The sequence below is a fragment of the Ptychodera flava genome, chromosome 15 (genome assembly GCF_041260155.1).
Source record: "Ptychodera flava strain L36383 chromosome 15, AS_Pfla_20210202, whole genome shotgun sequence".
NCBI lineage: Eukaryota > Metazoa > Hemichordata > Enteropneusta > Ptychoderidae > Ptychodera > Ptychodera flava.
Window position 1 is genome coordinate 27,807,767 of NC_091942.1, and position 52,083 is coordinate 27,859,849.

The 52,083-nt window shown below is 36.6% G+C and overlaps 1 protein-coding gene across 2 annotated transcripts; it reads left to right on the forward strand.

Moving 5' to 3' along the window:
• Positions 1-1,791: 1,791 nt before the first annotated feature.
• On the forward strand, positions 1,792-51,797 carry LOC139151739 (E3 ubiquitin-protein ligase rnf213-alpha-like). Of its 2 annotated transcripts, none has more exons than XM_070724713.1 (31): positions 1,792-2,071; positions 4,006-4,150; positions 4,915-5,246; positions 5,636-5,808; positions 6,284-6,481; positions 8,088-8,293; positions 9,245-9,353; positions 10,859-10,959; positions 11,200-11,382; positions 13,683-13,934; positions 14,670-14,781; positions 15,749-16,177; positions 16,526-16,642; positions 17,309-17,431; positions 17,599-17,652; positions 18,200-18,394; positions 18,882-18,960; positions 31,704-31,738; positions 32,082-32,179; positions 32,767-32,923; positions 33,690-33,864; positions 38,822-38,916; positions 39,456-39,716; positions 41,677-41,818; positions 42,287-42,370; positions 43,382-43,562; positions 45,388-45,667; positions 46,114-46,299; positions 47,057-47,146; positions 48,349-48,524; positions 48,811-51,797. In XM_070724713.1, exons 1-31 carry the CDS (start codon positions 1,981-1,983, stop codon positions 48,962-48,964), a joined length of 5,013 nt encoding a protein of 1,670 aa, XP_070580814.1. In that variant the 5' UTR covers positions 1,792-1,980; the 3' UTR covers positions 48,965-51,797. The 2 variants fall into 2 exon arrangements, with proteins under 2 accessions (XP_070580814.1, XP_070580813.1); XM_070724712.1 differs by lacking the exon at positions 32,082-32,179 and adding an exon at positions 32,242-32,342.
• The last annotated feature ends 286 nt before the right edge of the window (positions 51,798-52,083 follow it).

Sequence of the window (52,083 nt, forward strand, 5' to 3'; positions counted from 1 at the left end):
CTGTATGGGGACTTTAGTTAGATTTGTTCAAATTGTGATGAAATTTTGATAACTATCTTTTGGGGCAATTTTTCCCATTTTTTTGTCAAGTAAAGTGCTTGTCCCATTTCCTGTAAACTTGGTATGCATGATCTTTTGGTTAGCCTCTGTCAGATGTGTTCAAATTGTGGTGAAATTTTCATATTTTGTTTTTGAATCAATTTTTCCCCATTTGGTCAAAAAATCATTTATCTCGCCTAGTTCTTGTTTTCTTGCTTTGAAACTTGATACTGTTGATTCTAGTGTTGTCACCTATCAAATTTGTGTAAATTGTGGTGAAATTTTCATATATATTTTATTTTTTTGAACAATTTTTCCCATTTTTGGTCAACAATCATTTTCTCTGAATTAACAATTCTGATAGCTTTGAAACTTGGTGTGCATGTACTTAGAAGCAGCCTTAGTTTTGTGTCTACAAATTGTGGTGAATTTTCATATCTGTATTTTTGGGGCAGTTTTTCCATTTTTGGTCAAAAAATCATTTTCTCTGAAATTGCACATCTGATTGCTTTGAAACTTGTTATGCATGCTCCAAGGGGCAAACTTAAGTTACGAATATGACATTAAACTGGTCCAATAATCATTTCCGAAGTATACTCACTCTGGCCTGGGACATCAAACCAAATGTGAGCCAAGTGTCATTGAGGCTATGTTTTTAAATCATATTTATTTTAAAGTTTTGAAAAATAATTGTTATGGAAAGGTTATTTTTTCTTATTTCTAGATTTTCACCTTACCAGAAAAATCCACCCAAAACCTATTTTAAAATTCCTGTATTGAACTTTATTGTAGTAAACAGTTGGCCTTGATTTGTCATGGATTCTTTGAACAGTACAGACTCTGATAATACATGAAAAAAGTGACTAAATGAAATTATTGATTTTTTTACCAAATTTGCCATCATCACACCCAAATTATAGAGATAAAACCTTTATTTGATAAAATTTAGTGACCGGTTTATAGCCATATCGGAGTAATGAATTAATTTTGTTTAGCATGACTTTGTTTTTCAAATTCACATTTTCAGGAGGAAAATGGCTGTCTGTTCACATTGATGAACTTCGACCTCCACATGCAAACCTGCCCATGATCACTGCCTTGCAGAACAAGAAAATCAGTGTTGTCTTTGAAAGTGACATCACAACAACCATGAAGGATGAAGTGGTTCATGCCACACCAGGTGATGCAGTGGAAAAGGAGCCTGGTGATATGTCAGAATCTATGCATGAAATGCGTGTAGCTGTGGAAGATATTCATTTGGAAGGGAAACTTCAGCATGGTATGTTTATCATTCAGACCACATGTTGGTGTGACAAATTTTCTCATGTATATATAGCTGTTTGATATACCAGTGAAACACCCTTTAATAACTCTATAAAGTGTGTATTTCAGTACAAGTTGTTGTTCAGTTTACATCATATATAGACTTTTATGGTACTTTTCCTGTATGATTGTCTTTCTTCATTAAAATGTGTGTTTTAGAATGTTACTGATATAGAAAAATCTTCATACTCATCTGTCTCGCCAGATGATAACAGTCTTATTTTCGTTGCTCAAATTTGATTGATGTCAGTTAAGGTGATCATGTAGAAAAATTTATGTTTGTCACAAATTTTGTAAACATTCATATTCTTGTATTTTTTGTTTTTGTATGTTTGTAGAGAGTGCCATGGATTTTGAAGAAATGGCAGAGGGAGAAATGAGCTCAGCTTTTACTGATTTAGTACCAAGAGAACCTCAAATGTTTGATAGTGAGAGCACTGTAGAAAGCCTCCTTGTTGGAAGACGGGCGCAGGAGGTACCAAGTTGTACTGATAATGTCCAAGCTCAACAGGCACGGAATGCTGGCAGAGAAATGGAATATGGAGATGATGTTACCACCAAAGCTGGTCTCCTGAATACCTCTGCTTTGCTGAAAATTGCATCCATGCTGCTGCTGCCATGCTGGAGGATGAGGAAGACCAAACACAGAGATCTACCCAACGAATTGAAATTTTGTTGGAGTTATTCAAACATACTGATGCCGAACCAAGTAAGCTATACATCATTATATAGAAACATTTTAGTGCTTCCCAACCAATAATCTATCAAAGTTGGTCTGTCAATTTGTGATATCCATCATTTGTCCATTCTGCTTTCTATAATGAAGCAAGGGAATGACTTTGTAAGTATTATCATCTTGTCATTGAACATGTTCAGAACATGTTCAATAGGTGTCTTTACTTTGAAAGGCAGGTATGTAAGAGTATCTCAAACCATACACTCCGAGTTCCAAAACCGAGTCGGACTTGCAAGTCCGAGTACTCGGACTTGCATACTCCGAGTAACACTGCTAACTCGGACTTGTATACTCCGAGTACATGCCTACTCGGCTTGTATACTCCGAGTACATGGCCTACTCGGACTTGAATATACGCCGAGTAATATGTGTTCCTAGAAATGCATATTTTGCCATGCCAGACAAGAAACGATCTGACGAAAAAAAGCATTTTATTACTAACAGAGTTTACGGCTAGTGCTGATTGATATGTCAAAAATCTGCTCTTTTGCAAAAAAAAATTCATTTTCACGATGTCTTGTAATCTGTTGCGCAATGTATATTTAACCACGCACGGTCCCTCCACGGATCCACAAGGAGGGACCGTGATTTTACCCTCAGAAGAAAGCTGCTGCCACGGCCGGCAGGAAAGTTTTTGAAAGATGACTTAGACATAACATTTAAAGTAAAACAAATAAACTTCAGCAAGTCCAGCCAGTAGTACTCAGTCCGATATCGCACCATAGTTCAATATTAGCGAAATCAATGCATGACATCACAGGTCAAGTCAGGTCATTATTTACGACAAATGGTCACTTGCACTCGGTTCATACCATACACGAGCGCACTGTGCTCATTTTATTTGAAAAAATATTAGTTTAATTCTTTTATCAAGACATAAATATGCCTAAAATGCTTCGTCAAGTCTATCATGGCCTTGCCACGCTAGCAAACGAGGCCATGACGTCACACGTCGACAGGTCATTCAATTATGGCATCCATGTTTTAATAACTTGCTGCGCTGCATCGCGGGGATCATGAAACGTTGTTGGGCCCAATTCAAGTCATGTATCAAATCTAGATCTGATCCGATAATGAAGCGAAAAGACAAGACAAACTCATAATTTGCGTGACAGTACTACACTCGACAACGACAATGACTTGAGCGTGTTGTACAAGATACACAGATCAGAGGTCAGGCTGATCGATCGCGTTAACAACTCTTTCTCTGTGGAGCGACTGGAAGTTCTGCAGTGTGCTGCTTTCAAATTTTTATCACAAGATCGAATATTTCCTGTGTTTTTCCAGCATTGTTTTTTCTATATGCATGTGTTACTCGGCGTATTCAACTCCGAGTAGGCCATGTACTCTGAGTATACAAGTCCGAGTAAAGCAGTTTTACTCGAGTATGCAAGTCCGAGTAAGCAGTTTTACTCGGAGCATGCAAGTCCGAGTAAAGCAGTTTTTCTCGGAGTATGCAAGTCCGAGTAAGCAGTTTTACTCGGAGCATGCAAGTCCGAGTACTCGGACTTGTAAGTCCGACTCGGTTTTGGAACTCGGAGTATGCTGTTGAAAGCACTCTTACATACCTCTGAAAGGGGAGGAGTTGCTTGTAATATTGCATTTATTCTGTCCATATTGATAAAAGATTTGTAGCAGTTATAAAATTTGTCCAATTGAAAATAAATGCTAGCAGAGCTACATGTAGCTGAAAGTGAGATGTAAGGTTTAAAAACCCTGCTTTTGACTATCTTTCAAAATACCAAACTTCTTATTAGTAATTTTTAAAAGAGCAAATTCAATCAAACATCTGGTTCTGTAACTCATATTGCAATTGAGGACTACCATTTCTCATTGATTGACAAGGTAAGTATGAATTCTGTAATTTTGCATCATTTTATTTACATTAGGTTTTTTTACCATTACAGATGCTACAACATTTGTCAGTGTTCTGAAAGAGCGAATATGTGAGCTTCTAAAAGAGAAAGATGAAAGAGCAGGTGATATGGCTGCCACCTGGCTTAGTAGAGAAGCTGTCACTGGAGAACGAGTACAAGTTCATGGCACATTCAGGTGAACTTTTCAAGGCAGCTACATGTAGTATCCTTCTCTGATCAAAGAACAGCAGTCTTTATTCAGAATTTTTATGTCTTTTTAAATGTGTTTAATCTGTAGTGCAACACATATGTAATTGTGCATGATTCATAAAAATGCAATTTAAAATATGATTTTTCATGGTTTAGCACTGTGTTCCCCTTCAAAAAAAATAAAATCCTGTCATGGTAACTCCTTTTCAACAGTGCCCAACAGCAAATCTTTGCTGTAGTATTTAAAAATATTACTATGGCAACCATTTTCAAATTTTACTTTTTTTTTCCTTCAATGTTGTTTGAAATTCTAATTGCCAATCTCTTCCTTATGCATGTGATAGCATGTTGCATCACAAGCTTACAGTTTGTACAAGATGAAGTTGCAAAACTAGCAAGTAATGTCAGAAAAAATTTACTGGTACTATCAATCATTTCTTACTGTTGTGATTGGTGTCAGTGTAGTCAATCATATATATCACTGTTTTGTATATTGAAAGAATACGCTTGCATTGTTTAAAAAGATGGACACATAATTGTACGTGACAAACAAAAAGACTAATGACATGATCTTCTTAGTAGTCTCCGTATTCTGTGAAGGGATAAAAATGTTAACAACTTACTAGCCAAATATGAATAAACATATGTAATAAAGTACGTTTGTCAAAATATGTCCACATATTTGTATTAAAGATTTGCATTCCAGTGAACAGAAAACAAGTGTGTATTTCCCTTCTCTTGTTCCTTCAGGCGAGCCATTTGGCAGAGTTTGGTAGGAACAGTGACTCCACTGCTGGCAGAGGTTATTGCCTTCTGTGACAGAAATGACAACTTAGACTTGATCATCAACTCACATGCTGACAGTTGGGTGCACAGACTTTGGCTTGACATACTCAGAAATCCGAACCTATCAGAGTTGAGATATGAATCATTTCTGTCCCCAGTTAAGAACACTCCAAGAGATACTGTACCGGTCACTCCAACTGGTGTTAACAACAGCCATTTTTCGTGCCATTGCCCGTTTTCTAATGTCATCAGAAACTATGTTGATGAGACGATGGAAAATGCTTTGAGTATGAAAGGTAATGTAGTTGGCTGAAAGATTAAAAAACCTACACTTCATATTACCGTGACATTTGCCCATTGATGATTGCTTTAATAATTCAACTCCATTGACCATTGTTTCAGTCAAACAACACCATCTAAATCATTGCACGATGTCAAAGTTGTTCCTCATTATTGAGACAGTATTGATCCTTTAGAATAGATATTATATATGCAAAGGTTACAGTAAATATGAAGGTGTTATTTCTCTATGTTGAAGCATCTGTGCAGACCTAAATTTCCAACCTTTCATACTCTCACTATTAGACTTGTTAATTCATTCAGATTTCTGGTACATTTAGTTCTTGTGTAGGGGTCTTGATAGACAGTTCAATAATCATATCTCGACAATTGTTATCTTTTGTAGCTTCTTCCAGACAACCTGTGCACATCTTACTTAGAACATTGCTTAATGAGTCTGAGCTTACAAGAACACTGCTCAGTAAGTTGAACAGGAAAGAAATGGATGAGTTCATGCGATGCTACGTGTATGACTTTGTTAGAATGGTGTACAAAGCAAGGGATGATACAGAGTATCAGGTAACACTGACTTGTGTTAAGATTAGCAACATGTAAAGCAACAAGAAATTTGCTACAGATTTGCAATTTTAATTTTATAAGGTTCTTGTCATACCCTTCCTCCAAGATATCTATCTTTACAAATATGTATCCTTTCACCTAACCCTGCACTGATATTTGGATATCACAACAACCTTTGACCCCTCCCACAATCCTCTGGAGACCTTACTATGACAATTCAAGTCATGATAGTTTGAATTCATGAAGAATAAGGTGGTTTACCCCTCACAACTGAGAAAACTTTATTGCTAAGATAGAGATATCTCATGTCGGAGGAAAAATAAAGTGGACACAAACAGATATGGGCGTTTATGAAAGATTTGTCAGCGTTTAAGGAGCTGTTCAAAAGTTCTGTTCCTACAGTCACAACCATCAGATGGTTATAACTCCTTCAAGCAGTATTAGTCGTCACTTGAATTCTCTTGTTGTTTATCAGGTAATCTGTGGTGCAATAGAGACTGCAGCGCTGGAGCAGCACATTTCAGAGGGTTATGATCCCGGCAAATTTGCATTAGACATTCCCAGTGTTCATACATCATACCATCGTATTCATGGACGACTAGACAGTTTCTCACAGATTGCCAAACTGTTACCAAAAGGAATTTCAGATGCAATCCTGAATCAAAGTCAAATGGCAAGTACCATCTATTTCTTTATAATAATGTAATGATTGTGTGAAGTACAGTATTATCACAAAATTATGCCGACTAAAATAAAAAAAAATTGAGTACTGCATTAATTACATCTTTTGAGCTCATATTTGGTATTTATATAAATTTATACCAAAAAGAGCTTATATGGTGAGTCGGTGGCGTCTGTATGTCTGTGTGTATGTATGTCCGTCACACGCAAAAGCTCCGATATCTCCTAAGCTACCATCTCAGTATTTGGTGTACAGGTAGATGCAGGGGTTGAGATGTGACGTTGTTCAAATGAACACATCAGTGTCAAAAATGTGCAAATGAGGTAAGAAAAAGGGAAATTCTGCAAATGTTCAGGAGTGGTGGCATGTCAATGACTGAAACAGGATACTCCACTGACCTTGAGTCATTTCCTGTTATTGTTTATGAACTGTTACATATTAACAGACCTGCTTAAACTAAGGGACGGACCATTAGATCTTGGGAGGGGGTGGTCACAATGAAATTGTGAACAATTTTTTTTCACAATTGTTAATTTCTAAAAAAATTTTTGTCCAAATGAGAAAAGCTGTGCTAATTTTTTTTTCTGAGTAAATTTTCAGATTTATAATTTTTTTTTAGTTCGAAGCTGTCTGAGGATACAATGTACATCCATATCACTAGCACAAATAAGATTGCGTGCTATAGCTACAACATACATATGGCCCAGTGAATTATATTGCTGATAGATTTCGCAAAATGTTGCAGATCATCTTTTGACAAGCGAAGAAGTGCAAAAAATGTGGTGAAATTTCAATATTTGTGTTTTTAGGACGATTTTTGCCCTTTTTTGATCAAAACATCTATTTCTCTGTAGCAGCATGTCCAACTTTTGTCATTCTTGTTTTTCTGGTTTAAATATTTCTTGTTGTTTTTCTGGTTGTACTGTGCAGAAATTATTGTCATAACATCAACGTAGAATTTTCCTGCACTGAACAGATAGAAACAACATTTATTGTTGATCTTTGGTACCCATACTGGTATGTACCAATTCTGATCAAATGTGAGCGACACCGTATAATTGCGGTATTTTTTGAACACTAGTCTTCTCACGTATATGTGATATTGTGTTTTACATAACAAACAGTCATTTATAGAATATTACAACAATAGAAGTCATACTGGTACATTGCAACAGTTTTCAGTAAATTGTAGTTGCAGGTAAAGCGGCACTAAATGAACATACAAAATAATTTTTGTTGTGTATTTGAGTCAAAATAATGTATCAGATGACAGTGAACTCAAAACTACTTGGCCAGAAAGCAAATTCATATGAGCCATACGGTACCTAAATTGAAAATATTTAGTGAAATGTGCTTATATTTCTGATGCACAACGTCACTGGTTTTAGAACTCTGTTCCATACAATTTTGGTCAATAACCTTTAATTTCCTGAGTTGTGTCAATCTACTATTTTCCATGTGTGTATTTTGTGAATAACTATGAAGTTTTATTATCACTACCAATTTCTGTTTTCATGCTTGACATTATGCTTGGTTTTCACCAAACCAATGAAATTTATTATTTTATATGCATCGGCAAACTCTCTTGCTACTGTAGGTTTTAGATGCTTATGCTCTCAGAGCTCTCTTGGAAAACCTTGAACCACAGAAAGACCAACTGAACGAAATTGATAATAGAGTCCAGTGGTTAAAGAGTGTACAAGATGCAAGACCGGTGGTAGAGAGAATTCTTGAAGCTGAGAAACAAGATTCTGAAGGAGAAGTGTATGGTGACATCAGTAAAACAACTATTCAGGCCTGCAGGTAAAGTTTATCCCAAAATACAATTTCTAATTAATTAACATGCTCTTTCCTTCAAGACTCTTTGACCTTATATTGATATATGCAGGTGACACGTGGGTTGATTTCCTCACTCGTTTTAAAGCACATTACATCACTCTCTAATTTAAGATGTCCATGTATTGTTCTTTAATTGATTTTATTGTTTTTTTACTTGTTTAATGAGTTACTTAACCTCGTAAAAATGCTGTGAAGACATTATGACGTGAGATCAGGGATGTAACTGTTGATTTTACATTTGACAACAGCAACAGACAGATATTTTCTACTGCCCTCCTTCAATTGCTGGTGGAATCTTTTTTGGCATGTGTTAATTGTTAATTAATGCCTATTTCCTTGACGTCTATCACAAAATTATAGGTCAAATATCTGATGGGCTTTAAGGTATTATTATCCATTGTGACAAAAGTACATGTGGCTGTCATAAGTGTTGCTTTATTATGCATGTATTTCCTCTTGACTGTTAAAGTCAGTAACTAGAAAATACAAACAACTCAGTTATGACTACGAATTAGATTGACAAATACTGAAGTTCAAAAAAGAAGAAAAGCATCTAGGTTATATTTTTACATCTGCGCCCAGTGAACAAAACTCTAATTGTAGTTCCCATAGAAAATTCAATGTTAGTTCTCACTCAATAAAAGTAAAAGCTCACAAGCTCTAGACCTATATTGGAATACTCACATGTTTGGGATCAATGTAGACAAATTAATAGATAGATAAATTTAAGTAACAAGAAAATGCACCAGGAAAGCAACCATACCTCTTAGCTTGAGGTCTTAATAGCAACAGTAAGGTGGTCATTTTAAACTTTTCATGATGATACACAACATTTTATAGGGTGAATAATATGGTCAAAGATATTAGGTGAATTTTTCACAAGCATATTACTTATTCTATTCTGTTTATCTTAAGACCTCTGTGGGTGCGTATATGTGTACTGAAGTTATTTGTCGACCACGTATGTCCAGCAAGCAGTAAAGTTGGAGAAGACGTTATTAAGAAGGTTCATATACTTAACAAGGTAAGTTAATTTTTCAATGTTGGGTTAATCTCTCCTCCAGTGCAGCAAGTGCACTTTTAACCCCTTGACTACCAAGGCCAATGTATTCCTATATACCAGGCCCCTTATGTAAATATTGATAAAATCTGGGGTGTGGTCATTGCATAAACACTGCTTAGAGTAAAAATTAAGTAAGTACCAATAAACCATATATTTTCTGAATCAGCATGAAATTTCCCACTTTTTCATACATAAATTTTGTATTTCCAGGTCACATGACTGATCACATGACACGTCATGTGACCAGAGTTGGCAAAGAATATGAATATTTGAAGCATCAGGACGTGTTTTGAATCCATAAAATGATGCAAATTTGAATACAGTTGCAATTTTCATGGCATTGTCTTTACATATATGTAATAATAACTACCCTTTACTTTATTTATAGATTTACCTATTTAAGATTTTTCTCACAAAAGGCAGAGTAAATGAACCATAAACATCAGCATCTGACATGATTCTGTATTTGAAAATCAACACATTTTATATTTGTAAACACCTGCTTTAAGTCTTCCTTGCAGAAACATGCATCTAAAATGGTTATGATTTATCAAAAAATATTTCACAATATTTAAAAATACATTTTAGGGAACAACATATCACATGACCAAACACATGACCAGTCATGTGACCAGTCATATTGATAATATGGCTGCTATAAACACTGTATTTCCTCTAGTTTCATTCACGAATATTGCTGTTAATAAAACATATTTACATATAAATCATTTGTTTTCAATAAATAACATTTCATTTCATTAAAAAAACCCATAAACATCTTTGCGATCGTCCGTACTTCTGAAACTGTAAACAATCAGCGCGACGCTTCAGTGACCAGCCTGACCTTTTAGGGTTGAGGTCATGGGTCACGACATTTGCTTCCGGATTTTGGCCATATTCGGACGCACGGGGGCGCAATCACATTCAGGCCAAATCGGAATACATCAATCTTAGTTGAGCTGCGTGCAGGCGCCGAAATTACAGGATTTTTAGCGACAAAAACGAAGCAAATACGCCTATTTAACTGTGCCGGATATTTCCGGCACTCAAGGTATATGGTTATTCAATATGGCGCCGGAAATATCCGGCGCCATAGGTAGTCAGGGGTTAAATAGCATATCAACTCAGTTACAATATTAGCAAGCTGAAAGAAATATCAGGGTCAAAACAAACTTAGCTTTCAGCTACTGACACTACATGTTTTAATGGCATGTTTTTATTGAGTGCTGAGTACTAGAAAACTAAAGGCGCTTTCAATCAATAAATTGGTTTTTGGTCAAATGATCACACATTTCACAAGTAGCATACATTATAGTTTCTGATACATATATGGCATCAGGTATTCTGTTTACAGTTAATGTAAAACGCTGATGTTAATGAAATGTGGCATAATGATCTTTAAAATCAAAGCTGTTACATACATATTTATGCTAATCATGTGTCATCATGTTCTGCCCCTTTGTCAGGCTCTTGGTGAACAAGTTAACCTGCAGAAAATCAAGTCAATGAAAGTAATTGAGAATGTTTTGAAGATTTGTAATGAGACTGCTAGCAGGCAACACTTTAAGTAAGTAATGGTTAATGAAATATAGGATGTTTCATATGTTTCAATGTTTCATATGTTTCATATGTTTCAACGGTTAACGAAATATAGGTGTTTCATGTTTCAATGGCTCAGGCATGTCAGAGGTACCTACATGGATGGACAGATGGAGCCCAATCCATAAATTCCTGCAGCTGAACTTTGTCTGCGGCAAGTAAAACACTATGAGTGTTTTGTTGACATGTTTTACAATTTGCACCATAGGTATGGAGTTCATGAGTGTGAGGTGTGTCAAGAAGCCATCAAGGAACCAGTGGCACTTCCATGTGAACATGTGTTCTGCCTCAACTGCATTAAAGAGTGGTTTAGAGTCAGACAGAGGACATGCCCAAAATGCACCACCCCAGTTGACAAGAAATTTGAAGTTATCAGTTCAAAAAAGTCAAAGTAGGTTGATGTAATTATCGTATTGTATTTTATGTTTAATATTCATCACATGATGAAAACAAAGCAAATAACAAGATTTCAAGGTCAAAAAGTCTATAATCTAATGGGGTCATTGAAAATTATTTCTACCAGAACTAGTCTAGTCCGTGGCCCGGGTAAATAGTACATCATAACAGTGTATCTGAAGAAGTGCACATCTGTGTAAGGTAGTGATGTGTTTAAGCACAAGAGATGTGAAATGAGTATATGGAAGTCACTAAATATTGGAAGAATATATGCATAGACTGTGGTAATAAATAGATATATAAGCTATATGTAATGGGAGAAAATCTACATCATCATTGCTGATAAACAGTCTGAAATGCTTTGAAGTTGACCAATGATGATGTCATCAGAATAGAAGTAGTTACTTGTTACACCGAATAAATGTGTGGAATGTGTGATCAGTAGTATTTTGTTTGGGTAGTGAACAATTTTACATAATTAGCTACTATAGACTATAGTCTATAGAAGCTATTAGGATGGGTATCCGTCCGGCGTCAGTCTGTATGTATGTATGTATGTATGTATGTATGTATGTATGTATGTCCGTTTGTGAGGCGTCCGTCCACTCAAATATCTTGAGAACCGCAGTACTTACTGATTTAATATTTGTTGTGTAGATGAAAAATATGATTTTGAGAAACTATTTTTTTATTTTTTGATATTGTTGAAAATAGGCAAATTAATGCCAAAAAAGGTGTTTTGGTAAAAAATCTTTTTCTTCATAACCGCTAGTCAGACAGCTTTGTTATTTGGTATACAGGTCCCTAGGGATAACCCAACTTAGATTTGTTCAAATTGTGATGAAATATGCAAATGTGTATTTTTAAGGAATTTTTTGTCATTTTTGGTCAAAATTTGACTTACATTGTATGTAATTGTTGTACTGTATGAACCCTATCAATTCACCCAGAAAAAAATACTTAATATGATTTTAAATAATTGAATTAATTAGGAAATCATCAAAGCCAAAATAATTTAGTGTGGAAAGTTCAACTTTTTTTGACAGTTCATAGTGAAATGCTTACCATCTTGAAGGATTACAACATGTAAAGGCAACTTTCCTGAATCCCAACTTTGATATATTCTGAACCACCATTTATGTTATCTAAAAGAAATTGCTCATAATAGTTTGTCATGATGGGTGGTCAAATAAATAGAGATAGAGAAAGTTCTAATTTCCATTTATGGTTGACTTGGTAAGGATAAAATAAGATTACTTTTTGAAGGAAAAAAATAGAGTGGTCAATTAAAAGAGTGGTCAAAGTGATAGGGTTTTTATGGTAAAGCGCGGCTGTAAGATTCCTCATGTGCTATTTATAGCAATTATGCAATCTGTGTAAACAGTGCAATGAAAGTGTGACATGATTCCTTATAATGCTTTTGATAACCTTGAACTTCTTAAGTTTTAAACATTTGTCTCCTCAGTGTGCTTTCTCTTAGTACGTACAGTCTCAACTTATTCAACAGAACTTACTTACAATGTTAATTTGAAAGTTAAAATGAGCTTGGTTAATAGGATGAAAATACTGATATTAAAAGATAACCAGCTCAAGATTCTTTATAACCTGACAGATATACTGTTTTTTTATGACGTAAATCTTGATTTAAGCAAGTCTTGTTTACTTTAATTAGAATGTAATTAACTCTCGTTTATTTGCTATTATTTACTAATATAGTCTGATGAAATAAGCAAATCTGTATTTTTATGGAATTTTTGCCATTTTTGGTCAGGCCATCCTGAAATGAGCAATCAAAGATATCCACCTTCTTCATCAATACATGTGTCACAAAAGGTTATTCTCTACATAACGCAGCAGAGCTCTGTCAACTGTTGAGTCGCTTGTTTTTCAAAACCGCTGGTCAGACAGCTTTAATATTTGGTTTGCACGTCCCTAGGATGACCTTAGTGAGATAATTTCATACAGACAGGAAATACTTAATTTTGTATCCATGTCTATAGTAGCTTCAGGGACTTTGGCCTATGTTTAGATTCTAGCATACTGATTCAAAATTGGCAATGATATGTAACCACCTGAAATAAGCTTTTTTAGGCATTCATGTTAGATGAGATACTTCCAAACAGGATTGATGATGCCCCGAATAAAAGATTTCTTTGGAAACTGATTCCTTTCAATTGAAAAGTTGACTGGTCAAGCCCAGATTTCTCGCTGCACTAAAAGACAAGAACAAAAAATAATGTGTGCATTAACGCTTTAAATTGAAAATGTATGAAAATCTTACTTCACATCTTACAGAGAAGCTGTTGCGGCTCACAATGCCTTCCGTCAGCGATGCAATGCCTTCTTCATGGAAGTAGTGTCAAGATACTGCTTTGCAGAAGGGCAAGCTCCAGAACCAGAGCTGGTTACAATGTTGATGGGTTATGTGACAAGACACAGAGAGGAAAAGGGACATCAAACCAGGGGATTCACTCCATTTCAAGAAGACTGTATTGATCCAAATCCTGTTGTGAGATCGTTTCTGTTGCAACTTCTGTTAAAATCAAGGTAAAATTTGCATGAAGCTGATAATGTGTATTATGGTGTAAAATGAAGTTTGGAATAGTTCTACCACTTTAAATTTGTGTAAGGTACATCATTTTACTACCAGCAGTATAAACATTACATTAAGTTTCATGCAGTTTTCTCAGATATGACATTTAATTTGACCCTTTAGTATATGTCCTGGCTCTCTGATCTCTGTAATATGAGGTTATTAAGAAAATACTGCAAAGGATGCATGAGGACTTTTGCGCAGCGTATCGCCCGACGACGCGAAGTGGAGGGCGATGCGCGGTACCAATGTCCAAGTGCATCCTTTGTGGTGTTTTCATGATAACCTTATTATTATACATTGATAACCTTATTATTATACATCTTACATTCGTAACTTGGACATTAAATTGTCAGAGTCGTGACTGTTTCGTGCAATGTCAACAATTTTTCTTCCAATTTTAGCACAAATGTGGAAATGCTATCTCGGACGAGGTTCTGCAAGTTCTGGATAGTGTGTGTACACTACACATTTACGTACAGAGCGAGACATGTTCTGGCACTCATCTAATGAGTTGCTTGAAACCGTTCAACAGTGAACACGCAAATACAGCCGCAGGGAATGGGGCATCTTGAAACCGTACGTGTTACGGAATGGGTGTTCCGTACGGCTTTTTTAGCGCACGCAAAGTCCTATTGTTCTCAATGGTAGATGTATAATAATGACTGAATATCATCATTTATTTTCAGTGTTGAACAAGTGTATCAGCATCTACAGACATACCTTGATGAAGCCAGGGCATTCATGAAAACTGATGCCGAAGTACTTGAACTGTGTTTGCTCTGTATACAGTGTATTGAGGTATAGTACAGATTTTTAGTCCCATTGACGAAATCCAAGTGGAATAACAGATTTGATTATGTCTGTCCTGTGTCCGTCTGTCCTTCCACTGCCATTACTCGGCCATGCCTGGACTGACTTCATTTAAACTAGGTACAAAGACAATTTACTATTTGGTACATATGTTGATTTATCCTTCAATATCCTTTTTATCCTTTAATAAGATATAGTATGGTTGCCAGGCAGCCATTTTGTTACGATTTTTTCTTATCCAGGGCCATTACTCAGATATACCTGAACCGATCTCACTCAAAGTTTGAGTAAGAGCAATGTAGAAATGTCATCATCAATAGCTGAAACAGTCATAAACTTTCAACCAATATCTAACAGAATGAGGCACTTCGGCCTTGCGAAAATTCTCTTGGGCAAATCCCCTTGACAATGATGGGATCTATCACAAACAAGAAGTGTTACAATCCAAACAGGGATCAATACCTCAATCCAGTGGGGACAATGTCATATCCATGATAATTACTTGATGGTGGTCTATATTATCACAGGCACTGAGTAGCAATTTGGGACACTCAAGAATAACAGCAGTGTTCCTTATAAATAAGTACAAATCAAAAGGCAGTGACTTAAACTAGAGATTCAAATCATGAAATTTACTTTATGTATCATTTATCTTAGCTTGCATTACTGCTGTGGTCTAATAGATTACGCCTAAAAGGAATAGCATGGCATGTTTCAAAGAAGGTTACTGTGAATTGATATTGTTTTCTCAGAACAATTTGCGGTAGCGTATAACATACTTCTGTTCCAGTGTCATATCAAGTGCGATTCATTTGAAATGTAATGACAGGTGGTTAGTGAAAGTGTTTGTTGTGTGAGTTACTGATTATGTCAAATCTAAAATAGAGTAAGTAAATGGATATAGGAAAATTGTATTTATTTGAAGCTTCTAACCTAAAATAACATTTTCCACCAGGACTCATACCACAACAGTGCAATTCAGTGTGAATTTGATGTCAGATTAGCCACAATGAGAAGTGCTTGCAGAAGATTGAATCCAACTATTCATGAGTATGGACAAGAACAGGCTGGTGTAGATGTTGCCCAGTTAGAATCGGTAGCTGGTGCCAGGTTTGGGTTGGTTGTAGCTGCAGAACAGATCCATGCATTCTATGGCGGTTCAGACCAGCACAATGAGAAACAGCAAAAGGGTGACGCAGAGGCGTTCAAAGAGGCAAGGAGACTGCTTGACATTGCAATGAGATTCTGTGAAAATACCAAATCTAAGTGGCCAAAGGTGTTCCTGGTAAAGCAGATAGCCAGAAGATATGGAACAGACTGTTTGCAGTCTATTGTTAAACATCTCCATTTGAAGTGGATCATGCCACCTGAAGGAAATGTTGAGGTAATTTGTGATTGTCATGATGTCCATTTTTGATTGAATATGTGAACTTTCTATTCTGAAAAAACATCTTCTGTGTCACACGGCATGTTTTATCATCTTGGTATGAAATCTGCCCAAAACGAAAAGTGAAAAAGTATGCCCTAAGAATTTTTGGCCAAGAATTAAGAAATACAGTTTACAGCTTGAAAGTATGGTCGGTCAGCATATGAGCAAAATTCTTGTCTGAAAAGTTTGAGTGATGCAAGTCTTATGCCTACAATTTCATCATGCTAATCTGTACTGTAACAGTTGCTTTAAAGTGCTGATGTAGCTTTTGTAACAAACTCATTTTATATCTCTGGATTGAAGGTAACTTTCGTACCTGATAGATTTGTCACATGTGGCAATACCTACCAAGAGCTCAGAGAAGCGATGGCAGAAACCCTTATCAGTGCTGACTTCAAGAAAGTTGACAAGATCTTAAGGGTAAGGAAGCTCAATGCAATGGATGATGCTTGTGTTAAGAATTTATAATTATTGACTCAGCATTATGGTTTTTGATGAAGCAAGACATTTGAATCTAATTTCCAGTCATATTTTCAACCACAAACACAAAAGCTTTGAAATTTGTATTATGGATAACATAAAGTAATTTATACATCATATGAGATTAAAAGATTTTTCATCTTTTGATTTCAAGGAGCTTTTTTAGAAATCAAATATGTTTATTAATTTTTGGAAATCCACTTTAAAGGGAAGTGGTCGTCGGAACTGCACATGTGCAATTTTCTTGTTTACAAACAATGTATTTCATGCACTGTACATGTATATAGATGCATCATGTCAAAATAGCTGCGACATTTAAATTTTACAATGAACATTAAGACAAACATGTCTTAACGTTCATCAATCACCAATGTAGCTTGGCTACAGTGTTTATATCGGTCGTAGGGGTCCCTAGCGACCTTTCAGCGCCATTCCACGACCACTAACCTTTAGCAGTAAGTTGATAGCACTCATTATAACTGGGATAATTTTACTTGCAATGACAATGTTCATATGCTACACATTCTAATTGGATGTGCTAAATATTGTTTCAGTCCATCCCAATGAATATGTTTTATGAAAAAAAAATTTTCTCTTGTGTTCCAGAATCGCTGTAAGTCAAATGAAGAGAAACAGTCCCTGTTACTTTTGGCTATATACAGAGAGATCACAATGTGTCATGCAAATAAGTATGCTGATGGCGCACAACAAACTCCTGTTGATGCACAAGTAAGTGGCACATTGAAACATTACTGAAATATTTGACAATTTTCTGTTTCTAACACAAATGCTTGTATATCATATTGTGACATAATGTGTGATAGGACTTATAATTGCAATGCAAAGAGACTCAGCTGAACAATTGACCAATGTCGTTCTTCTTCTTTGTTTGGCAGGTTACTCAGAATCTAGTAACTTATGTCAAATCTGCCCATTTCGTAACAGCCGGTGTAAGTAAACAATAAATGACGACTTTTCATGTTTGTGAATGTCTTCTCAAACTATGGATTTAGGATAGACTTATAAAACCAAATCATTATCTCTGGTCAAATGCTTATTTCCTGTAAATGGTTATTTATCTTGTCAAGTTTCTACAGTAACATATTGCAAGTATGGTGATAATGGTTGACTGCATCTTAGTGATCATTGATGAGATCTGATTTAGAGTATTAGATATTTTACTGAACCTTATGTTCAGGTGTCTATTATAATAATTAAAAGTGTTCTCCTGTTTAATATCATTGGACAAAATGACCAGTAGTAAGTTGTGATTTTTTAGGACATACGTGAAGCATTTTTGTATGATTGAGTACTTTCTACATCCATTGTCACAATAATCTCATGTGTCAATCAAGACAATCGTAAACATTATGTATGCAACATACATGTAGGTCTTATGAATTTCATCCTGATAACTCCATCAGTTCTCAACATGCATCTATTTTTAAAATGTTTACTCCTATGAAAATAAAATTTCTCGTAACATGTATTTTGTAGGATTTTGCAGAAGATCTCATCTTCAACAGACAAGGTGGAAAATGTGGTTCATTGAACGTGACTCCAGATCAGCGACCTCACACTCACACTGTATCAGCCCTGGTGATTCATGCCATGATTGTGTTGAAATGCTGTAGTCACTATAATGCCATCCTGCCATATGTTACCCTGTTTGAAAATCCACAAAATATGGCAGTAAGTTGGAAATTATTCATCATGAAATCAATAACATAACTCGGATTAGAGTCTTCTCTCTGAAATATTATTCTGTGAAACCATAGCTATTTAACATTTTCTGTGTACATTTTTGAATATAATTCTAAAATTCATGTGATTCTGATAAAAAACATGCAAACTGGAAAGAGGTATATATTTATGGTAGGTGCACAGGAACGTCATACCAAATATGACCTCTATAAACTGCGTAGATATATATTACTTGTGAAGTTAGACCTTGCAGTTGTCCAGTTGTCCATGGGATCATGTTTAATGGAGTAAGTCGCTGTTGCATGATTCTATTCTGACTTTTGGAACATTCATATCATCCACAATATTAATTGTTAAATTAAAAATACAGAAATTGTTGATGTATATGTCAAAAAACCTTTCTGCATTATACTGAAAAGCTGTACTGATAATTTCTGATCATCAATAAGTTTTGAATTGTGTTTATATTCTACAGAATTCTTTTTTCCCAACTATGCATGAAGACTTGATATTAGAAGCAAAAGCAGCAATTAGTGAAAGTGTACAGTGGTATGGTAAGTCCATTATCTTAGTCTACTTCTTATATGAGAACACTCCTGTGTAGTCTTTCATTTGATTTTGCAGCATGTACAAACTAAGTACAAGCAGTAAAACTGATTGTGCAGAGTAATAGTATTAAAAAACTACTCAGAGTATTACACATAAGGTATAGAAAATAACGAGTTATAGTGTTGACTTGCATATAGAAAGGCATCAGTGAAGATGATATTTAATTATTAGTTCCAGAGACCAGCTCTGGAACTGTTAGTTTTTGCTCACTTTCCTTCTTTCTTTCTTTCTTTCTTTCTTTCTTTCTTTCTCTATTTCCGGTATTAGGGACTGGTCAGTTTCTTCAGCCTGGGGGGGCCGGTGGATTCATGGGGGGGGGTCACTCTGTTTTGACTTTGGTGATAGGGGGGGGTCACCATGTTTTTGAAATACCCAATAGGGGGGGTTGTTACAACCGATAACGTAGTAACTAACTGATAACGTAGCAAACCCGATAACGTAGTAAAAATTTACCGATAACGTAGTAAATCAACCAATAACGTAGTAACGAACCGATAACGTAGTAATTTTTTCTAACCGATAACGTAGTAAAAATTTACCGATAACGTAGTAATTTTACCTAACTGATAACGTATCAACAAATTTACCGATAACGTAGTAATTTTTCTAACCGATAACGTAGTAAATCAACCAATAACGTAGTAACGACCGATAACGTAGTAATTTTTTCTAACCGATAACGTAGTAAAAATTTACCGATAACGTAGTAATTTTTCCTAACCGATAACGTATCAACGAATTTACCGATTAGAGAGCTGATAGAAAAAAACGCATAGGCCAATTAAAATAAAAAGTTTGTTTCTCATCCTGGCGCGCGTCAATTCAGACCCCCACGTCAACCTTTTTTCTGCTCATGAGGAAATAAAATTTTAAAAACCCGCACAAATATGCGATGCAAAACACAGTGCTGTATAAAACAGAACTGTAAACAAAATAACTGACACTATAACATTCCATTAAGAACTGTACACATACGTCACTGTTATATTAAATTGACAAAACTGTACACTGCTTCACTAAAAGTCAACAGAACTGTTGCTATACAGTTATGCTAAAGCAGCACAGCTGTGCATATATTTCTGCGTGCATTCCTGTGTCGTTTCTTTTGCGCGTTCTTGTTGGTTGAAGAATAAAAAAATTGAGGAGAAAAGAAACCCGCGTCACCGCATCATTTTTGCAATATGTGTAAAATGAGAAACGAGCTTTTTATTTTTCTTGGCCTTACCAGAGTTCACTCATACATTTATATTGCAGGTTCCTGTATAATATTCACTGATATGGTTACCCTTTTCAAATACACCCGATGGAGATTTTCAATAACACGAAAAATCGTCAATCGTACGAATAACTCATTAATGTTCTTTGGTCAATCACTAATAGGCAGTTACTTCTATTGGTGACGTATACAATATGTGTGCGAAATTTGCAATGTTGGCTGTCCGTGATTGCGGTACTTATACTATCTCTTTGAATTTTACCCAACTAGAACTAAACTGTATAGCTACTATAGCAAGACTAGAAACAACTTCCCAAACCTACTCCAGTAGTTTAATAACATTTAGATCAACTTAGTCGTTCGTACTACCATGAAAACAGTCTAAACACAATTTGCTGCAGAAATTTGTGACAACTTATGCTAAACGGAAAAATAAAAAGAAGTAAAGAAAATTGCGTACGAGACAATGTGATAACAAATCTATCTATCTATCTAATGACCAATTTATCGAACCGATCGATCGATTTATCGATTAATTCATCTATCTTGCTATCGAATTGATGAATCCTTTGTTCTATCGATCGATCTGCCAATTAATTTATCTATCGATCGATTGATCGATCGATCGACCATCTATCAAACATCGATAGATAGATCAATCGATCTATCGATTGAGTGATCGATTTATTTATCGATATATTGCTCGACCTATTCCTCTATCTATCTATCTACCTATCTATCTATCTATCTATCTATCTAATACTTATTTATCTATAAATCGATCGATCTATCGCTCCTAATGAATCGCTTAATCAGATATTATCAGTTAATTGATATTTTATTGGTTGTTTTGATGCGGTATTGGTTGACTTTTCTACGTTATCAGTTTATTTAATCCGTTATTGGTTCATTGATACGTTATCGGTAAATTTGTTGATACGTTATCGGTTAGGTAAAATTACTACGTTATCGGTAAATTTTTACTACGTTATCGGTTAGAAAAATTTACTACGTTATCGGTTCGTTACTACGTTATCGGTTGATTTACTACGTTATCGGTAAATTTTTACTACGTTATCGGGTTTGATACGTTATCGGTTAGTTACTACGTTATCGGTTGTAACAGGGGTCAGTGTGTTTTTGAATTTTGACATAGGCTCATCATGGTCTAAAATGCTAGTGTCAGCCACAAATTCATCATTCAGTTGTATTTTTCGGCGCGCCCTTCGGGCGCGTAACTTTAATAATCAGACATATTTTTCAGCACACCCAACTTTAACATATCAAGCATACATACATCAGAGATATCTGTATGTTCAATATTTTTCAGCGTGCTCTTCAAGCTCATTACTTTAGTATATCAGACATTTTTCAGCATGCCCATCAGGGGCATGACTTTAATATACAAGGCACATATCAAAGATATCAGGATGTTTCATATTTTTTGGCGCGCCCTTCGGGCGCCATACTTTAATAAATCAGAGATATCTTGATGTTTGCAAAGTGAAAGTGTACATTATGAAATCTGCATTTCATATAAAAAGGATGACAAATTCCTGATACTTTTCTGTTCTCTCTATGAGAATTCAGTATGAGAAAGCAACATGCACAAATATTTCACAATATATATTTGATACAGTGACTTATTTTAGAGATAGAAAAATGACAAGATATCTTTCCATCTCATTGATGCAATTATTTTCCTTTGTGTCACAGGTTTTCTGCAGAAATATGCTTTTTTATGAACAAAATAACAGTTAAAAATGGCAGTTTTTGTCATTATTAGCTGTGCTTTTATGGTTTCAATGTTACGAGAAAAGGTCCTCTCAGACACTGTACACATCAGATTTGGCTAAAAAAGCTCTCTATGGCTCCTCAGGAGATTTAATTGGATGGTTGGCAAGTCTTAACACCCATCAAAGTTTTTGATTCACTGCTTTTTCCTCTTTGATATTAATGATTGACATCCATTTCTGTACAACAGTTCAGGACATCTGGTTAAGCATAGAAAGTGTGAAATACATTCATAGCTCATTCAAAATGTACTGTATTCAAACTTTAAGATTGACACTTTGAAATTCCTATCTTACAACTGACATGTTAACAATTTCATTAAAACATAGAATGACTATTTAAAATATAAATATATATGTAAAATGTAAAATATAATATATATATATATATATATATATATATATATATATATATATATATATAATAATTTATGTCGCGCGCCGGGGGGGGGTCACCCTGTTTCGAAATTTGGAATAGGGGGGGTCACCCTGTTTTCAAAATTTGGAATAGGGGGGGTCAGTCACTTTTTGACGTCGGCAAAAATAATCCACCGGCCCCCCCCCAGGCCGAAGAAACTGACCAGTCCCTTACTATCATAGAACATGCTCTACACAAATTTTACCTTAATTACCCAGAATGCATTGCAACACGCTTATGACATCATCACTCAGCTAGGACGGGTTTTACGGGCATTTCTTGTGTGTTTATTTATTTATTTTTTATTCTGCATTGCTCGACTATCATATTGCGTTCAGCTATTAATAATTCTAGCTTTCTTTCGCTTTGTTTTTTGTTGCTTTTGATTTTATTTTTCTCTAAATACTCGCCGTACGTGGCTGTACTGTTTCGCCCGAATGTAGCTGCAATAATTGTAGCCCTTGGTTGGTGGGGATTGGGCTTCTGTCGTGCGGCTCGCGCCTTGCCCCAACCAGGGCTACAATTTCTCCCAATACCTGCTCGTGTAAAAGCTGCAGTGCGGATCTACACTGCATGTCCAGGCACACACGGGCCGCATTATCAGAGAATCTCCCCTTACCGTGTGCAAATTTCACCATAATCCTGCTCCCAGATAATGTTAGAGCCCTTGTAACTCCTATCGATGGTCAACTTTACTCCTTGCGGCTGAAAAATGACAGTTAATGACTCAGGCGCGAAGTCAATTCGAACCTGACCGCCGTCGTTGAACTCTGTAACCAGCCGACTTGTACCATTACATTTTAGGGGTGGCCGACAGGTGTGAGGGAGCTGAATGAGCATGCTTATGGGTATCGACGATTTCGGGATTACTGTGAAATCGCCGATCGACACTGGACGAGAATGACTTGCCTTGTGCCTCAGCACGCTGCGTTGTGAAATCGCCTATACTTACCGAATATTTATCGGCGATTTCCGGACTCTAGATGATACTACAATGACTAGCCTTGTGCCACGGCACGCCGGGTCTGTGAAATTGCCGATATTTATTTATAGTTTAACTATACTTATACTTTGCCAAATACTTTGCTATTTGTATACTACACGTAGGTATTTTACTGTTTTTGTACGGTCGTAACATTTTTTATCTTAATAAACTCATTACACAAACGCGGATTACATTCCAGGTAATTTTCTCACAGGACATTATGTAGTCTCGCTCGAACCATAGTGAACTTTACAGTGTGCATGATGAATTCAGTATGGAAATAGGGTCAATATAGGAACGACTTCCTCCAATCTGATTAAAATCAGATGTAGAGTACAGTACGGTCCTATGACCTTTTTACAATCCTTCGAAAAGATAACGTAAATTAAACTAACAACTACTGCCACTAGCGCGCTACTGCTAGTGCCACCGTATAGTATAGTTAAACTATAAATAACAAGATGCTTCGCAAAACCCTACTGAATGAATGTTTGTGAAAGAGATAACTGGAAATGCATGATATGATGCTTGTACTGTCGGGAATAGTCAGATCTGACCGTCGTCAGTCTAGTGAAAAAAATGACACCGCAGCATCTCACACTCAAAATCCATACCTGCCCTGTGAAGCTGAAGCGAGTATGAGGATGACCCCAATTTTACACTCGCAAGTGTTTATCTCACCTGAAAAACACACAGCAAGTTGATTACAAAGTTGCACATTCCCAAAAGGCAATTAGGGTAAACTATTTTACAGAATCGGTTTGGAGACCATGACGTGATTAAGCCTCTCCTTGTTTTTTCAGTTATTAGTTTTTTGTAATATACAGAAAGAGTTGGGGATTGATATCTTTCAATCCCTTCCATATTAGGGGCAACGTCAAAAGATTGATGTTTGAAAAAAAACTTAATTGCTTAAGTTTGGGGGTGGGGGGTTTTTGGCCAAATTAATTTCTGTGCAGTCAAAAACGATTTAACGTCTTTTTGGCAAATTTTACGATTTCAAGGTGGTTTTTAGCTCACATTTGGTTTTACCAATGTGAGTTTATCGTATAGGCTGAAGTCGATGGCGTCTGTATGTATGTGTGTATGTATGTATGTATGTATGTATGTATGTACAGTATGTCCGTCAACATCAAAAACACGCAAACCGCTGCACGTTTCAGCTTTGTATTTGGTGTGTGGATGCATCCTGGGCTATAGATGGGATTTTGTTCAAATGAAGTCTGCATTGCCAAAATTATGCAAATGAGCTTACAAAATGTGAAAATGGTCAAGAATTAATATCTCAAGAACCACTGTTTTGATTGCTTTGAAAATTTGTGTGCAAGTACCTTAGGTGAACCTTATACAGTTTTATGAATATTGTGAAGATATCCTTAATTTTGTATTTTTATTGAATTTTTTGGTGATTTTTCTCATTTTCAGTAAAAATTCTTCTTCTCTGAAACCGCCAGCCCTATTGCTCTCAAATTTGGATTGGATCTTTGCGAGGGTGTTACGCTTCTAATTTGTTGAAATTATGACAAAATTGGGAAAATTACTATTTTTGTGCAATTTTGTCATTTTTGGTCAAAAAATCTTAGACAGTATTTCCTTTTTAAAACCACTGGACAGACAGCTTTCATATCTGGTAGACAGACGTACAGAGATGACAATAGTTGGTTATGTGGAAATTGTCCTGAAATATAAAAAATTGTATTTTTAAGACAATATTGTCATTTTTGGTCAAGAAAACTTGTTCTCAAACTTACTTGTTTGATAGCTTTGTAATTTGGTATAAGTTCCTTGTTTGATAGCTTTTTAATTTGGTATAAAGTCCCGAAAGATGTTATTAGATAAATTTTCTGCTCAAAGTGTTGGGAAACCCCAAAATTTGTATATTTTAGGTACTTTTCTCAGTTTGTGACCTTAAATGACCTACACCAACCCAGAATATGTTGTGAGACAATTTTGAAGGCTGTGAACATAATTTTGTCATATTTGGTACCAATTTGTAGGAAAATTTGATCCAGAAAACAAAGCTGAGGTGATTTTTTAGCTCACATTTGGTTATACCAATGTGAGTTTATCGTATAAGCTGAAGTCGATGGCGTCTGTATGTATGTGTGTATGTATGTATGTATGTATGTATGTATGTACGTACAGTATGTCCGTCAACATCAAAAACACGCAAACCGCTGCACGTTTCAGCTTTGTATTTGGTGTGTGGATGCATCCTGGGCTATAGATGGGATTTTGTTCAAATGAAGTCTGCATTGCCAAAATTATGCAAATGAGCTTACAAAATGTGAAAATGGTCAAGAATTAATATCTCAAGAACCACTGTTTTGATTGCTTTGAAAATTTGTGTGCAAGTACCTTAGGTGAACCTTATACAGTTTTATGAACATTGTGAAGATATCCTTAATTTTGTATTTTTGTTGAATTTTTTGGTGATTTTTCTCATTTTCAGTAAAAATTCTTCTTCTCTGAAACCGCTAGCCCAATCGCTCTCAAATTTGGGTTGGATCTTTGCAAAGGTGTTACTCTTCTAATTTGTTGAAATTATGACAAAATTGGGAAAATTACTATTTTGGAGCAATTTTGTCATTTTTGGTCAAAAAATCTTAATCAGTATTTTCTTTTTAAAACCCCTGGACAGACAGCTTTTATATTTGGTACACAGACGTACAGAGATGACAATAGTTAGATATGTGGAAATTGTCCTGAAATATACAAATTTGTATTTTTAAGACAATATTGTCATTTTTGGTCAAGAAAACTTGTTCTCAAAATTACTTGTTTGATACCTTTGTAATTTGGTATAAAGTCCCGAGGGATGTTATTAGATAAATTTTCTGCTCTAAGTGTTTGGAAACCCCAAAATTTGTATATTTTAGGTAATTTTCTCTGTTTGTGACCTTAAATGACCTACATGTACACCAACCCAGGATATGTTGTGAGACAGTTTCGAAGGCTGTAAACATAATTTTGTCATATTTGGTATCAATTTGTAGGAAAATTTGATCCAGAAAACAAAGCTGAGGAGAATTTTTTCATTGCGGACCAATTTTTGCAACTTTTCTATGTAAGACATACAAGAACTGATGAGAAATTTGGATCCAGGATAATTCCAGATGTTGTAATCACCGCCCACAGTGGAAGGCATTTCACTATCTGTAACTAACTTAAGTGCTGTTTACATTAGAATGATAACACTCATCGCATTAATTAAAAACTTCCCAAGGTTGTAAATATATTTCCTGTCATCTGGCGTTATGTAATACCAAGGGATGGAACATTTGATATTCAGGAGGGGGTAGGGTCTAGAAGATTGATGAGGTAGCATTACTTTTTTACCAGATCCCTTGTACATTTTTTTACCCACTCCCACCTTTTCTTTTTATCAAACCTTCTCTGTCTATTTTTTGTTGTTGACATTTGCTTATGTATTTAGGATCTGCTTGTCCCATTGCTATAGAAGTTGATATGCATGTTCCTAAAGATGACCTCCAGTACCTAAGTTGGAGACCTTATTTGCTTTTGTCATTCTTGTTTTTCCTGGTTTAAATATTTCTCGAATGGACCAATTCAAACTGAATGTGAGCACACTGTCCTTGACGGTATTTTTTAATTTTCATATAATTCAGTGGTACATTGGTACGTCGTTTGAAAGAATTAGTACAGGGTATGAGTCCGCAATGTTTTTCAATTTTAGGTCAGTTAAGTTAGAAGGGGGAGTGGGGGGTCTGAGGCCAAACTTAAGCAATTAAGTTAGATTTATTATATTGAACTTTTGATGTTGCCCCTTATAGTATCATTTGTCCGAAAATGAAAATAAGGAAGGTCGGGAAGAAATGATCAAATAAATAAAATTATGATTCTCCAGCATCTTGTGTTCATTGTGTCTCTTCGGTCATTGGAGCTCAGGCAACTTGTGTTTAGAAGGGTACCGTTAGATTTTAATAGGTGGGTGAGATTCTTGAATCTCCAGGTGAATTCATGATGTTGTAGCTGAGGGACAGTTTCAAATAGGGTCAATAATAGATCTACGGCTTGCTGATTTTCACCTTGGTTATCTTATTTCAAACTGTAGCCCACAACATGGTATTCACAGCTACACGTAATCATACTAAAATGTCACCTTGACTTTATACAATGCAAGATCCGAGGTACATGAATATTCCACATTGATTAAGGGTCATTAGCATAGAATTTTAATACCGAAACAATGCTCATTAATGTACTCTGCATATTTGAATATCATTATACCTCGCATCTTGCACTAATAGCTTGACTTTCGTTCATTCATTCTGCATCAGTTTTGTGAAAAGCATACCAAGCAATAAATAATGTTTAGGCTATTTAATATTTATTTCTGGGCAACCCTAAAAATTCAAGTAGACCAAATTTATTTCACGCTATATTTGTACACTTGGTATTTCTGGATACACTGGTATATTTCCTATATCAATGATATACATGTATAGCATTGAACAAAATTTCATCTACTGATGTTTGCCTGCATATTCATGTAGTATTTGAAATAAACAACCCTATGTGCTACACTCTTTTCTTGATATTGAAGATGTCATAATTTCTTTCGAGAGAGAGTGGAGATACCATAGCCAAAGAAAAGTGACTTGTGTGTTGAAGAATAAATTATGCAGATGTTAAAGTATGAGTCATTGCTAAAGGAACGAGTAAAGTGTTGTATTTATGACCTGAAAAGATACAGACGTGTTGAAAATTATAACTATCAACAAACAACAGTACAAATAGTTATCCTGGATTTCATGGAAATGTGTCAGGACTTTCCCTCATTCAATCTTTGTCTCATCATCATGTTATTTTTTGTGAGTTAAAGTTGTCATTTATATAACTTTTAATGTTGAAAAATGATCAATTCATTAAAATGTTCGTTGTCTGCTCGCAAAGTGATTCTTTTTCACCCTGGAGTGCGGAGACAAAACGTTGTGGGACGCCACACTGTTTGATTGACAATTTTGTGAGATGAAAGTTGCAATTTGTGAACCACTCACAGACCTTGTTGTTGATGAACTTCCCCCCACGTGGTATAAAATTGAGACAATATTCGGAAAGGACCAATCATTGCGCAAGTTTTAGAGAAGACAATCAACCCGAGGGATATGGGAGGGCTTTATTTTTAAAATATCATCCAATGATAGTTTGGATTTATTTTATAGACATCCTGAAGGAAAGTCATTCATTGACGCCAAGTCGCAACTTTGAACAAAGCGAGAGCCCGGGGATGTTTGAGTACGATCGATCACCCTGCCTCGACAATATTTACCCAGGGACTGGCGTTGGCATGGCCATGGCTTTGATAGATCATACCATGTAAAGTTTTCTTACTACTATCTCGCATTACTCTTTTTTTGCGGATATTTTGTAAATCACACATTTCCAATCGCGTAAATAATAAGCTTAGGCTCCATACACTGAGAATAAACCAAGGGACGGACTACGTCGCATCAGAACATTTTCACGTCCTTTCGTGTGATGATCGACCTCCGCCACTCCATCCCGGTGTCAGCCCCGGCCGGACTGGATGTGTTTAATCACGGCAATTTGACAGCAATACTTGAAAAGAAATACATTACATCCCTACTCATTGTAAAACTTTATCTTTCTGACATTATTATCCAAACATCCTTTCACAAACTCCTCACTTTGCGCGATATGCACATATATGTACGTTTTCCCAGGCCAGGAGATACGGCGCGCCTTTCATCGGCTTGTAACATACACAGGAGTTCGTTGACCTCATCGTACGTCTGGGCGACCGACTGGGCGACGCGCGCGAAATCGAAATATCTTTTAAAAATTGGAAGTTTTGAATAGTTCATGTTGTTTGAATGTTATAATTTTCAAAAGCTCCATGGCTCCTATAATATTCCTATCTATTGGTCTAAATCTACGCCTCGTTTACGAGGGTATACCGTTTCGGTCACAGGTTCATGTTTGTTTGCACAGGCAAAACATGGTCGGGGGTGCTACTCCGTGGCTTGTCCGGAGTGTTCGTTTGATGTCGCTAATTCACATTAAAGCAAACCCATTCACAATTTTAAAGATGGGACGAGTAAATAAAGGTATGCTCGGGACATTATACCGTAGAGATACTTGAAATTAGCGGTTTTCGTTTGTGCTGAATTTGTTCAGTTAGAACATAGGGTAAGCGACGGGGGTCACGTATAGCGGTCGGGCGCACTTACAAACAAAAAGTCGGTCGCGAGCCCCCCACTGGAGACGGAATATTATAATTATAATCGCAAACACGGAGATAATTTAAGCAAACAAATTAAATCAGGTGAATGTCAGAATAATCCGCAAGAAACTTACCAAAATGTACCTCATTAAATGCGATTGTGTTTGTTTATATTTGCCTTTATTATAATTTCTCGCGCGGGGGCACCGTCAATTGTTAGGGTAAGCGAGAGTACACGGGATTTTGCGAGAGATTTTGAAAAATCGCATTTTTTATCAAAATTATGAATTTTTATCAACATATTACTGTACCACCGTGTTCTTGGATGAGAAGAGAACGTGTGGCCACAAAACAGGGTCTCTTTACGATCTGTGCTTGGAGAACGGGGTGAAAAAATGATCCGGGCGTAAATAGGTCAACCTGAATTCTTTTTACTATATAGTAGTAAATATCGGCAATTTCACAGACCCGGCGTGCCGTGGCACAAGGCTAGTCATTGTAGTATCATCTAGAGTCCGGAAATCGCCGATAAATATTCGGTAAGTATAGGCGATTTCACAGACGCAGCGTGCTGAGGCACAAGGCAAGTCATTCTCGTCCAGTGTCGATCGGCGATTTCACAGTAATCCCGAAATCGTCGATACCCGTAAGCATGCTCATTCAGCTCCCTCACACCTGTCGGCCACCCCTAAAATGTAATGGTACAAGTCGGCTGGTACAGAGTTCAACGACGGCGGTCAGGTTCGAATTGACTTCGCGCCTGAGTCATTAAACTGTCATTTTTCAGCCGCAAGGAGTAAAGTTGACCATCGATAGGAGTTACAAGGGCTCTAACATTATCTGGGAGCAGGATTATGGTGAAATTTGCACACGGTAAGGGGAGATTCTCTGATAATGCGGCCCCGTGTGTGCTGGACCATGCAGTGTAGATCCGCACTGCAGCTTTTACACGAGCAGGTATTGGGAGAAATTGTAGCCCTGGTTGGGGCAAGGCGCGAGCCGCACGACAGAAGCCCAATCCCCACCAACCAAGGGCTACAATTATTGCAGCTAGCCCGAATGTAACAATGGTGGTGCATAAGATGGCTTCGCTCGCATACAGAGAGAAAATTAGGCTTTCCCTACATTTACAAGCGCGGCTTGGTACATCGTGTACCTAGGCGAGGTGGGTGTGCTCGAAAACGAAGGTCAATGCAAAATTTGGATTCAAAATCGGCTGTTTTGGCGGAGAAACTGCCCGCCGTATTTCTGAGGAGCCACCAGCGGTTTTTCCTATATCGAGATGCCTATATCAGTCTGCGAGGCCGTTTAACGCCGGTAACACACGTACACAGCCCTGTCACCGCACCGGCTGGCATGCTTTGGCTGCACGTTAAAGCAGCTCAACTTTCCAAGATCAAACGGTCAGTATCTCGTGAAAACAGCGACATTGCAATGAAAATTGTTTTAGTCTGTGCTTTTAATCAAATGAAAATGCACGTGGCCTCGGTTTTCAATTTCAACGGCCTAGGTCCGATGTTTCCTCTCGTCTGATCATCGTCGTAAACCACGTGCCTCTTTACGGCAACTACTCAGCGCTACCCGTCAAGCGTTTGATGTTTGCGTAGGTCAGCGTAGCGAAAATTATTGCTCTGGCTCGCGAGAATGTCGTCTGATATACATTTCCATGCGTTGTCGCCCCCGTATGTATCTGTTGCGTTTTTACCATACATGTAGGCATTTGTAATCTGTGGACTGCCTTGCTTTTAGTTGTATATGGTGTTTACTGCTAGCAGCCCTAACTATGTACGTGCTTGAATATTAAAATCCAAAGCACTTTTTCATTCTGCACCTATCTTTGTCACTCATTCTCTTTTTTCTTCCGCTGCTCTGGTCTCTGGAACTTCGCTTTTGCTTGCAAATGCTTTCTAGTTTAGCATGTATTTTTGCTGTTAGGCATGTACACAGTACATTATGTGTGTCAATGTTTTATAAACATGAGTAATATTAGAAAAGTTGTATATACATTCACTATATAATTTCAAGTATTGGCCTTCTCAGAGTACTGAAAACAATTTTCTTCTTGCAGAATGTCCAAATGGCCATCCATACACCATTGGAGAGGTAAGTACAATATGTTGTTGTCCCTCAGTTTTTAATTCCAACATTCGGGTGACCTGTCAAAATGCTAGAGGCACAGATTATAATGATTTAAGTCCTGCAAATTATCAACAAGTTGTCACTGAAAACATTGGGGGGGGGGGGGTTGCACGAGAGCAATCATGAAATCGTTGTATCCATATTTTAATAACTTGAATCACGCAGGCAGCGCTGTACCTGTTGTGTGATTATTTGTAAATGACACAGCTCCATTGCATTTTTCATTTCCTCTGTGTGGTCCTGTGACATCATTCTATACCACTGTAGATCTGCTCATGTCACCTCACAACTTTGTCCTCCCATCTAGTGTGGTCGACCATACGGTTTGGGCCAGTGTAAAGACTGTGGAGCTGCAATAGGTGGACAAAGCCATACACCAGCTGCTGGCAATAAATTGGCTAGAATGTAAGTAGTAGTGATCAGAGAGTTGATCTCCTTTTCCAATTCTTTTTCTACCTTGATGATAGTGTCATCGACCAACTGGTCTTGGACAATGTAAAGATTGTGGTGCACCTATTGGAGGAAGGAGTTACAATGTGCTTGCTGAAGGCAACAGGTTGGCCAGAACGTGAGTAGCTGGATAATGCATAGCCATAACTTGACCACTCTGGAAGATTTTGTCAAGAAAACAAAAATCTCAGAGTATCTTCATCAGAGTAACCATCCAAAGATGAACTATCTCAAATGTCAAATGCAATACTGCCTATCTCCATTTCATGGGGAAACAGAGACAAGCATATTTGGAGATAATCATCTGCATAATATTTGTGAGCATGGCATTTTTGTATTATTTCATGATAAGAAAAGCTTCTTTATACTAAAAGAAGTCACAATGGCAGTAAGTGATCTGAAGATTAAAAATAAACTTTTTAAAAGCAGTATCTCATGTCACTTCTTTTTGTCTGTGTCTGTTGCCTTGCTTGCTACAATTTACAACATATGCCCAGAAGACTGCGAAGATAAGAAAAACTTATCTCATTTTGCACTTCCAGGCATGACACAACACAAACTGGCCATATACTTGGTGCACCTGACAGGAGACACAATGAGATTCCAGTGCCTGAAAGACAGATGCCACCAGTTGCCACAGCAATTGTCAGACTGTTGATGCATGCAGCAATGATAGGAGCTGCAACAAAGGCTCCAAGGGTTGGTTTCATTACATGTCAATATTTTACCATGATCCAAACAGAATTTCTTTCCTCTTATCTGTAATGCACATTAATGTTGAAATGGCATGTCAGTATGTCAGTTTTAGCTCCCATTTGGTATACTTCACATACAAATTCCTCTTATATGAATGTTATAAGATTCTTTTATTTGTATAATGCTTCTTATTAAAACTAATGAGTTTCTTGCTAATTTGCAAACATATTTAATACATATACGAAATATGTGAATTGAATTGTTCCTTTTATACTTACATATCTTCTAAGAACTGATAATTTTCTTACTAATTTGCATACAAAGTACTTATAAGAAATTAATAGAATTTTTTACTTTTTCGTATTGTAGTTCTTACATCTTTTAAGATCTTAAAAGTTACCTTCTAATAGGCATGCAAAATACTTAAAAGAACTTTACAGGAATTTCACTTCCTTTCTGCAGTGCTCCAAAACATTTCTTATAACAACATAAATTTGTTTTATTATTATGCATATAAAATACTCATAAGAAATGTACTGGACTTTCACCAGTAATTTCAATCAGTGAAAAATTCACTCTCACTGATCAAATAAGCGATGCAAGGGCTGGGTCAGTGTGATAACATATATATTGGGGTTTTTGCCTGAACGGGCCAATTGCTCACAAAAATGAAATGCATATATTCTGGTAATGACATTGTTCATGGGTATTAGGAAATTAGCTGCATGCCTGCATGAGTAAAATATTCAACTGGTATCTTTATTTATAGAATCTGACTGGAGTGATACATCCAACAATCAACAACAATGCTGTCCCACAATTTCTGTTGCATCATTTGGACTGTGATTTACAACTCTTGTCTCGTGCAAGCGGTAAGAGCATTGATGATTCTGCCCTGATTGTTCACATGGTTCTCAATAGGATGCTTACAACAAAACCTCAGGGTAAGTAGTTTATAGCATTTAGTTATTCTATGTGCTGAGCTATGTGAGAGGTCTGAAATCGGCAGTCTGCGCCCCCAAACTGCGCTAGCGCATTTCAATTTGCGCTATCATTCTGCGCTCCCATTCTGCGCTATCGATCTGCGCCTGTTTTGCGCTCTCTATTTCTCCAAACCATATGTGCTGTGAAAACGACCCAACTAGCACAAGAACGTACTACGTCGATCATGATTTTACTATTTCCATCATTTGATTTTTTGATATGACATTGGATCGAGATATGGTGCTGCAGGCCGTTTAGGGAGCTGCATTTAGGACCCTGGTAGCGAGTCCTGTATCATCGATGGCTGCCAGACCTACGTGGAGATAGAGTTGACCTTTCAAAATTCTGCCTTCCCGACATACACCTACGTACTTTTTTGACTTTCCAAACATGTAAACTACATGTATGAGTGTGATAGAAACGACACATGTGCAACCACTTAACTTAACCAAGTATCCGCGGTTTGAAACAGTCCCGACATTTACGTCCCTCGGACTGGCACTGTCGCTCTACAAACCCTCGCCCCGTCCGGCTCATTCATTGACTCGGATGTGATACATTGTGGATGAAAATTCAATTTTATGAAATATAAATATTGTAGAATCAGTAGACAGTCCCCTGCAAATCAAATAGGTGTGTACATACAGGTTCAGTAAGGTTGTACTTTCACTCGGCCGCTAGTTGACAGGTTCACAATTGATGTGATTGTGAGTGCACTGAACAGCTAGGACGTAATTGTGTTGTCATGCTGAAGTGTGGCCCGCGGTTAGTGGTTTTCAATGTTAAAACTCGTTGAAGTGCAAATATGTGCATAAAACTAGCCGTTAAAGGATGACCGGTCGATGAAAATACGAAAACTTTCCATGCAATATGCATTATTCACACCGACACGGCTTCATCAACTGTCCCCGTACTAAAGGAAGATGACACGCGTATTTTATTCAACATATTCGGTCACCTATTCGGTAATGACGTAGCGCACGATCTCCTTCAAATGTTTTACTAGCCAAGCCTTTTTAATGAGCTTACTGTTCTGACTGAGAATTTAAATAAGTTAGAACTAAATTTAACTTATTCCAACTTAAAGTCGACCGTACATCGGTAGATCCTGCACGTAACGCTTGGCTGACGGATATTGATCGGAGCGCAAGGGGGGGGCGGGGGGTGGCCCTATATACCGGAAGGAAGGAAGTAAACCAGTTCAAGTGACCTGAAAATGTACTTCCAGATGATTACAAGACGCTTGCGACGCTTGATCTCGACCAACATGCCACGATTTTCGTTGCTCGATAATCCGGTCCTACAATCTCTCCAAAACAAAACGAAAACTGCCAGGACTTTCTTTTGGGAAAGTGTTGGGTCACATCGTACCGGGAAATTCCTGAAATATTACTAAAATGGCAAACTATCAGCTAAAATCGGTACTACAAGACACATATAATTAAAGTTTGAAAAAATAATACTCTCAATAATACTCAATCTCTCCCGTTGTAGGAAAGAGCGACAGGTTTGCAGCGCGGTGCAAAAGCTATTAATTATAAGAAAATACAACAAACATTTTATGTTGTCAAGAGTTAGATGTGTTCGTTTCATCTTGAGGTAGGAAAAATACAACCGATGTCGGCGCTGACATGAACTTGACAGTCATTTTTCACAAAGAACATGCATAAATTGCCGCGCGAGACAGGAAGTAGACAACGTGAGTCAAGAACAAGTGAATGTCCAACGCGATCGCGCGACGACAGCACACAGGTCTCGATCGGATAGACTTTTTTACACAAGTTTCGACATCTTCATCTTGACTGTGAACTCTGGTAACCAGATTGTAACTGTTGAGACAACAGTATACAGTTAATCTACTAGTTAAACATTCGAAAATTGGATTTAAACTAGGTTTACCAAAGATGTGGTTGCGGTTTTAAATTGCCGTCTCCGGTATAGAAATAAATACATGCACCACGGTGTTTGGGTCAAGTAGGGGTAACTTTATTACTACTAGTCAAAAGTCTATATTCAACAGAGTGCCGTGACCACCCCCCAAAATGCTAGCAAGTGGCGAGATAACAGAGTTGTGGCTGCCGGGGGTGGCCACTGGCACTACCATTATGTAAGTAAATGTTTCCAATAACTATATTGCTGAAAACGTCACGGTTATCTTCCATTCCGACGTCTTGTGCCCCACTTGCCAAAAACTTTGAAAACGGTTGTTCACTCGAATTTAGGCTATCGCCGGGCAGATCGTCCATGTAGCCGACACGAACACAAAGTGTCTGTCAGCGGCCACCAAAAACTATTAAAAATAGTAAAGAATGAGCTACAAAATCACTATCAGTTTCGCTGGGAACATATTCGATCGCTTGTTACACAACTGTTACCAGATTTCAGGTAACACTGTTTACCACACGATGGATCTTTATTTAATACAGTAACCTATAGAGATAGCTGATTGATATCGTATATAAGACAGGTGCCTCTACTGCGGTAAAACTAATAGTTTATCCCTATTGTAAATCCGGTCCCCGTGAGTTGAAATGTCCGACTTCTGCATGGTCACCGCGCCGTGCAGTGTAGCGACAATGATATGATTGCAATTTCGTTTGAAGTTCGTTTACATGTATGTTAACGCAAATAAGGTGAAAAATATCAATGTTTGCCAGTATCTTGTTCTACGGGACGAGATTGTGCTGCTCTTGTACTGCATGAACTTTGATCGAAGTGCGTTGGCCGTCTTTTGATTTTGAATGTCGAAAATTGCATATGGTACCTCTCCTAAAGCCTTGTGAACTGCGATTTGTTTGCATTTTTTCACGATTTTACTTTCTAACTAAATAAGTTCACGTAAAATGTACTGATAGATGCGTAGGGAAGTTTATTACTCACAAAATTTGTACTGTGTGTACAAGTTTGAACAATTATTATCAATAATGAACGGTTGCTGCTCTCATAAAATTGCCGCTGCTTGGACGTGCATCTATGTGTCATAACCTTCCAAGAAACAAACATGATGTAATTTACTGATATGAGTAACACTGGATTCCCTTGTAGCTGATTTCCTTGATGTTCTGGTTGTAAGCTTTACTCTCTCCCTTACATGGCTAGTTTTTGAAAATGTCGGGAAATCAAAGACGATGTAAAAACTGCTCAATTCGCTTGCTCATTCCGACATAAACAACAGTGTACTAGTTTATCAACATATCATGTAGTGAGTAGAATTCAAAGAATATCCAAATGTCGAAACATTAAAATGAACACAATATGAGAAGATTCCTTTCACAAAAAGATCAACTTCAAGTGATACTTTTGAAGATTTGAAACCGAGTACGTATACCCTACTTCACACCTCGTCAGTCTTACGTCATCGACAAGTCACCCACTGCGTCGGCAGGCTTGACGTCATGGACGTAGACTTGTCAATCATCACGGAAGTCGCGAACATGTATGATCTGTCGGGTTCAAACGTTTCTGTGAACATGAACAGAAATTCTCAGTATCGACAAAGAAATCGTCAAAAAAGAAGTTGAAAATCGTGATGCTAACGTAAACAAAATTTTGTATCCAGTTGTGCCATTCCATGTTGCAGGGTTGCGTCGCCAGCCCTGCCACTCACTCTGCTGTGCATTGTTGGACTCGGGGAAATAGTCGCCGTCAACTAACAGCAACGTCTAACCATGGGGATACTAACATAATTTTAGTCAGAACTTGACTTTGAGCTTTAAACTACTTGATCACTTCCCGAACTCCTTATACGAGAAAGAAAATCATCTAATTTTTACTACTTCACATATCTTTTGTGTCGGATCCACTGTCCACAGAATGTATTATCGTGATTGTACCGGAAATATATTCGATCTTATATTACTTATAACCAGTCGTCCTGACAATCCTGACATACGTCAAAGTTTTGAAAAATACATATGTCCTACGATCTGGCTGGCAGCTTTATCAATCTGTGGCAAAGTGCCACAGATTTATATCGCGTTAGTTTCGTAAATGTCACAGCTACAAAACTAAACTTATAACATTCCATAGATAGCGCAGAATGTGGGCGCAGATCGATAGCGCAGAATGGGAGCGCAGTTTGATAGCGCAAATTGAAATGCGCTAGCGCAGTTTAGGGGCGCAGACTGCCGATTTCAGACCTCTCACATACCTGAATGTGCTCAGGCATCTTCCAGTACTCAGTTATATAAGGTTCTAATGAAGGGCAAGTGAATCTGTGAAAACGATGCACCCAGAAGAAGATGCTGTGACTGACTGCAACGCCGATTATTTTATGTCCATCCCTCAATATTGTGATTTTACTAATGATATCACATTTTGACATTGGCAATTCATGCTAATGGCCAGCAGAGTATTAAAATGCCAAGTCCAAAGAGACGTAGTGCAGTCTTCCTTTTGAAGGAGTTACTTAGACTTCAATTCAGTGTGCACATCATAACCACATACATTCTCATAAAACTTTGCTTCCAAGTTACAGTGTTGAAGTGTGATTGTGTTTTCTATCAGTTTGATACGGCACATACTTTGTTGATATATCTTGTCAATAAGTGTTCATTCATTCACTATATATTTTGATAATTGATCCATCACCAATCTAACCTAGGCCTTTTCACACAACTCTGGCCATTGCAACTGTAATATCTCTATGTGTTCACATGGCCTGTTTGGAAATAAAGTCCAAAAGCGTAGCACTTGCAATTTCATTCAAATCCCTTAGAACAATACGCATATTTTCACTTGATAAGTGTACCTTGGAGTGAGTTTGCTAATAGTTTGCACTCCATCAAGCAAATACTTCTATCAACAGTGAATTACTAAATCCCAATGGAACTGCACAAAAATCACCTGAACACCAGGAGACATTATAACTTTAACTAAATGTATGTTTGATGTACGTCTACCCTACCATATATGTAGGTCATGATCAGTTCAACCCACTACTTATATCAAAGAAATGCAGACTGCAGTGGGAGGATACCTTCACAAGGACTTTCATCAATCCCATTGTACAGGTGGGTAATCAAAGCACTGTTCTCATTCAAATACACATTTCAGTTTTATCAACGCATGCATGTTCTCTGTAAGAGTTTGAATAGCACGAATTCAATCACTTCCTGCTGAATTGTAGTTATATTTAATTACGTAATATATTTTGGATCAGTGCTTTTGATGTCTTAATTTTACATGGTGTTTGCATTCATTAGTTTGATATTTAATAGGAAATCCAGTTGACGAATGTAAAATGTGCACAATTATGAAACTAGGTCCAAACAAATGAACTTTTAATTTACAGAGAAAACAATTTACCTAGAACATTATAGAAAATTTTGATTTTGTAATTTTCTCCCAATCATCAGTTTTCTGTGTGTAATTTCCTAACATCTGGCTAGAAGCTGACATTTTGCAAATATGTCTAATCTTATTCATGATGCATTATGTACTCTTCGATTACAATGGCAACTGAACACAACATTTATTCCATTGGTTTAGAAACAAATTCCATACTCTGAAATTTAATTGCTCCTGCTGTCAACTTTCTCTTATACAAAAGGATGTAACTACAAGACTCCAGCAAGCCAACAGACTGGTACATGATGACAAACGACTTGGAAACAACCCGCTGCTGAAACTTCTCCATGAAGTTGATCCTCCATCCCAAAACTTGAGCACGGAGTCCCTGTACAATGTACCAACTGTATGGAGATACAGGTCAAGAGTTACCATTGAACACTTGACACATGCTTTGCAAGAGAGCATGGCTGCCAAGAAGCACAGGAAGCAATGCAGAATCTTAAAGGAATTCCTTGATAGAGTAAGTTTTCAATGTCAGAGGATTGAAGGTATCTGATTTTTGTCAAGATAAACGAGCTGTTAGCTGTTCAATAGAAAAGGGGAAAGAATATGTGCTACCAAAAGAATTTAGGGGATTGAGTAAAAAAAATCCAATGCTTGTAAAGTGCACTAATGAGCATTGTCAGAGGATGAAAAAGACTGACTTTCAGTGAAGAAAATTCATTGACCTAAAGTAATGTTTTCTAAAGAGACATTCGGTGAAAATGCATACATGCAGACAGACATATATATATATATATATATATATATATATATATATATATATATATATATATATATATTTATCACATACATAGACCCAGTTATCCCTATAGTATGACGTCACACTATAGGTATATGACTACGATGAATCCATATTCCACATGTGGTGGATATGGGACCCGGACTACTTTTAAAACGTAAACAAAAATCAGCTGTTCAGAACTTAATTTCAAATCCCTGTAATGCAAAAGTGGGAGGGTAATGAAACATAAGGAAATATGGAGTATTAAAATATATGTGTATAATACAAAATACTGTCGATACTAGAATTTTTATGAATTTGTGTTTCGTCGTCGTTGATTTCGATTGATTTGTACACCGCTGACATTTTAGTACGGTATGTTACCGGCATTTTGTGTTGTGTACCTCGTCAAATTGCCCTTGTCGATGTCCATCAAACAACATAAGCATAACGATAACCCAAGACACGTACCAATCATCCCTGCAGCAGTAAGAATGTTTTCTGAAGCAACATTGACGGGTTTCAAGTTCAACATCACGATCAATGCTGCCGCGGCAGTCAACCAGTCGAGTTCCGGGACGAGCTGATGAAGCGAAGAGTGTACATCATTTCTGACAGCAATGACGATACTCCGGACTTGAGACTCATCAGAAGAAACGCTATTTTATTTTTCAAGAGCGACGAGTTCACAATGTTATCAGTACATTTAAACTTAAAGGTGCAAGCTATTGTTTTGTCCGTCCATAGTGTGCATCACGTACATTTCCTGTATTGTACCTTGTTGTTGAACTTCCGTCGTCTCGCGTCTGAGCTGAGAAAGACTTGTTGCTTGTATGTAGTCATACTTATTGAGTCAGAGCCAAACACTGTTCTTCATTATATCTAAACAAGCTCATTTTACTCGTAAAATATTAAACATACAATTGACAATTTCGTAAAACATAATAATTGTTAATTTTGAAAATTTCATACAAACTTTGCAAAGCAGAATTCTTTGAATGATGTTCGAATATTGACAAAAATAACCCGTTCTCACCAGCCGCGGCTGAGTGTCGCGACGTCCCGCTTGTACGTCCAATAATTTTATGAATGAATTTTCACTAAAATTGATGTTATAATATGTACCAAATAAATACCTTGCATTAAAAATCCATAGTCTTTCCTGTTTCCGCTTGATTCGCACAGAAAAAGCACTACGAAAGACGCTAATTATCCATAGGAGCAGCCTCAACATTTTGAGCTGAGCGCAGTCAAGTCAGCTGTGACCCAGCCATGACCGCATAACATGAGCGTATGAATTCTTGAAAAATACTCCCTCTCGTTTTTTCCCAGTAATTATAATTCCTGGAAGGTTTATTTACAGAAAACTTGGGTCTATGCATGTGATAAATATATAATCCCCCCGTATTCCTCACTCGTGTGTCTGCGTCGCTGACTCGTGATTCCCCGTGTAGCGGCCGTATCCCCCCTCGCCTACGGCTCGGAGGGATACGGCCGCTACACGGGGAATCACTCGTCTGCGACGCAGCCACACTCGTTCGGAATACGGGGGGATTATATATATATATATATATATATATATATATATATATATATATATATATATATATATATATATATATATATATATATATATATATATATATATATATATATATATATACACACACAAACTTATGTCCTATTTCCTTCACAGGAACATGTTCTTCGTGCTCTGAAGTACCTGCCTGACATCATTCATCTACAACAACTGTTGATTGACAGATTTCATAGAAATATTGATGTCCATGAAGCTACCAACTTGAAAATTGGGAGGTTCCTCAGTGAATTGCCAAAAGGTTCTGTAAAGGTTTACTTATCGCTATGACCAAAAGTGTACTTCTTTAGCTCATATGAATTTGTTAAAGCAGAGACTGGTAATGCAAAGTGCAGAGTTGAAAGTACCAAGAATGTTTTGGGGACTCGTTGCTTAAAGTTGTTATACTGTACACATGTTGTTGTTTTTTCTTCTTGAAACAATGTGTTTAACTATAGAAGAAGTGATATTAATTTGAGAAGTACATATCTTATTTTCCAGGGCTTGTTTTCATGTGAAAAATTTTCTTGTGAAACTAGGATATCAAGGAAAATTTTAGTGATAAACACAGTAATCAAATAGGTTTTCCACAAATTTTTCTCGTGAAAAAAGGCTCTATGCCTACCATTCTTTTGTCATATTTTTTACTTTTAAATTAAGGCAATATTATTTCCCCAGAGAAGAGAATTACTTGATCTGAATTTGTAATTGACTTTGTTGATGTCTACAGGTCATATCAGGAATAAACACTACAGGCTGTTAGAAAGTTTTGCAACAGCATGGAATCTTGTCAGACAGGATGTGGCTGATTACGGTAAGTACAGTATAACCATTTTCTCTTATGGCAAGTTATAAATTTTGGCAGATATTTGTGATCTCTCCATTTCAGATGTGTATAGAGGTCACATCCATATGCTAGATAATACGTCGGTTTTGAGTTACCATAAGACCATGCGGTAATTCAAGGATTTCAAGCTTTAATTATCAAGCGATAATTCTTCCAGATCAACCAACATACTCGCTAGACGAAACAGCAACAGTCTCGACGTCGGCGTCTCGCCAACGCATGTAAAACGGGAACTTGCCTCGCTACTCGAAGAGCAAGATCACTAAAATATATTAAAATAAATTTTCACAAACACAAACTAAGTAAATAATCTACACTGCGACTGATGAGAAACCACACACTCGGGTTTCGAAATGCAAGCGTCAAAGGGCCACTCTATCAACTTTGTCACACCATAGGCCCGGCTGCGTCTCGACATAAGCTTTCCCCACACGAACAAAACATTACCGTACACACAAATCCAAACTGAAACAAACATTTTTATTAACACAAACAATCGGATAAGAATGTAGGAACACATATTCGAAACGAATCAAACACAAACTCGACACAAAAAAAAAACATTTTGGATAGTAGGCCTATAGTGCGGAGCCTCTTTCACATTTTTACATTAGTTTCTAATCCAAGGTCAATGGATTTCTCAGCAAGCTCTACCAACTCAGCCTTTTTAGCTTTGGAAGGAGGAATCTTCCTTGCTTTTAAAAATTCATGAAGCTCTTTCATGTTCATTTTGCGGACGTCTTCACGCGTGATGTTGCGACTTCCCTCCATGACGGAAATTTTTGCCCCCACTTTTGCGAAATCTCGAGTGCCCCCATGCGACCGATGTTAAAAATTTGTGTGTTTTCTGACAACTCGAAACCGACGTATTGTGTTTTGATTGAGATTTGCTTTCTGATGTGTGAATAAAGGCTGTCTGTGGTCCTTTCTAGTTTACCTGTTTAAAAAATAACACCTTAGCTAATCCGTTTCCCGCAGGTGGATTGTTTGTTCCGAAGGACTTGTCTGACCAAGTGATTGACGGAGATTCCAGCCTGGCTATGATACTGCCCACCAGGAAGGGAGATGGTGTCTGTTCTACTGCACTGGTAGATTTCCTAATCATCACACAGAATCAGTTCATGGATAAATATAAAGCAATAACCAATCGTGATGTGAGGTAAAAAATTTTTGGAGTATTTTAGAGTTTTTGAAATTGTGATGTAAAACCATTGCTATATTTCACCATCATACGCACGCCCTGATCGTTAACCAATGCAGTTTTAACTATTATTAATTAGTCAAATCTGAAGACAATCACTATTTGGCACTACCCAACCAAGTTAAGGGGTATCAGTGATCAGAAGTATTTTCAGGGCAATAGATGTTTTGAAAAAAAATGAGAAAAATAATTCAAAAAGTTTACATATGCATGTTCATTATCATTTTATACAAATAAGGATTCAGTTATCCTTGTAAACCAATGACAAAAGTTTGAAAGCTTTCAAAGGAGCACCTGTTGAGAAAGTTGTTTTTAATCAATTAGCTCAATTAGGAAATTAGCTGTAAAAATTTACATGATATTAAGCCAATTACATTGTTCAAATACTGATGGCGTTATCCTCATGAATCTTTAACTTTCAGCTATTAGGCTATTGATTTGAAAGAAGGTTATTATATGAAGATTTTTTGAAGAATTGTTTACATATTTTTTGTCTAAATCAAACAAATCCTGATAAGTTACAGCATCCTTAGGAATTCAGTGCCAGGTAAAGCCAATTTGAAAAGTGGATTTGCGAGAGATTGATTTTTCATCAGTTTTGTTTTTCAGCTGAAAATTGATCAGTGTCTCACCTACTTCAAATGATGGCTGTCAATAAAATTTATAAAACATACATGCTGTGACTTGTAGCTCCACTTTCAGTGGCACAAAACTTACAACTTCTCTGAACCACAGTCAGGGTAACAAGTCCAAAGGGATTATCTGACTGAGAGTTGTGTAAGTGATGATGAAACCTACATTTGCCACTTTTTAGGGCATAATATGTCATTTTTGTTTTAAACGTCTCAAATATTTCTGATTCCATGGCTTCCAATTATATTTGTTGCTTAGTAGCAATACCTCCATTCAGATCTGTTCAAATTTACTTAAAACTTGCATTAGTAAATTTTGAGAACTGTTTTCGACAATTAAATCATTAACTAAATTATTTTCATTGTAACTCTTGAGAGTGTTCATGAGTTCATGTTCACTTCGCAGGATTAATTTTAAACCTATATTCTTGTATCAAATTTGTAGTATACAGTGAAGGTGCAATCAGGTCTTAGGCATACAAACCTCCACATACGGGACAAAACTAAATCACAACGACTCACAATGTTTTGAGTAGAATCACTTTGTTAGATCATTAATAATTATGACCAATTTTTTCTACAAAATCTTCACATCAGAGTGAAATTTTCAATCATTGCATGAATACTGGCCATGGAAAATCAACACAAAGTTCTAAAGTATGTTGTCTTAGAGTGATAACAGTATAAATCCTGTTCTTTGTGTTTGTAGAGGACAAACTTGGTGAGCATGGGCATTTGATAAATGGTCGTATAGCTGTATGTCAAATATTTATGATGTAAATTAGCTGGTTTTGAAGTACAGCTGATGTAAGACACACAGTCCATGTAGCCGACAATTAGATGCAAATGATATGCAGTTAAGGTCTCCTCAACTAACTTTCAGCTGGTTGTTCACTTTCTACTATTTTTATAGTATTTTATACAAAGACACAGACTTATTCTACCTGCAACTTAAAACTGATAGTGATTTTGTAGCTCATTCTTTACCATTTTTCATAGTTTTCGGTAGCCGGTAACAGACACTTCGTGTTCGTGTCGGCTACATGGACGATCTGCCGATGTAAGACATACAGCTTTGAATAGTTGGTCATTATTAGATGACAAGTAGCTTGGTACTGACTGAGTTGTTTATATTTTTTGTGATTACCTAGTGATGTGCTGATCAAACCATGTGATCTGACTCCAGCTGACTTGATAGCATATGACCCAGAGAAGGATCTCCTCCCAATGGTTCTATCCCACTGTAATTATTCCTTGGAAGTAGGACGTGGAACACTAGTTGAGTACGACTTACCATCACTGGAGAGACAACTGGAAGAGAGATTTATCCGTGGTAAAGCCAAGATCCTCAGAAAGATAGAGCAGTTGGTCTTCCGTCAAGACTCTAGAGATGCTGCAGTGTTTGAAAGTTTGAAGAGTAAAATACCACAGGTAAGAAGTCTGTGAATTGGCATCCTGCCACTGAGGGCTGATATGTGTTGTCATTTTTATGACGATTTTACCTTTATTTAATATGCATCTCATTAGCAGTAAGGACCATTTAACTCCGTATGCATCATCAAAAAGTAACGATGATACAACATAATACTCACATTTCATCGTTGAATTTTGGCAACCCCATCCACGTTTGAGTGATACATTTATTTCTCTGAAGTCGAACATCAAGCATGTTACTTGAGCTTAACAACAAATTGGTATGTACTGTTCTCATGTGCAATTTCTCCAGGTTTTTCTCATGCCAAAAGTACCGGTATGAGTTTCAAGAAAAGAACATTCCTACCCAACATGTTCATTCAACTATTTAAAATTATAATTATCACTGAAAAAGTTTTAATGGCTGCAAAATGAAAGTTTACACATTATATCCTGTGTTTCAGGAGCCATTATCTAAAGCCATTCAACACCAGATCTTGTCTGAATTGCGATCACTGCCTGAAGTATCTGACTCATTGGCTTGTCTTGACATCGCCATTGGTTTCTTGGCATCTTCTGGTGGTAAACCAGACATGCATGTCATCAAGTACTTGGTCAGCATCCTCAAGATGGAGAGAAGTGAGATGAAGGTAAAGGCAGCTTTATAATGGTCTTTTATACTCTGCATTGAACACAAACATGAATTTTGAATTTTGCATAAGAATGTTGGATGAACATTAAATATTGCACGGAATGAAACTAATATGGCAAGAAATTGTAAAGACATCTGAAAGAAAATCATATACACTGAAGATACCTGATTGATAAACTATTTAATCTTATAGTATTACTATCAGTGTAATCTGACACCATTAAAACACTTACAGGTCAAGATAATTAAAATTTGCATGATGAGTGAAAGTCATTGCATCAAAATAAAAGGATTTAGCTCTATTACAACATCATTGAGTAAATATTTGAACAACCTACATGTATGTGCTATGGTTGCAAAAGAAACCATTCATGTACCTGCATGTTGCTTAATCACCATTAATTATTATTTTCTTTTTTTGCAAGTTGTGCTGTTCAAAAGCATGTCTGCAATTTAAATATGCAACAACCTATCTCAGTAATGCCTTGTTTTGGGGGATATTGGAATCATGAATGTTGGTTTCTAATTTCAGCACATTCAAACTTTCATTTGTGGGAGGGGAAAGGGGCTGCAGTGGTTTTGTGGTACCTAATGAGCTGAGTCTCCATCATTCAGTTCCCCTATATGGGGCATTTACCCACTGGACGCTTTACCGTAACCCTAGCCCCAACTGGTTGGTAAGAAATGTCTAGGTGGTAAATGTCCTGTGGTTACTGTCCTAGTATCTCTTAATGAAACAAGCCTGTCTCCTGTAGGTGAGGTATCCATGCCAGTTGAAACATATCCTAGCTCTGTGGCAACTGCTGGCAGTAGAAAGGGCTAGAAGGCTGACAATCAACGCCCAGGTAAGAGAGATTTTGTGTAATAATGAAGCAATATATCTCCTGGTCAAGCAGTTGGTGTGTCATAATACCACAAGGTTTGCATGTGGACAACTATTAGTGAAACATATCACACAAAGTACAGTTGATAGCAATGCTCCCCTCACATATTGGATGTATTTGATTTATTTCTTGCCTTATGAGTAAAGTTAAGGTATTACTGTTCTTGAAGGCTGTGTGAAATCTGTTCAGGACCTATTCAAATTCAGTTACTTGTACTTACAGCATTTCTCAGTCAGTGTAAGTAAAATTTTGGTGTAAAGCTTGTGTGGTGGTCATTTCTTAAAAACTTTACTCTCGTTTAACATGGTGTGTCAGCTTTTGTATCTAGTATACCAGCTGTTGGCATCACTGCTTAATTGAGATGTAATCTCCTTCATGAGACTTTCTGTTGAAAATGTGAGATAACACATAGTGGGGTTAATGCATGCAATGGGTTTATACCAGACATTGTATCACCGGGGTCAAGTGAATTGGCTGTAGGAAGCTGTTAGAGTCCCAGCGCACTTCCATCAATTAAGCAACTTTTGTAAACTTAAGAGGTTGACTTCCCTATATCATTCTATTTCAATTCACACTTGAAAGGTCATATAGCATAGTATTGACCTACATGGTGCTCTGAGCTATCATCTGAAAACTGGTGGACAAGGTGATAATGCAACATTTATTTATAGTATTTGAGTGCAAGATGGTTGGAAGTTACATGTAGCTCAAAGAAATAAGTCTAAAAGCAATTTTTTACCCTAAAAGTATGAGAGCCATTTTTCTCTGTGTTACTTCAAACTTAATGTTTTTGTCTGGTTTATGCAAAGCAACATTTCTGGAACAAAAACAGACCTGTAGGAGCTTCACCATCATGGATGGTATTCCTTGATGTTGGTTCAAGTAATCATCTAAGAAGTGTACTGTAGCGAAAATTGTCAGTCACTGATTCGCATTGAATATTTGAGGTGCAACATACTAGCTTTCATTTATATATATCAAGGGGTGTTGTACAAGTATGCCAATGCAACTACAATTACTGGTTATTGATGGTGAATATGCACAGTTGCACGTTGTCCACTTATTAGTCATATTGAGGTAAGTTTACCAATGCTACATATTCTAATCCTATCAAGAGATGTGCCACACCACACACAATAAAATGCATTCCACTTTCTTAACAGGATCCATTTGATAGTTTGAATGACTACAGAGAGGAGTTAAATCCAGAGCTAGTCCAGAATCTGTGCACTGCATTGAGAAGTATAAATGTGGATTCCTTGGTCAATGAGTTGCACCACTACATAGCCATTGGTTTGAAGAAACAGAAAGATGCTGAAGAAGATGTTCCTAATTGGAAGTAAGTGAATCTAGACGAAAAAAAGAATGTTGCTTTTTCAGAAGAAAAAACCATAGGTAGATGGAAAGACCAATGGCAATATTGCCATTTATTTTGTTACTAGTACTCAATGTCACAATAGCCCTGGATTTAATAGGCCTTAATTGGTTTAGCTGTGTAGCTCAGACATCATTGCGTACACCTCAGACAGCGATTAATTTCAAAGCACAATAATTGTAGTCCCTTGACAGTAAGGAGTATAAAAAGATTTCTCAGGAAAAGTTATGTCTTTATGTTTTGCTCACAGACTCAGAGATGTACTTATGGTCTACATAGACTACAATGATCATGATGAGATTGCCAATCTAGAAGAGATACCAGAAGATATCCTGGTGAAACATATCTGGTCAACATGGACTGTTGTCATCAACTATCAGCAAAGAGAAGCTCATCGATACTAAGAAGAAATGTTAACACTACAGATGGCTCAACCAATCACAATCATACCACACAGGAACTTTTATAAAACTTATCTTTGATTTGGAGCTAATATTTCTTGACAATGATCTAACTAGTCAGTTCCTTTTTTGGAGATCAATCGAAATGTTTACACACCATATATGAAATAAATGGGATTTTGCATCTGGTATAAAGTTACTGTTGTCAGTCTTAGTGAAAATTTGTGATTTGCTGTACATAAAACAAATTACAACAGTTTTGAATGTGGATAGAAAGATGCAAAATGTTTTTGGTGTTAAACTATTTACCCAGACTTTTGATATTCCATTTACAAGGCTCAACTACATACTTGTTTGGTGTGGAATTTATCATTTATTTTAAAAGAAGGAAATACCGGGGTACGTTTTTCCTCTTTGTGGTATACCATGGGATATATAAGAAGCATTCTGCTATTCATATATTCAGCATACTAACTCTTCATGCGTATGTTATTTTGACTCTAGCTATGTAAGTCTTCATTATCAAGTTATCATAAATTCTAGTTTTACTTTAATAAAATCATACAGTGTAAGGAAGAAAGGAAATGCCTGTGTTTTCCATCTGTTATTTCTCCTTTGCAAACAGTGATAGATATCGCAATGTTTGCCGAGTGAAACTTGTGAATGTGTTACCTACCGTACCAGGGTTATTCAAATCATGTTCATTCTGCAAACAGCAGTAATGTTCCTTTTGTTATTTTAATAGAGTATTTTTCAAATTGTTTTAGTTCCGCAGCTGTAGAGTAGTTACTCAAAGTGCTTATTTTTCAAACATTAGTTATGCTTTTATAAAATAGTTTTTCAAATTGATCCAAATTGACTATATTGCAGACGGTATTTACGTTGCTATACAGTAGCTATTCAAGTATGTCTTGTATGCAAACAACAGTGATGTTGCTTTTACAAGTTATTCAAATCATGTTTATTTTTGCAAAAATTACAGAGCTTCTGCTATACATTAGTTATTCAAATTATGGTTATTTTGTGAAAATTAGGTAATCTGCTTTACAGTAATTTTTCAAAACATGTTTATCTTGCAAGCATTTGTTAAACTACCATAAGGTTATTATTCAAATCATGTTAATTTTGCAAAAAATTAGTTATGATGCTATACAGTCATTACAAAATCATGTTTAAATTACAAGCTATAGTTGTTGCTTTCAAGTAGATACAGTGTCTAGTTTGCAAACGGTAGCTATGTTGCTTTTACCATAGTTATTCAAATTATGTTTTGTTTGCAAGAAGTAGATAGGATGCTTTGCAGTAGTTATTCAAACTTGCTCATCACTGACTGTCAGACTTGTTTTAGTTTATGAAAAACTTCAGAAAAGTAAATACCATATCAGAAAGATGAATAATATCAAACAGCAAGCCATTAATGTTTGAGAATGGTGTTGTTTCAGAATAATAATCCAGAGCACTGATCTTGACAGTGCTTAATCTGTTAATTAGTTTGCTGCTTGTATGTCATATGCCAATATATTATGGTAGCTTATTACCATGCAACTGATTTCTATGATGATATATTACAAGCAGAGCACTGTATAATTAGGTGTTTGAACAATCTTACCTTGTGGTGTTTTCCTTTCATTATCTGTGCAATTGTGTTGGCTTTAAAGTAATCCAGAATAAAGGTCGTGTTTAGGTCTATTTCCATCAATTTTGATAGACAGTGTTCAACTCATACAATATGTAAGGGGACTTATGGTGTATGCAATACAGCATATTTATATACCGATTGTAATAAATGAGAAATGTTTTTATTTCCTTTCTTAAACGGAATATCATTAATTTTTCTGAATATAATCTTTCAAACATGTTTGTAGTTATAGGGGTGGAGGTACCTTGTAACCATTTATACTACAGGCATATCTGGTATTATGGTAAAAGTTTTGCGTAAGTAATTCAAGAAATATCCAAAGCACTGTTCTAGACAGTAATTAATTAAGTGATTAATTAATTTGCTGCTGTTATGTCTTCTGCCAATGCCACATTATGATTGATACTATTGTGTTACCACTGTGCAACTGATTTCTATGATGATATATTACAAGTAAAGCACTGTATAATCAGGTTGTGTGAAAAATGTTACTTTGTGAGGATTTCCTTCCAGTGTCTGTGCAATTGCGTTGACTTTGATGAAGTAATCAAGAATAAAACTCATGTATGACCATTTTACATCAAAGGGGTGAAGGTATTTTTTGACCTTTATACTATACTCATATGTGGTACTCTGGTAAGAGGTTTTTGCCTTAATTATTGAGACATGCTGTAATTTCAAGGGAAAGAAAGTAAGACTGTAATGATTGTATTTTAAGGTGAAGTTGAAGATCAGTTTTCTTGTTTCAATAATTTGATGGAAAAATGAGTTCATGTGGTCTGTACGTAACTCTTGTATTTAACCCTTTCACACCAATGTTGCAAGTGTAAACAACATCACTGTAATAAATTTTTAGTGTTGTGGTAATTAAAGTAGCTAAACAAATCTGCTTTCACAGTATATTGCATCCCGGAATTGTTAAAATGTGCTTTAAAAAACCCAAGATGTATTTTTCACAGCGCTGCTTGTAGAAGTAAACACCCAGAGAAGATGACTTGTCCCTAAGCTCACCTTGATATTAATAAAACCAACATTTACATAGTATACCATATATGATTGCAATACAATCACTGTTCAACTATTCATTGACCATTCTGCTGTAGGTTCGTGTTTGCCAATCAGCTGCAATGTGTGTACATGTTGTTAAGAGCTGCAATCGGGACTATGTACAAAAATAAATCATCTTGGAAAAATTAATGTGGAGTTGTACTGTTATTTCTGTTCAGGTATGTGTATTTTTACTATAAGGTTATGCAATGTGTTATTGCAATGTTGTGTGTATGAGGATATTGGCACAGAATATCCATGTCAGGCAGTGTGCAGGACACTAGCATCAAAGTGTACACTCAAACAATAAACAAAGCCAGAGAAAGTATATTACGAGATTTTGATACATGTATGACATATTGTGTGAATGAGAGCAAGTGCATTTATGGAGTATTAACTTGTAAAAACCAACATCATAACATTGAACTGAAATCCT

Excerpts from the sequence above, each read along its gene's own strand:
- LOC139151739 (XM_070724712.1), top strand. The coding sequence starts at position 1,981 with ATGCTGGAGGATGAGGAAGACCAAACACAGAGATCTACCCAACGAATT. Across the intron at positions 6,482-8,087 it reads TCCTGAATCAAAGTCAAATG|GTTTTAGATGCTTATGCTCT; the intron begins GCAAGTACCATC and ends TTGCTACTGTAG. Across the intron at positions 11,383-13,682 it reads ATCAGTTCAAAAAAGTCAAA|AGAAGCTGTTGCGGCTCACA; the intron begins GTAGGTTGATGT and ends CACATCTTACAG.